The following is a 72089-nucleotide window of genomic DNA, read 5'->3' on the forward strand; positions in this document are numbered from 1 at the left end:
CATCATACATACATTTTTATGCTTAAAAACAACTTAATACATAATATGACATGATCGATGCAGCAAGAACAGATTATACGTGCCTTTTTATATTTAAAAATACCGTAACGACGATACCGAAGCGGAGACGATACGGAAGACGATCCGGGACTAACTTTGCTCGAATTTTTCTTGAATAACCTCAACCAAAAGATGCTGGAATATTTCAAAGGAAAAAAAAGATGGACGTGCTCTTGGAAAGACAATTTGATAAAGAAAAGTGGAGAGGAACCAAAAATAATAATGGAGAGAAGAGTTTTTAAAAACTTTCTTTTCTCCTTAGTCAAATAGGTTGAATAACATGTGTTTTGTTTTGTGTGTATATGTAATATACGTGTATATGTATGTGTAAAGGTGTGAGTGTGTGTGTGAGTCAAATTGTGTGTGCTTGCATGTTTAAATAAATCATTTAATAAATGATCATTTTAAGGATTTTAAATTAATATAATAAAAATACTAATTAATCAATTAGTATACTAAATAAAAATGATGATTCTCTACTAAAAATAATACATCCTTACATTAATAAACTTTAAAAGTTTAAAATTCTAAAATAACTTAATATTCAAATTAGGCTTTAAACTTCATAAATTATTTAAAAATGCCTCAAGCCTAACTTAAAATAAAATACCACAATAATATTTACTAAAATCGTCCCGGTCTCCTTTCCTTGATTCCGCCTCGAATAAACATCTGAACATAAACTCAAGAAAATATTTTAACGTACATTAAATAAACATAAATAATTAAAATAATAAATTTCATAAATTAAATGAAAGTATGCATTAAAATCATAAAATACATAAGGAATTTAATAACTTGCACGCACGTGGTTCATATGGACTTAAAATTTTCGGGACTTCACAATCTATCCCCCTTAATTTGAATTTCGTCCCCGAAATTCGCTAATCCTCAATAATCCAAAAGTTTAGATTCTTAATTCTAGTATTCTAAAAATCCACGCTACCGCTGCGCTACTCTGATAAATATTTAAGTCTTATGTTGTCTTACGTCTCTTCAATCCTAATTAAATTTCCTACCAAAAACCTCGTTTGCGATTCACAACTTAAAATGACTTATGGAGACTTACTTTTACTTTACTATGATCTTGACTTCTAACTTTTCTCGTTGTTCCCAGTATTAGAAATGAAGGTTCAAGCTTATCGTATTTTACTTTTCTTATACTATACTCGTAATGTTCATCGAACTAATACATTAGCATCAATGCAGTTTAGCCTAAGAAATCTTAGCACCAAAATTTTTCTGATCAACTTCTATCCACGCCAATACACTTAAAAGTTAAATCTTATCTTACCTCATAATAATATTGGCCTACAACTCTTGAATCAATTCTTTACCTTACAATACCACCGTATGTAACTTAGTTATTTACAAATACGTCCCAAATATAAAATTGTTGTCAACCTTTAATTTCGAGCAAGGAATACAACAAATATAAAAGTCTATAAGATTTTTAAACAAAATAAATTATGACATCTCATTATAATAATGAGATATGATATACATAATTATTTAAACATATCTAATATTATATACACCATATTTTTACCATAAAATTATACAAATACATACATATACCAACGGTCATAAAACGGTAACTAACGGCTAGTTTTTTTTTTTTTTTTTCCTCTCTATAAATACCATCTCACAAATACATTCAATCATTCCAACTTTCTCTTCTCTTCTAAAAGTTATTTTTCATCAAAAAAATTTTTTTTTTTCCGAAGAAAAAGAAGATGGCTTTTGCAAAGTTATTTTCAATTATTTTAGTTATTATATTTACGATTCTTGTATTTATCGGAGAATATCCTCCTCATGTTTTTTCTTTATTTTTACGATTACTTGTAATTGTTGTTTATCCATTACTTTGTATTGTAATATTCATTAATTAATAAAATGCATCGTGATTTGTCGTACCACCATGGCAAACTTTTAGATTTCTTACTAAATAAAAAAAAAAAATCTTAATATTCATTGATTGAGAACTTATGTTGAACACCACTAATTTCCTTTTGTATTTATTTCACCCACAAAAATTTCCGTACTAACAAATATTTCATACATTTTAAATTCAACTTGCGCAATCCAAATAGTTTTAGATAACATAATTCCAACACACATATTTACTTATTCCCAATTTTCTTAATAACTTACAAAAAAAAAATTTCTCAAAACCAGATGTCTACTTAAATCTTTTCATACATCTATCGAGTAACCTAACCATCGATCATAGTCAACTTTCTAGAAAATAAAATTCCAACAAAAGTATAGTCCTAGCTGTTAAGATCATTGATAAAAACTTATAACACATAAATCTTAAGTTCCCAAAAATTTTGCTAACTTATTGTCTACTCTTATAACTTAGTTAATTGAGCAACTTTTACCTCAAATCGTTATCATTTTAAATTCTTAATTTGCCGCAACATTAATTCACTAGCGCCTAACTTTCGAGCCAAATATCAATTCATCTTACAACTCCCTTGATTACCATTTCTTATAATATTATAACCCAAATACTTCAATGTTCTAATGATCTCTTCGAGCTTAAATCCCCGAGATTTCTATCATTTAAACCATTCAATTCTCATTTACCGCTAAACTAGTTCTCCCAATTTCTTAAAATTGTAGCATAAATTCTTAATTTCCTAAAAAAATTTACCCAATTGTCCTAAATTTCAAGAATTCCACAATTACCCATAAGTTGTTGGCATTCTTAATTCCATCTTATAAGTTTCTCGTAACATAAAGTTCGACAATCTTAAGCTTATTAAACCCAAAATCAATTTCCATAACATGTCTTACATTTCTATTAATATTTAAAATCCCAAGTGTTCCTCAAAAGTTCGTATTTAATCCTCAAAAATTTCGGACTTTGCAATTTGGCCCTTAAAGTTCCCAAAATTTATATTTTTGGCCCTACAACTCTTTGAAATTTGCATCTTCATACCCATAAATTTTTCGACTTAACCCCATTAACCTTAAAATTCTTGAACTAATAATTTAATCCCAAAATTTGGTAAATTCGAAAATAATCCCTTAAAATATTGCTTTGCACTTAGGTCTTTAAAATTTTCAATTCGTGCAATTCAATCCTTAAATCCAACTGGAAAGACATGCATCCTAAATAAATTCTACGTCTTTATATTTCTAAAGATCGTCGTAGTCCCGAACCATTAATCCTTTAATGGAGTTCTAAAAGAATCAGCTCAGCTAACAACCATGAATCATCAGAAATTTCTTATAAAATCTACAAGTCCCAAAAGCATTCATCATTATCAAGTTTAACTTATGACCCACAAGTATAACATCAGTACTATTAACCAAAAATTAATATAGACAAATCATTTTCAACTTTTCCAAACGCCCAAAAATAAAATTCTTACTCATGTCCAAGTCCACCACACCAACATGCAAGAAATTAATTACTTTCTCATTTCATGTCATAACATGCATAAAAATTTTAAAGATCCAATCTCAATTCATAATGACAAGTCAGCCTGTACTCTGAAACGTATGTCATGTAAACATACAGGTAATAGAATTTAAAGCATACACATACTGAAATCATGACTTGATGTTCATTACTTAAAAGACTTTAAAACTTACAGACTTGAGGTGTGACTTCGTGAGCATCTTGCGACTGGCAGTAGGCATAACCCTTTACAAGAACACCGCTCTGATACCAACTGTAACGTACCGTACTTTTACTACTTCAAAATTTGCGGAAAAATTAAAAATTTTCTTAAACATAAAATTTCATACGGTCGTCACTTGTCATTTAACTTAATAATATTAAAATCAACATTCCCAACTAATATTTTCCAACAAAGTACTTATTTCAAATCATCTCACATCCAACATAAAAACATAATATTTTAAAGTTTTCATAAAACATAAACATAGTGGTCCTCGGGTTTAGCCTTCCGCTCAGTCCAAGCCTGCCCCTTGGTCGCCACCTCCTGTCTCCTCCTCAACGTACTCACCTGCATCGTTCAAGTCTAGTGAGTCTAAAGACTCAACACGTATAAACTGGGAATAACGAGTATTACATAATAAAACCACATACAACTTCAAAATATAACATATATACTTGAAACTTAAACTTTCATAATAACTTTGAACTCTCATAAACTTCTTTGAACTTAAACATACATACTTTGAAACTTGAATTTGCATAATAACTTGAACTTTCATAAACTTGAGCTTTGCATAAACTTTGAACATACATGCATACATAATATGACGTGCCATCACATAAACTTTTCTTTAAATATGCTTTCATACTTCAACATACTTAACTTCATCATTTTGCGTAGAGGATGTTTCAAAGCAAGTGACCCATAACATAATAAATATCTGATCAGACAAACCACAGTACTGGGCTGACAGGGACGTATCCACTGCCACGTACATGAGATCCCTGTTCATAATTTAACAGGCCAGTTGATCCACGTTCATAATTTAACGCTTCACAACCACGATCTAACCCGTTCATAATTTAACGGGCGGATTGGTCCCCGTTCATAATTTAACGCTTTCCAATCCTAACTTCAAACCCGTTCATAATTTAACGGGGTGGAGAGGTCCTCGGCCACATTCACCGACTTCCAAACCCATTTACTTTTGGTCACAAGACATTTAGCATACCTCAAAAACTTCAAATATTTTCTTTGCACGTCATACATACTTACTTAGCGCTGAGGGATTCGTTGGATGTCAATCGTGTCGTTGCTGCAACATACTAACATGAATTCATAAGCTTAACGTGTACAACTTAAACGTAAAAGTCATGCTTAATCTCAAGCTAAATAATTTCTTAGAACATTCTATAATTTCTCACCACTTGACCTTGTAAAACATTAATGTTAAATCATACCATAACACCTCAAACCAAACCTTAAGTGATAAAATATTTATCCCAAAAACTGAAGCTACACGGACCCCGTACCCAGGTCAGGCCCCGGGTCCGTGTAGGTACTGCCTCATATGTTTCATGTAAAAGAAGGAGCACGGACCCCGTCCCTAGGTCCGTGTACGGGTCCGTGTCTGTGCGTATAAATATGTGTCGAAGAAATGAGAAGGCACGAACCCCGTGCTAACCTCCGTCTCCGGGTCCGTGTCCGTCTGCCCAACGAATTATTTGATGAAAATTTTATGACATGTCTATTCTCCCAATTAACACATAATGCATCAAGATTCCACACTATGAGACCATTCTAGGACACCATAACAATGAACTAAACTTTTATAATCACCCTACAATTTATACGACCCAAAAATACTGTCATTTATATTAAAGTTTATTTCTTACGACTTCTTAATAATTCAAGCTTTTAACGACATGAATCGAAACCTCAAAAATACTCTAAACATCATTACTAACTTTCTTATATGCAGCAACGATCACCCATCGATCCCCAACAAAGCCTGCAACATAAAAACTTCAAGAACACATTAAAATTCATAACTTTCTTGAAACACGATTTGAGCAGTCATACGAAAAACATCATAACTCACTCGTTTTTAATCCAAATAACTCGAATTTTATATCAAATCGAACGTATAGAAAAGATCTACTTTTTTGTAGTTGAAAGTTTTCTCAAAATATGTACCGAAAAATTGCAGTTTTCGAAAGAACATCAAAACAGGAATTTTCGGATCTAATTTGAGCAGTCATACTAAAAACACCATAACTCACTCGTTTTTAATCCAAATAACTCGAATTTTATATCAAATCGAACGTATCAAAAAGATCTACGTTTTTTGTAGTTGAAAGTTTTCTCAAAATATGTACAGAAAAATCGCAGTTTTCGAAAGACCATCATAACACGAAATTTCAACTCCAAAAATACTTCCAAATACATTCGGTAGATTTTTCTGCTCAAAATTCTACATCATACATACATTTTTATGCTTAAAAACAACTTAATACATAATATGACATGATCGATGCAGCAAGAACAGATTATACGTGCCTTTTTATATTTAAAAATACCGTAACGACGATACCGAAGCGGAGACGATACGGAAGACGATCCGGGACTAACTTTGCTCGAATTTTTCTTGAATAACCTCAACCAAAAGATGCTGGAATATTTCAAAGGAAAAAAAAGATGGACGTGCTCTTGGAAAGACAATTTGATAAAGAAAAGTGGAGAGGAACCAAAAATAATAATGGAGAGAAGAGTTTTTAAAAACTTTCTTTTCTCCTTAGTCAAATAGGTTGAATAACATGTGTTTTGTTTTGTGTGTATATGTAATATACGTGTATATGTATGTGTAAAGGTGTGAGTGTGTGTGTGAGTCAAATTGTGTGTGCTTGCATGTTTAAATAAATCATTTAATAAATGATCATTTTAAGGATTTTAAATTAATATAATAAAAATACTAATTAATCAATTAGTATACTAAATAAAAATGATGATTCTCTACTAAAAATAATACATCCTTACATTAATAAACTTTAAAAGTTTAAAATTCTAAAATAACTTAATATTCAAATTAGGCTTTAAACTTCATAAATTATTTAAAAATGCCTCAAGCCTAACTTAAAATAAAATACCACAATAATATTTACTAAAATCGTCCCGGTCTCCTTTCCTTGATTCCGCCTCGAATAAACATCTGAACATAAACTCAAGAAAATATTTTAACGTACATTAAATAAACATAAATAATTAAAATAATAAATTTCATAAATTAAATGAAAGTATGCATTAAAATCATAAAATACATAAGGAATTTAATAACTTGCACGCACGTGGTTCATATGGACTTAAAATTTTCGGGACTTCACAATCTATCCCCCTTAATTTGAATTTCGTCCCCGAAATTCGCTAATCCTCAATAATCCAAAAGTTTAGATTCTTAATTCTAGTATTCTAAAAATCCACGCTACCGCTGCGCTACTCTGATAAATATTTAAGTCTTATGTTGTCTTACGTCTCTTCAATCCTAATTAAATTTCCTACCAAAAACCTCGTTTGCGATTCACAACTTAAAATGACTTATGGAGACTTACTTTTACTTTACTATGATCTTGACTTCTAACTTTTCTCGTTCCCAGTATTAGAAATGAAGGTTCAAGCTTATCGTATTTTACTTTTCTTATACTATACTCGTAATGTTCATCGAACTAATACATTAGCATCAATGCAGTTTAGCCTAAGAAATCTTAGCACCAAAATTTTTCTGATCAACTTCTATCCACGCCAATACACTTAAAAGTTAAATCTTATCTTACCTCATAATAATATTGGCCTACAACTCTTGAATCAATTCTTTACCTTACAATACCACCGTATGTAACTTAGTTATTTACAAATACGTCCCAAATATAAAATTGTTGTCAACCTTTAATTTCGAGCAAGGAATACAACAAATATAAAAGTCTATAAGATTTTTAAACAAAATAAATTATGACATCTCATTATAATAATGAGATATGATATACATAATTATTTAAACATATCTAATATTATATACACCATATTTTTACCATAAAATTATACAAATACATACATTATGAAGCTGTTGAGGATCGAAGTTGAGTTTAGAGGGGGGAGGGGGGTGAATAAACTCTACTCGTTTTTCCTTTGTTTTGATGAGGTACTAAAATCATGTTAGAGATAGTAGTTTATCTTGTTGCGTATACCTTCACCTAGATTACAATTATAGGTGCGGAAACAATCTGATGAAGTAAGTGAAAGACAATAATAACAGTAGGCAGTAGTGTTTATGGAAGTTCGAATATGAAATCTTCTACGTCTCCCCTTCTCCTGTTTCCAGAAGGTATAACTAAAAGACGTTGGATATTACAGTACAACTCTTGTACACACCCACTTCAGAAGGACTTACACCTTTGCCTACTGAAACTCTTAGTTACTCGACTCAAAAAGAACGTGATACAAAAGGTTCTGAAAAGACTCTTTTCAGATTACAAACTCTTCCTGATAAAGTATAAGTGTTGTAAAAGATTGTGAAGAGTGTAAGAATCAGTAGCACAAGATGATCTTCAAAAGATCAGATATTTTCTATGAAGCGTGTGCTACTTTTCTTTGTGTTGAACTTAAAGTTATCAAGGAATTTCGAGGTTGTCTCGTTGAGTGAAATAACGTTGATCCTTGAAAAGATATTATGCGTAGAGTTCTCTCTTTTGTAAGGGTTTGTTCCATGTATATATAAGCGACTGAGTTCGACGTTTATGATCAGAAGATGTCTTCAGATTTCTGATAGAGTCAGCTTTATTACCAAAAAAAGTTCCTGCAGAAAAGCTATAAAACAATCAGTCATGTTTTATACTAAACTCGATAAACTGAATTAAATGACTCTGTATAGCATTTAATGCTGCAATTAATACTAGTACTTGGTAACTTTAACGGTAACATTTAAAGTAGTCACGTTAGGCAACATCTTCTACTGATTCTGTTTTTCTATCATTTCTACTGCTTTTGTTTTACTAGACCAGTAGCTTCTGATTTTCTTTTTGTCTACTGTTTTCTTAAAGAGTGCTGCTGATCTGCTGGTTTTTATTTTCATCGCCACAATTAATTTATGTCTATTAGTTAATAATTTTTTCTCTTTTATCTTCTCCAACTTACTGTAAAAAGTTATAAAAAAATATTTATATCTAGAAAAATATTTTTATTTATTGTTTTTCTTGTCTATATATTTTGTTATATGTGAACATATATTATACTTCATTGTCTTAATTGTCATATATCTTTACCATATAATTTGTGTACATTGAAGATGAATAAGTTCATTTTGTAGTTTTTTTTTTAGCTGGACTTAGGTTGATATATTAATATGTGATATACATAGATATAAGAATTTTCAAATTCAATTTATTCACAATGATTTTTCATAACAAAGACCAACTCAAAATAATAAAAATTAGGATTCATAATTATTTTAAATATGATATAAAAATAATATGTGGAAACTTTTTTTGACATTTTAGATGCAAAATACAGTGATAAATGCATGTAGGTGTACTATTTCATTGTGACAATTATAACTTTATTTAAATATCTTATTTCTCACTCATGGATCAAAATTTGTTTATTTCTTATTTTGATTATCGAAAAATCCAATATTTCATTTAAATGTTTTTGTTAATAATTTTTACATGAGTTTTATTGTAAGCAAAAACTCGTGTGAGACGGTCTAACATGTCATTTTTTGTGAGACATGTCTCTTATTTGGGTCATACATGAAAAAAGTACTATTTTTTATGCTAAGAGTATCTTTTTTATTGTGAATATCGGTAGGTTGACATGTCTCACAGATAAAGATTCGTGAGACCGTCTCATAAAAGACCTACTCTTTATTGTATATTATCCAATTTGAAATGGATAAATTATAATCCAATATATAATAATATTTGAAAACTATAGAATACTTCTAAATTTAAAAATTGAGTAACATGTGAGGGATCAATTCAAAACTAAAAGTTGATGCAACATGTTTCTTCTAGCTTTACAATCGAATAATATAGGATGTAGCGTTTGTCGCATTACCAAAAGTTATAACTGATGATAACTATGCAAGTCAAATCTTTAAATTATACAACTACTCAAGCGCTTGACCATCGTGGACAATTATTGTACCAAACAATCTATTTCCTAATAATTGCAATAAATGAAAATCAAAATCACGATCTTAGCTCTGATACCAATTGTAGGCTCAAGCATTTACTGTTCTATCAAAACCTATATATTAAAGTAACAGTGCAAATCAAATATTTTAAATAGTACAACAGCTCAAGCACAACATTTCAATTACTCTACACAACATGATCAATTATTGTACTCAAACAAATAAGTTTATGCAAGTAACATTTTAATATATCATATGAATTTATAAGTCATTTGAATAGAATATATAATTGATATTCTACATAAGTAGTAGAGAAAAAAATCATTTTTCATTTATTTAAAAATTTATATTTTAAAATAAAAGAAAAATCAGAACATATATATATATATATATATATATATATATAGTATGTTGACAAAATCCCAAGACCTAAATTGAAAGTAATTAATACATTCATATTCATCATTAAATTTTACTATTTAATTTTAATAGATTTAACATGTTTATCCACTAAAAATATTGAAAGAATTGTTTATACAATTTAATAAAAAAAGTCAAAGTACATCATTTTCTGATTCCGAATAACGATCACATTATTATTACGTTATAATGATAAATAAATTATTATTTTTAGTTTATCATCATAGTCTTTACATCAATAAACACATTTTCGAATGTAGGATGCTAAATTTAATATTGACATTATATAATTATAGTATTAATTCTAACATTCTTTTTTTATTCTTCTCAATACATTACTTTTTCTATCTTAAATATATTGATCTATTTATTATTGTATATAAAGTATAATAAGTATTTGGTTAATTGATCACATTTAAGATTAGATTTTTAGAAAAAAATTCTAATATATATTTAAAGACCAATAGATGATTAAATTAAATTTGAAATCAAAAGAAAAATTAAGAAAATGTAGAACACTGCAGTGCATAAACTTTCACTTTGTACAATGACAAAACATAAGGTGAGACCAAGTGAGATACTTATATATGAGTCTCATTCAACTTAGCCCATTATAATATTTTTATTAACCCACTTTGTCTTTCGTTTTTACTTCACTAACTTTGCAGTGTGACTCATTCAAGCATTAACTTTTTATTTTTTTAATCTTTAAAAGTTGGTATCAGTATTTTATAGGTAATAGACAATTATTTAGTTTTTATTTTCTGTCTTTTGATTAATTGTGTAATTTTTTATGTTCTACCTAATTCATTTTTAAAATTTTTATTGAATTTTTATAATCACGATTAGAACTGTTGCGCGCATATAATATAAAATTAATATATTTTAAAATGTTAATATTGAAGTGTCGAATAAATGTATTAAATCATTATTTAAGAACTTTTATAAAAACAATATACATCATAATTCAGATTTAAAGATTAACATACAAATAAAGAATTGCGATGAATATTCTTATAAAATAAATGGTGTTAGCCCAAAAAGATTAAATATGATTATTGTAAATGAATTTTTCTTAATTAATTAGAAAAATTTCAGCAAATGCGCTGAATTAATTAAAATGTTTTCAATATAATATGTCGATAAATGTTTTTCCATATAAGTTAGTGATTGATTCCTTATGAACATTTTAAAAAAATGTGTATTTAGTTATAGTAGTGATGCCTTATAATTTAAAATATTAAATGAAACAAATTATCAAGATAAAAAATTAATTAAGAAATTCAGGAATATGTGATTAATCAATTAGTTTAATTGACACGCTCTCTAATTTGCTGATTTAATAGATGTTAAATCCACAATCATTGAGTTTGACAAGAATTCTTGTAGAATAAAATACAGCTATAATAAATTACTTGATTATATATGTAATAAAATTTTGTATATTTTATATATGTTTGATTTATTTCATTTATAAGGTTGAAATTTTATATATTATGATATAAGATTTGTTATACATCTTAACATCGATAAATTCACTAAAAATTTATATATTAATTTCCGCTACCATATAATTCTGGTTTCGCCCCAGAATTTTGGGTATTCTTTCGTTTGAATTTATTATTCCTCATTTTACAAAGACTCATAATATGTCAAACATGAAAGTGAATATTAATTTAAAGAGATGATAATATTTATATTTTGTAATAAACATATTACCCTCATGATACTGATAAAACTAATTTAAAAATAATATGATGACGAACATATTGTCAGGAATCCAAAAATACAATTCAAATGTCAACTTTGACACTCAATTTTGAATGACTGCCAAAATGTCTCAATAACCCACAAATTTTGGACAAGATAGTAATATCACAATTTTGAAATCAAACTGATATTTTTCATTTTATATCAAGAATTCATGATTGAAAATTGATAATATTAGATATATAGATATTTAATATAAACTTGTGCAAACTCATTTAGGCTCACCTTTAAATGAGTCGACAAAATTTCAACCCAACTCATTTAAACTGTTTGGCGGTGCAGGCCAAACCGACAGAACCAACCCAAATTGACGGCTCAAATCACAACGATCTTTTACCGTGTTTTATGTAAATAAATTATAATCATAAACCGCAAAAAAATTTCGGTTGGAAAAAACTTTAATTTAAATACATAAATTCTAGCAAACTGTCACTTGAGGACATGAAAAAAATTAATAAGACACCAAAAAAAATTTACAATTCGATAATGAGTTATTTCTAAACTTTAATTAATTTAATTTAATTTATATAATGAAAAGATAAATAAAAAATCTAAATAATTGGATTAAAAATAACATATTATAATGTGGTATACATAAAAAATCAAATACTAATTTATATAACAAAAAATATCATTAGATAAAAATAACATATTATAATGTGGGTAGACATAAAAAATTAAATACTAATAATCGCACATATTTAAAATATGAATAAGGAGAAAGAAAAGACACAATTAAGATAAGCAATTAATGTAAAGTAAATAATTAATAAGAAGACAAAGGAAAATTCACATATAAAATCACATATTTATATAATCTATATATATATATATATATATACACACTGATGCACCGACGCACATGTTGTATGTTTGTACAATATTTTTTATAATTCATTTGGTTTATATTTAAACGAAGATCAAAATGTAACTATAAAAAATAGTAGGAGACTAGACTATAATTCACTTAAATTACGAGAAATTTAAATTTCTCTGGAAACAACAGAAAAATTAATAGGCGAGTTAATATTAATATAATCTCCATTATTAGAAACAAATTTTCAAAATTTTTTGAAATTCGAATTCTAATGTGACGTTTAAAAGTAAAAGGGCATTTATTAAATTGTTACCCGAAAGCTCATGCATTTTATTTAAATGTTTGGTTTGAAGCGGACGAAATTGCTTTTTTGACGCTAAAATAATTGCAACTTTCATGTGAGCAATATAAATATTTTGATGAGAGATTGGTTGTAAAAAAAATTTATATTTAAAATTTTTAAAATAATGTTCATATGTTACAAATTTTATAACTTTAAGTTAATCTTGAAGAAATTAATATTTAAAAAAATATCATATGGTGACTATCTATAATTGACCATTTTCATCGTTTTTTATTACCACCATTCACAAGTATCATATTTTTAATAACAATTTTTGGAGGGTGAAAAAAGCAAGCGTGAGCTTGAGTGAAATCAAAGTAGTTTTTAGACATTGTTATAGTTTTGATATGCTGTTCATTATCATGTCTATCAATTAAGTGACACTCATTTATTTGATGTAAAATTTGGATATGCTTTATCACATCAAATAGATAAGTGATAGCTCATTAGTGTACATATATATATATGTATGTATGTATGTATTTGTAATGTTATGTATTGATTATTTATCTCTGATCAATCAATTGATTAGTTATTTATATCACATTAATCAAATAACTGAATAAAAAATTACAATATTATCTTTCACATCTTTATTAATTTATATTAATGATTGAAAATGATAAAAATATAATTTTATCATATTATCTCAATTTTAATTAATCAAACTAAACACGTTATTATTTAATTCAAATTACTCAAATATTTTAATAACCACAATATTATTTATATATTCAATCTCATCAACCCTAAATGGATTAAATTACTTAATTGTTCTATTTAACTGATTTTAAATGCTTACACGATGCATATTATATGATTAAGGTTTTAGTTGCATGATTTTATTAAACATGTATATTTTACCAGAATATTCGATAATAGGATGGGGAATGGAGATCGTGGACGACCAAGATAAAATAAATATTTTTCAATAAATATTTTCAAAGCTTATTAATATGATTAAATTTTTCTAAAAATGGCAGTAGTGTTCAAATTATTTTACGAGACGAGCTCGATTTTATCCGGAAACCCGGTTTTGGGCAAACGAGAGATTTTAAAAGATCAAAAGTATTATTTTTGAAAACTAGTTTTTATAAACTTTTAATTTTCAATTAAATAGGTGTTATTGGACCTAATTTGCCTAAGATTAGTAGGTCTGATTGCTCCTAAAAACAAAGGTCCAAAACCTAAGTCCATTAACATGCAAATTTTAAATCTATAAAATAAAAATCATAGGGTTTTTCTAAGCACATTTAGTCGAAAATTCACACACTTCACACACCAAAAATTTGAAACCTTGAGGAGGAGAAAACAAGGATTTTTCTTCGCCCATTCGTCCTCCTTCGTACCCCACGCCAAAGATCGTATATTCGAGCGTTCTAAAACGTAAAGGAACGTTTTTAAATTCTTTTGTCGCATCATTCAAATTATATTATGCTTGTTTTAATAATTTTTTTATAAAAAAATATTTAAGCATGATTCGTTTACGATAGAACAAATATTTTTAACGTTCTTGACGATTTTACGCTTGTTTGAAAATTGTTATGAATCCTAAGGACATGCTGCCATTAAGGGGACGTTTATGGGCCGTAAAAGATTCGAGTAAGCTATGAACGTAGGCTGGAATCAGCAAGGCCAAGGGAGAGTCGACCTAAGGGTTTCTAGGTTTTTCCTTGATTGCTTAGATGGTAGTGGCCTCGGCTAGGAGGGGCAGCGTGCCTGGGCTCGGCCAGGGATTGGGCAGGGCTCTGCATGGGCTATATTGAAGGGTTAGTAAGAGTACTAGGGTAGCTAGACCGTGCTGCGTTGAGATAGGAAACAAACCGTGAGTTAAGGGGGAGCTTGGGGCGCGCGGCTCAGCTCGGTTGCAGGGGCGTGTAGGCTGGATCGAGGATGGTCATAAGGGGGTCGGCTAGGGTACTAGATGGGCCCCGAGGAGCCTGGGGCAGGTTGGCTTGAAGGAAGGGTAGTCGCGAGCCTTAGGCGCCCTTGTGCATGCGCGCGTGCGTGTGCAGGGCTAGCTTCGTATGGCCGAGGGCTGGTTCGACGCTGGTCTAGGCTAGGTCGGAGAGTGTTCTGGTGATGGTTAGGAGGGTTTGGGTCGGCGGTTGCTGAAGTAAAAGAGTCCTAGTGTGAGCTAGAGTCCTAGTGAAGCTAGGAGAGGGTGCCGCGATTTGTGGATTGCGCAGGGGACCTTTGCATGGGCTGGGGGCTACGGTGCTGGTTCAAAAGGGTTCAGTAGGGTCCCTAGGGGGTCTGGTCAGGGGCTGGGCCGATGTGGCTCGGCCATGGCTCTAGGAAATCGGGGGTTGGCTCGATGCAAAGGAGCAAGGGTTCGAACTTATGGATTAGGAGAAAAGGATTCGAACCATGGTTCACGGGGGGTTGGTTCATGGTTCACGAGGGTATTTTAGGAATTGAAAGCCTATGTTTAAAGTTTGGGAAGAAAATATTAATGTTGGAATTAATTCGGGATTAAAACGCTTCACGTATTAGTAATTAAGAAATTAAATCGAAATCCTCGAGTTTACGTTAAATAGAAATACTAAAAATTAGATTTAAGCTTAAATGATTATTTAGGATAGGCTCGAGTCAATAAAAGTGAGAAAAAGTCGAAATCGAAAATTTTAGGGTCCAAGGGCAAGTCATTTTACACCTGGGTAGTACAAAAGGTCTGGCAGTGTCCCGAAGAATCATAACGAATGCTAAATGATATTTTAAAAATATTTATGATGAAATTATGAGATTTTATGATTTATGATAAGGATGTGCAATTTTTATTGTTAAAAATGCTATTTTTCGAATGTAGAAAGGACACGATATTTTATGATTAAAAAGAAAAGGAAAAATATTTTGAAACATGTGAATTGACCGTGACATAAAGGATATGATATATGATTTTTAGGAATATTGTGAGGGAGAAGGCCCAGAGGGAGCCTGTTTACGAGAAAAAGATCTCAGGGGGAGCCCAACGATAGTATTTTCATTTTACGTCGGTGCCTAGTGCTCATACCCATGTGCAATGGTGAGCTAAGACTGATTAGCCGGCCAGAGGATAAATCTAGTCATTTTCAAGGATCAAACTTCACCCAAAATGATAAATGATTGAAAGCTTTACGATTTGACGATTTATTATTTATTTATGCTTACAAGTTTATTTAAAATAAAAGTATGATTTTAATTCATGTGCTTGTATATGTATTATTTTTTACTCATGTTTAGAACGTGCTGAGTTATTAGACTCACTAGGTTTGAATGTTGCATGTGATGATGATATTGAGGGAGACGCTGATGCTTGAGTGGGTCGAGTCCGACAGCACACTCCCAAGGGACTTTATTTTCCGCATTAGCTTGATAGTCAAAGTTTTAAAGGATTTTCATAATGAGTTAATTAGAGATTTTTATGTTTTATTTTGAAGTTAGTTTGATCATGTTAAAGGTTGGAAGTTGAATGTTGTTAATTGACGATTTAGGGATTTTTATGCACTTGAGATTTTAAATGTTAAATTATTTTGATATATGAAAATGTTAAGTTATTTTAAATGGTGAATTTCGAAAGTATGTATGAAAAAAATTTAGTATGATTTTAAAGTTAAAAGGTAGGAGATGTTTCAGCACCCTTATTACTTCCATCATTTTTTTTCTCCCTAATTTCGTTTCTTTAACCCCCTTTTATATCTAATTTTTTCAATCTAGTAACCCAACAATACAAACAATTTAATACTTAGTGTTGGGTATTGCAAAGCTAGCATTCTTGATTTTGATGATAACAAAACTTGTCATTGTATTACTAACATATTTAATTAAGTGTGCAGTTGGTAGATGTATCTAATAGTTCGGTCATTCAAATGACTAGCAACTATAACGGTTGAACGTCCAAATCAATTTTCTACAATTCATATTTCAAACCAGCTCGACTGATTCAGACATGTTATCTACACAAGCTGATGGTCACAAGTTCAAGGTGGATGGAATTGAAGGTGGAATCAGCTTGACATAACCAGTTCTAGTATTTGGTTATATCTCCTAGCTCGATTATCAAATAGAACAATCTAGTATGCGTTACCAAGCTAAGACAATGATCTACAAATCATCTTACAAAGTCGATGCCCAAATCGGATCTTAAGATGATGAAAAACTATGATGAAGTTTTTGGTTCTGCTGTGAATGAAGAAAGAGTTTCAGCTTGTATAGTCTATTATTTCGAACATATCTTTCTCACACGAATTCGAAATTGAGTGATTCTTAATTTTATGGAAAGTTAAGAGAAAGAACTACCACGTTCATGTTCATTAATTTGTCCATAAATCAATAAATCGACTAATCGAGTTTATAATCAAGAAAAGAAACCAACTTGACTTGGACTAGCTCGACTACGACTAAGTCGATCAAACCAGCAAACCAAGCTGATCAACCAGAACAGTCAAATCAGCCGGTCAATAGAAAAATCAACTCGAACTCAAAAAATAACCATCAACGTGAATATGGCCATTTAAATTTCAGAAACCATACAAAACATTTACAAACATTCATGTTAGTGTTTCTAATGTTCATATCATTGTTGGAGACTATAAATACAAAACTTTGAAGATTAAATCAGATGAAAACAAAAAGGGAGTTAAGGAGAAAGAACAACTCAATCCAAAAAATAGTATCTAGTGTTGTGAAAAAGTAAAAATTTATGGTAAAAAGTAAAAATCTCAAACTCTCAAAATTTACCAAACTACACACTTTATAATATTTTTCTCTCTACTCAATTGTGATTTTCTTCACAAATGAGAGATCTATTTATAGGAAATCTTTACAAATAATCCAAAAATAAAATACATCATTACCTACATCATCACACACTAATTTTCAATATTTACAACTCTTATTTTCAACATTCAAATATTCAACATTCAAATATTCAATACACACATTTTAAATATTATTTTCCAATACTCCTCCTTGTGATGATGATCATGATACGATGATGTCTTCATTACGTGTTTTTGTACTGCCTCGTTAAAAACCTTACTTGGAAAAACCCATTGGGATAAAAACCATAGTAAGGAAAAAAGAGTGCAGTCACGTAAACTCTCCCTGATGTTGACATGAACAATTCTTCACAAATTTTTAGATTGCGCATCCCAATATTATATATGTGCTTTCTGAATATTGACGTAGGAAGTGCCTTCGTGAAGAGATCTGATGAGTTTTCACTTGATTGAATGTGACGAACATCAATACATCTATTCTTCTCAAGCTCCTTGGTGAATGCGAAGAACTTAGGAGGAATATGTTTAGTTCTGTCGCTTTTTATGTATCCTTCTTTCATTTGAGCAACACATGCAGCATTATCTTCATATAGTATCACAGGCTTCTCATCAGATGATAATCCGCATGAAATTTGGATATGTTGGGTCATTGATTTTAACCACACACATTCACGACTTGCTTCATGTAGTGCAATAATCTCGGCATGATTTGATGAAGTTGTTACGAGCGTTTGTTTCTGAGAACGCCAAGATATTGCAGTGCCTCCACGAGTAAATACATATCCAGTTTGGGAACGTGCCTTGTGTGGATCAGATATGTATCCAGCATCATCATAACCAATTATACTTGGATTAGCATCTTTTGAATACAAAAGTCCCAAGTCTGTCGTTCCTCATAGATAACGGAATATATGTTTAATTCCGTTCCAGTGTCTCTTTGTTGGATATGTGATAAATCTTGCCAACAGATTCACGGCAAAAGATATATCAGGCCTTGTACAATTTGTAAGGTACATAAGGGCACCGATGGCACTTAGATATGGTACTTCTGGACCAAGAATATCTTCATCATCTTCACATGGACGGAATGGATCTTTTTCTATGTTTAATGATCTAACAACCATTGGAGTACTTAAAGGATTTGCTTTATCCATATTAAAACGTTTAAGGATCTTTTCTGTATAATTTGTCTGGTGAACAAACATTCCACATTCTTTTTGTTCAATTTGTAAACCCAGACAATACTTGGTTTTTCCAAGATCCTTCATTTCAAATTCTTCCTTCAAGTATGACACAACTTCTTGAATTTCTTTATTCGTTCCAATGATGTTTAAATCATCAACATATACAGCAATAATTACGCATCCGGATGTTGTTTTCTTAATGAAAACACAAGGGCATATTGAATTATTTACATATCCCTTTTTCATCAAGTGATCACTTAGTCGATTATACCACATTCGACCTGATTGCTTTAATCCATATAATGATCTTTGTAATTTCACAGAATAACATTCCCTGGGTTTTGAACTTTGTGCTTCAGGCATCTTAAATCCTTCAGGGATTTTCATATATATATTACTATCAAGTGATCCATATAAGTAAGCTGTAACAACATCCATAAGACGCATTTCTAAATTTTCAGATACCGCCAAGCTAATCAAATACCGAAACGTAATTGCATCCATCACAGGAGAATACGTTTCTTCATAATCAATTCCAGGCCTTTGAGAAAAACCTTGTGCAACAAGTCGAGCTTTATATCTTACTATTTCATTTTTCTCATTTCGCTTTCGAATAAAAACCCATTTGTATCCAACAGGTTTTACACCTTCAGGTGTAAGGACTATAGGTCCAAAAACATTACGTTTATTTAGCGAATTTAATTCAACCTGGATGGCATCTTTCCATTTTATCCAATCCTGCCGATTTTTACATTCACCAAAAGATTTTGGTTCATGATCTTCGTTATCATTTATGATGTCGATTGCCACATTATAAGAAAATATATCATCAATTTCATCTATATCTTTTCGGTTCTATATTTTTCCAGTATTAATATAATTGATAGAGATTTCATGATTCTCGTCAGTTTGTGGTTCTGACAGAACATTTTCATCATCATGTGTTTCTTCAGGAACACCATTCTCTATTTTGTGATCATCATGTGTTTCTTCAGAAACGTCATTCTTTATTTTGTGATCATCGTGTTTCTCTATGAATTTTCTTTTTCGAGGATTTTTATCCTTGGAACCGACTGGCCTTCCACGCTTCAGGCGTTTAATGACATCATGAGTATCTTCCATTTGTTTCTTTGGAATTTCAATTCGAGCAGGGGCATTTGCAGCATGTATATATGATTTAGTTACCCCTTTTGTGTCAGCAAATGCATCTGGTATTTGATTTGCTATTCTTTGCAAGTGTACAATTTGTTGTACATCTTTTTCACATTGTTTTGTTCTTGGATCCAGATGTAACAATGATGATACATACCATGTAATTTCCTTTTCGGTATGTTTCTGTTCTCCCCCTAACATTGGGAAGATTTCCTCATTAAAATGACAATCAGCAAAACGTGCTGTGAACACGTCGCCTGTCTGAGGTTCAAGATATCGAATGATTGATGGACTATCATAACCGATATAAATTCCAACCTTTCTTTGAGGTCCCATTTTCTTTCGTTGCGGTGGTGCAATAGGCACATACACCATACATCCAAAAATTCTCAGATGAGAAATGTCTGGTTCTTTACCAAATGCAAGCTGCAATGGGGAGTATTTATGATATGCACTTGGTCTGATGCGAATTAATGAAGCAGCGTGTAAAATTGCATGTCCCCATATAGAAATAGGGAGCTTTGTTTTCATAATCATTGGTCTAGCAATCATTTGCAGACGTTTAATCAATGATTCAGCCAATCCATTCTGTGTATGTACATGAGCAACATGATGCTCAACAATGATTCCCATAGACATACAATAATCATTGAAAGTCTGGGAAGTAAATTCACCAGCATTATCAAGTCTAATTTTCTTGATTGTATAATCGGGAAATTGATTCCTCGATTTTATTATTTGAGCAAGTAATCTTGCAAATGCAACATTTCGAGTTGATAATAAACATACATGTGACCATCTGCTGGAGGCATCAATCAATACCATAAAGTATCTGAATGGTCCACATGGTGGATGGATTGGTCCACAAATATCACCCTGAATACGTTCAAGAAACATTGGTGATTCAGTTTGGATTTTGACTGGTGATGGTCTTATAATAATTTTTCCAAGAGAACATGCTTTACATTGAAACTTATTATTCTGAAAGATCTTCTGGTCTTTCAGTGGATGACCATGTGTATTTTCTATAATTCTTCGCATCATTGTTGAACCAGGTTGTCCCAATCGATCATCCCAATTGGTTAATATCGAAGAATTATCAACTACCATGTTTGATTCAATGGGACTTATATGTGTATAATGCAATCCAGTAGGGAGCATTGGTAGTTTTTCAATCACATATTTCTTTCCTGATTTATATGTGATAAGACACATGTATTTCTCATTCCCTTCATTCATTGTTTGAGTATCATACCCATGGGAATATATATCATTAAAACTCAACAAATTTCTTTTCGATTGTGGTGAATATAAAGCATCATTGATCAAAAATTTTGTACCATTAGGTAACAAAAATTGTGCTTTACCACATCCTTTAATCAAGTCTACAGGACCTGATATTGTATTCACCGTTGTTTTTGTTGGTTTTAGTTCCAAGAAATATCTTTTATCTCGGATGATAGTGTGCGTTGTACCACTATCGGGTATGCAAACTTCAGCTTTGCTCATAGCATTTTCCATATTTGAACTTCAAAAAAATATGCAATGAAATAAATTACTTGCAATATATATTTAAATATAACACAAATCATAATTATACAATAAAACATTATTATATGAATACATGAAAAATATATTATTGTACATTTATATTCTACCATTATATTGTTCATTTTCAGAGAAATCGTTGAGAAAATCTGCAGCATCAATATTGTTCATTTCTATCCCACCAACATATTGATCATTTCCAGAGAAATCATTCATAAAATCACCAGCATCAAAATGAGTTGAATCACTCAAACGGTCACTGCGTTCAGTGAAGTTGGTCTCCTTTTCTTTCCCCTTTAATGATTCTTTATAAAGTTTACAAAGGTGCTCAGGGGCTTGACAAACTTTGGACCAATGTCCTGGAGTACCACATCTGTAACAAGAACTTTTATATCTTTTTGAGTGCTTCTCATTAACACTTGTATTCTCATGATGCCTTTTCTGTGGATGGTTTGGGACGTTCTTTTGAGATGAGTTATAAAAATAACTATCTCGATTATTTTCAAAACCACGGCCTTGACCACGACCACGGCCAATTCCACGTCCACGTCCACGTCCACGACCTCGACCTCGACCTCGACCAAAACCTTGTCTTTGAATTTGATTTTGGTTTCCAGGTTTAAATTCATTTTTACTTACAGCATTTACTTCTGGAAATGCTGTTGATCCAGTGGGTCGGGACTGATGATTTCTCATTAATAGCTCGTTGTTTTTTTTCCGCCACAAGAAGACAGGCGATGAGTTCAGAATATCTCGCGAATCCACGTACTCTATATTGTTGCTGTAGAGTAATATTTGATGCATGAAACGTGGAAAATGTTTTTTCAAGCATCTTAGATTCTGTGACCTCATGTCCACAAAATTTTAATTGCGAGATTATTCTATACATCGCCGAATTGTAATCACTGACTTTTTTAAAGTCTTGGAATCTCAATGTATTCCATTCATCCCGGGCGGTCGGAAGTATAATTTCTCTTATATGTTCGAATCTTTCTTTTAATCCCTTCCACAAAGCCATGGGATTTTTTTCAGTCAGATATTCACATTTCAATCCATCGTCGAGATGTCGACGCAAAAATATCATGGCTCTTGCCTTTTCTTGTGACGTGCATATGCCATTTTCTTTAATGATCTCGCTTAGACCCAATGACTCAAGATGCATTTCTACATCTAGAGTCCATGGCATATAATTCTTTTCCGTGATGTCGAGCGCAACAAATTCGAGCTTTGTTAAATTTGACATGGTGGTACTAAAAAAAATTACGATACATTTTATTAGTTAATAATTATTGCAATACAAAGTAACGGATAAACAACAAGTACAAGTATTTGTAAAAATAAAGAAAACGCACGAGGAGGATATTCTCCGATAAATACAAGACTCGTGAGTATGACAACCAAAATAATTAAAAATATCCTTGAGAAAGCCATCTTCTTTTTTCTTCGAAAAATTTGATGATGAATAATTTTTAGAGAAGAAGAGAAAGTTGGAGTGATGGAATGTGTTTGTGAGATCATATTTATAGGGCAAAAACTAGCCGTTTTTTACCATTTATGACCGTTGGGGTACAAAAAAAATAAAGGTATGTATTTGTATAATTTTATGGTAATAATATGATATATATAATATTAGACATGTTTAAATAATTGTGTATATCATATCACATTATTATAATGAGGTGTCGTAAGTTATTTTGTTTAAAAACCTTATAGGCTTTTATACTTGTCGTATCCCTTACCGGGAGTGTGGGATGTCGTCTTAACATCCTCCCAGGATTTATAAAAAGTTTTTGAAAAATTTATTTTTATTATTTCTAATAATAACATTATATTATATATTAAATATATACACAATAAATAAATAATAGTAAAATAAATATTATTACTTTTGTTACCTTTTTCTTCTGTTTGGAGCTTGGAAAAGGATGAAGGACTTTTAGAGCTTCGTGCTGATAACGTGTTGTGAAAAAGTAAAAATTTATGGTAAAAAGTAAAAATCTCAAACTCTCAAAATTTACCAAACTACACACTTTATAATATTTTTCTCTCTACTCAATTGTGATTTTCTTCACAAATGAGAGATCTATTTATAGGAAATCTTTACAAATAATCCAAAAATAAAATACATCATTACCTACATCATCACACACTAATTTTCAATATTTACAACTCTTATTTTCAACATTCAAATATTCAACATTCAAATATTCAATACACACATTTTAAATATTATTTTCCAATATCTAGAAGCATATATTGAATGATTGAAGAATGTAGGGTAGCATTAATAGACATATCAGCTAATTTAAAAAATGTTTGATATGTTTTTAGAGTGTTATATTGAGTTTATTTCGTTCGAGTTAGAACCAAACTCAATATAATTTCTCGATATTAAATTCGTTTTTGAACATTTAAAGAACGAACTATTGCAACTCTTTTAGAAGCAAAATATTTTAAAGTGTTTATTCACCTCGTTCTAGACATATTTCGATCCTAACACTCAGCATACTTATAGATATTTCTACATTTATGTTATTTTTATTTCATTCAAATTAAACTAATTCTATGTAATTTAAATTATAATATAAAAATATTAGTTTATGTATATAAATATTATGTTCACGATCGATATACCGTGTGAGTTATAAGTGTTGTGTATACACACATATACTAGCTGATTTTGACACAAGTGATGTGTGCGATTTGTACAAAAATGTACCAAAGTTTTTTTTTTTTAAAACAAAATTAAAATGGAAGTTATCAAAATTTTCAAAATGAAATTATATTAGAGAAAATATGATGGAAGAGAAATTATTGGTATTTAACAAATAACAACTCGGAAATTTTCTATGTTAACATATTCCTCTTCTAATTTTTTTTTTTGTCGATAAATGCGTAATAAACTTTTTTCAATATTAAACTATATCGATTATTCAGTACATACATTATAACAAAAATCAGTTCTGGCTTTATATCACATAAAAAAGACAATTCTTTTAGGGATTTAACGAGTCATGCGTGTATAATATAATTTAACAGGTTCTTGGGGAAAATTCTATATTAGAACATTCCTCATCTAATTTTTTTGTCGAATTGTGCGTAATATTTTTAACGTTCGTATATGAAAGGGGTCGTTTAACATGAAAGTATTAAATAAGTGGATAATTGTGTGAATCGGATATAGATGTTGTGCATAGTATTATAACGTACGCTTTAACATAACATCGAGTTGAATAATTTAATAACACACAAGTAATCTTGATCAATAAAATAAGACACATTCTCATGACAAAATATTCGCTATAAAATATTTTCAATTTACACAGAAGAAATACTAGTGAATAAAGAAATCTATCTCCCTTAACAAAGCGAAGGAGCACAGTGCATCCAGAATTTATTATCACAAAAATAACCAAATAAAGACGGATGCAACTTCTACGAAGCCGAAACTCTAATCACCATTGTGTTTAGATGTTGTATCTGCTTGTCTTCAACATTTCATGGCAACACATCAATATGCTTTCGATTGAGTACTTGATCTCTTCGAAGTAAATCATCAACTCCGGTGTTTACTCTCCTGCGACGTCTATATTCATCAATCCCTTCGCAGTAACTATTCACTCTTATTTATAAGGTGTCTTTGCCCTAGATCTTCTTCTTTAATATATACCAACAAAATTCTAGACATTTTTTCCCTAATTATCAATATCATTCTTTCTTTTTTGAGAAATTATTAATATCAATTCCATTATTTTAAAATACATAAAATAATATGTTTTGCTTAAATTTTTAAATTTTACTCTCTCCAATTTTCTTTTTTTTTTTCAAAAAAAAAAAAAAAAAACAAATTTGGTTCTCCCATTTCCCTAAAAGATTTACACGTTAAAGGACACATCGAACAAATTTTTTTTTTTTTGTTAATACAAAACAAAATGTGGCCAGAAGATGATGAAACTCATGCAAAGCCTCAGACGAACACATGCATAAAGCTTTGCTAATTAAACAAGACAAAAACTCCTTTCCCCACCGTTTTGACGTTGGAATTCTTGGCTTTTTTGCCATTAATTAACTCACCCGACGAGCATTACACAAAGATTCCTTGCTTTTTATTCAACAACCACCGAGGTATGGAAGTAGCGAAAAATTGACCAGCTAGGACAGCCAGCAATGGTTGGAAAGCAATAATAAGGATAGAACAATCGAAATATAATATCTGAAATACATGATGAGGTACAATTTAAACGTAGGTTACATGGCGCTTGTGTTATTGTTCGGTTTAAAATATTTGAGTTGCACTGTTACTACAAACTATAGCTTTTGTTAAACCAGAAAACTCTCGATCTAACAATTAGTATAAGAGTCAGCGTCAAGAGTTCTAAGTATAATTGTGGGGAGGGGATTTTTGATATGCAATAATTACTCCTGGTAGGTATAACAATCGAAACGTGACACTTATGTTGTCGTATAGTATAAAAGAGTTGAGTTGTACTATTACCACTAATTATAAATATTGATAAAAAGAGACAAATGTTCGGTTTTATATATATTATAATTTAATTAATTAATGAGACTCTCAAGCAATCACATTTTGTGTAATTTATATCTGAAATTTGAACCCAAAAGTTGACGAGTCTTGGGACCTCAGCTGCCACTAGGCAACAAAATCCTTGGCATTTTCATTTGAAGTAATTGACAAATTACGTGGGACCCTTTGAATTCAAACTACGTTTGTTCTTTGTGTCTCTCTCACTCTCTCTTGCAATAAGATGATGAAACATGTGGTTTAAAAGCGTGGGACCCACAAGACCCTGCATGGCTGACTCGTGGACTAAACACCATTTCCCCTATATAAAAGGCCCTCACTCTCCTTCGAAAGACCGTCGAATTGCTTGCAATTTCAAGGTAGTATCAGTATATATATATAACAAACTCCATTGTTATTTCTTGCATTTCTGGGATAATCCTCTGAGGGGTTTTCTCGATTTTTTTTCTCATTTCTGCTGATCTTCTTCTTTTGCAGAGAGATAAAGAAGAAGGTGGTTTTCGAACATGACGACGAATCATAACTGCTGCGACAAACAGAACGTGAAAAAGGGGCTGTGGTCGCCTGAGGAAGATGAAAAGCTCATGAACTTCATCAATAAATACGGCCATGGCTGCTGGAGTACCATGCCAAGATATGCAGGTCTGTCAATGTATTTACACACACACACACACAAACGCAAGGGTTTTTGTATGTGAAATGTGCATGCACACACAGACACGCAATCTTACATATTACATGTGTTGTATTTATTGTCTTAAAATTTTTAACAACCTGCAGGGCTGCAAAGATGCGGGAAGAGTTGCAGGCTGAGATGGATAAATTACCTGAGGCCCGATCTAAAGAGAGGGACTTTCACTCCACAAGAAGCAGCTCTTGTGATTGAATGTCACAAGCTTGTGGGAAACAAGTAACTATATATATAAGAATTATTTTCTTGATTATGCTGTCAAATTATTTAAAGGTACTTTCATTTTAGGTCAATGACATTTTGTCTATTTCTTGAAGGTGGTCTCATATATCTCATTTTCTCCCCGGGAGAACAGACAATGAAATCAAGAACTTTTGGAACTCGGGCTTGAAAAAAAAGATCGTGGCCCATCAGAAACATGTCCAAGCTCTGAAGACCGCCGCCGCCGCCGCCGCCGACTTTGCTCAAAATAAAAAACTGTACTATGTGAATCCAAATCCCCAGATCAATCATCAGATGTTCAATATGAATCCGATAATCCAACCAGCTCCGGTCACCTATACCCAATGTTTCGACCCCAATATGTCGCTGCCTGTCCAAGTTTATGTCCCTGCCCCATTCGAGGATCAAGCTCCGGTTCCGGTTCAAGCTTCTCCTTTTCCAGATCTGCCTGCTGCATGGCCTGTACCAGACAATAATCCTCAAATTTCAACTCAAAGCAATCAGAACTTAACCCTTCATTATCAATATGATGACGACTTCATATCTCAATTTGATTATCAAAACCCACCATTTCTTAATGATGGTAACTTTTTAAACCCTAATCGAGATTCATCACCAACACCCGCTGTCGTTTCTTTTCTTCCAGAACTCGACAAAACAGGAAGCAAAGAATTAGGTGTGCCCCTTTCATCTGCTGCCCAGGACCAAGTTTTAGGACAACCATTGATTGCTGAAAATCAAGGGATGCATGCCTACAGAAGCCATGAAATGAAGGTGCCTCCGCATCATATCGATTTCATTGAATTTGGTGTGCCCCTTTCATCTACTGCTCATGAACAGGTTGTGGAGCAACCATTAATTACTGAAAATCAAGAGATGCATGTCTTTGGAATCCTTGAAATGATGGTGCCTGCGCATCATATCGACTTCATTGAATCTCGTATGGCTTCGTTTATGGCATCAACTCCATCCTCCACATCGTCGCCCCCCTCCTCCAACTATCAGCAGCCGGAATATCATTTCATGGCTCCATCGCCAAGCAGCGACGCTTTCCACATGGACCCTGGTGCTGCAACCGCTTCAAGCTCGTGGGAATTCTCTGAGTTCGTGTAGAAAATAAGTTTAATCCCTGTCTTAATTCCATGCATGCATTCCTTTTGTCAAGTTCAGTGTGTTAGCATTTTAAGGTTGTCGCGTCAGTGTCTTTGTCTGTGTGGAGAAAACCCTGAAGATTTGTAGTTTTGCGTTCTCTCGTCTTCGTGTTCTATGAATGAATGTAATGTTGGCTATCTTCAAAATGTCCTTTTTTATGTTCATTATTTTTTAGTTTTGGAATAGAGCCTTCAATTTAATTAATTATAATATTTAATATGTATTTATATGGATATTTTGCTTTAAAAAAAATTGAAATACACAAGTCGCATCATGCATGCAACCAAATTTTCAAATAATAAAGATTGTTAAAGTACAAATTTTTGATTTAAACTTGGATTTAACACAATTTTAAAAGCTAGTTCTATATTATATTGGAGTTTCTTTGACAAAGAAATCCACAAAATTATATTTTAATTTTCTATTAAGTTTTCTAAACAAATGAAATTATTATTACCATTTTCATCCTAGAAAACGTTCTGGGATGTACATAATTTATTTTCCCTAATTTTTTTTTTAAAAATAGAATTAATTAGTTAATTTAAAGAATGATTGATTAAATTAAATTATTAGTTTTTCGACACCAAATACTAGTTAGTTTTTTAAAAGATTAATATTAGTACAAGTATTAGACCTTTTAAGATCGATAGATGATTAAATTATTTACATAAATATAGTCTAAGATATTTGAAAGAACAACTAACTTTAACCACCTCAATTATTAAGATGGAAAAAAAAGAGATTACGGATTAAAATACTGCAAATGTATTAATTTATAGAAACATTTCCAAATTAAATTTATGATTTGATATCGAACATGGTTTCCAAAAGTGGGTTTTCCACAATTTATAGATGCATGTGTGTGCGTACGTGCATGCATTACGATCATTAAATAACGACGGAAAAATAAAAAATGGTCGTTAGTATACACACATCATATGTGCAAAACTAGTCAAATTAACCAAAATGCACAAAATAATTGATGGATCGGCACAAATGTATATGCACAGTTTACTTGCAAAAACTGCATATGAAACATCAAGGCAAAGTTGAAAGTGGGAATAACAATGTAGCCTTCTCAGCCATTATCTGTAAATTCTACACAGGAGATAGACACAGAAACGCACAACTATCCTCTAAGACACAGAGTCGTCCCTACACAGGACATTTGGGTATGAAATTTTAAAAAAAGGCACACATTCGAACTGATGCACAAAAACGTTACAACATTCCAACGGACGTGATGGGAGTGTAATATATCTATCTACCCAAGATTCTGACCCAAAACTTGGTCATTCACCAGTTCGGTCACTCTTAGTTTTCTGTGTTTCTATTCAAGGAAAAACAAAATGCATCAGTTAACAGAAAAAATGATGCAAATCACATGAACTAACTGTATCGATGCAAATCTTGCCAAACGTAGAGAATAAGGAATAGAAGAAATATCATGCTCGCAGAAACAAGAAGCAGGGCATATAGTAGTATGATACTTCCATAAACAAGCGGAAGTCCAAGAATAATGATCTTTAGTTGCATGGTGATATATTCTATATATCAATGAGACAACTTAAAAATGTGGCACCAAAAAAAAAAATGAACGAAGGCATGCAAGATGGTACAGTAACTGGGAGTTGGCAGCTAAACGACAAGCGAGTGGACGTGCGACGAGTCTGACACGTGATGGAACAGTTGCAAGCCAATGGTGAAAAGGAAAATCCAAATTTGATCGAGGTAACGGTTTTTGGAAACATGCTTAGCAGTTGAAAAATATTCAAGGTTTCGTTTCCTGCGATCAATATCATTTTCTTAGATCTAGGACGCGTGTACCAGCTGCCTTTTATCCTGTTAGGTCATTTAACAACAATAAGGGAAGAACTTGAATATGTGATTAACTTCCACAACTGGAGTTCTGCATGAGAACATTGTTGCAAATGCCAAGTGCGGTAAATGGGTAAGTTAGAGATAAAAAATAAGGAAGAACAGTAAAAAACATTATGTGCAGGAAAGGGGATAATCAGGGCAACAATAACATCATATTTCCATGGAAAAGTGAGAAAAAATCATGACTGATTTGCATGTTTAATCTATCCATGATTCGAAGTTCTTAATGTTCTTGTGGGAAAAACAAGAAACAGATCATTCTCAACAAAAAAACAAGAAATAGATAAAGATATACAAGATGCAACAGTAACAGGGAGTGGACAGCTATATGACAAGTGAGTGGATCATGGATGTGCACGCGTGTTTTTGCTTGCTTGTGCACGCACTAAATGTGCACGTGTAAAGAAAGTCTAACACACATTATGGTACCGTTGCAAACTGAAGGCTAGAAACAAAACTCCAAAAGCAATCCAATACTTCGGAAACCTACTTGGTGGTTGGACAATCTTTTAGGTGTGGTTTTCGGCCATCAACATTGTTTTCTCAGATAAAGGACAAGTGTACTAGTTATTATTGATTCTATTCACTCATATAAATACGAACATCATAATAATCCAGGATTCTTAGCACTTGTCAGCAACTGTTTTCTGAAATATCTCTTGATTTCATAGTAGAATTTGACTGATGCTCAGAAATTGTAGCCGTTAATATTAAAAAAGGCAACTAGTAAATTAAGATTCACTTGCTCATTATCATAATCTAAATGCCAATCAAATTATATGGCAGTGAAATTTGAATGTCAATAAGGGTTAAACAAGCATACATATTTCCATGAATAGTAAATCTTTACAGGACAGGATCAATCCCTTCGCCAAATTAAAGGTTACAGGTACCTTAATTGATTCCACATCCTCAGTAAAGAAAAGTACGAAGTGATTTTCCAATCATTAACTTGGCCATGTCATGAAATTGATATGTACAAATTGAAAGTTTACTCTCTCCTAGACTACTCTCCTAAAGTAGATTGGCAGAATGATATGCGTATAGCAGACTTCTTTCCTATGCATAGGGTAACACAAGCACGCTAATGACGTTACACTTATCTAAAAAAAAATATCAAATCATATGGATGGGTTGTCATCGGTACAAGGGAGTTGCAAAGTCAACAGTGCATAGAAGACTAACCCAAAAGTGGAACTTAAAGGCTCATTAAGCAATGGTCGTTAGAATTTGTCTTTTTAACCAACAACATTATTCCTTTTAATAGAGGACATGACACCAGTTATCATTGACGTTGTAGATTTAAAGTGTCGTAATGATCCAAAAAGGAATCTACTTGTACCAATAAGCTGCCATGTCTTTAAAGATCTCCTTATTTCACTGTATCACTATCTAAATGGCAATCAAGCTAATTGAATAAGTATGTTTCTTAAATAGATACATAAATATCACAACACAAGACACACTAGCTTTAATATATTATCATGTCTTTTGAGTTCGGTTTGTTCATTACTATTTTTCCTACTTTGAATCATTCTCTGTTCTAACTTGAGGCAGGCTTATGGTAAATATGTCATTCTACTATTAGGATGATGTTATCTCCTAGTCCTCCACTTGTAACAATTCATATACTTCCAAAAAGAGCTCAGGCATAACAATACTAAATGAGTGGCCCAAAACGAGCCATATAGTGTAACACCAAGTTCAAATGTTATAGAATGCCAGATAACAGCAAATATAAAAGACTAAATGACAATCTTTAAAAACAGCGTGACGTCGATACCTATAAGATGTCATTCATCTTCGTCTTCATCATTTTCACCCTCCAATTCCTCTTCTTCTTCCTCTTCATCACCAGATTCTTCCGCCTCGTCCAAGTTATCATCTCCAACAATGAAGCCCCCGAGCATCTCATCATCCTCATCTTCCTCTTCCATGTCTTCATCATCCATACTTGCACTAATCTTTCCAGCCGTAATTTTACTCTTACTTTTGTTTTTACTTGGTTTTCTAACATCCTTGGACCTTGTCATATAATTAGGCTTTCGAACCATCCTCGATTTGTTAATTAATTCTTTGTCATCTTCACTCTCCCCGGTCCAGTCCTCATCGTCTTTGTCTCTCCCTTTCTTCCTTTTTCCTTTCCCACTCACCTTGAGCTTTTTTCTTTTATTTTCATCATCCTCGCTATCTTCGCCAGATTCATCAAGGAACCAATTCCAATTCTTGATATTCCTAATCATCTTTTTCGGGTAAGAATCAAACTCATGTCCCATTACCACAAAACCAAATTCTGCATTCAATGTTTGTGCAATCAGTATGTATGCACTCAAATCAATACCAACAAATTAACCAATTTACCCCACAATCTATAAGTAGAAACACGGAAAAAATCCGGCGATCAGATTAAAAATCACTAAATAAACATTGAAACAAACAAAGTTATTCCACAATCCAGCACAGAAACCATGCGGAAAATATACTACAGGACAGTTAAAACTTCGAACTGTAGCTGAAATAGACATTCTTATCAACCATTATCAAAAACACCTCCGAATTAGTAAGACCACTGAAAAAGTAAATTTTATACTAATTTCCAGAAGTTAGCCGAAAGGTACTGAAACAAGATACAAGCTTTGCAATTTAAATCCACCAAAAACATTTCCTAATTAAATTTTCTTATATTTCAAAATTCGTTGCCTCCATTAACATGCCATCAACCATACAATCAATCTTCACAACGACGCATAGGCGTTTTTCATTCTCTACAAATACAGCCAGACCAGCAAGGCAAATACGGCATTCGGATAAAATGAAATAAAATCGAATACGCAAATTTGTACAATTTTAACATTTATATGTTTCTTAAAATGTCATCCCAATATACAGGATCCTTGATTCCTAGCAACCAAAAATACAATCTTGAAAAACAAGCAATGCGTAAACAATGCCTCTGATGGCAAAAAAAAAAAAAAACACAAGAAAATAGCAGACCTTTGACATGATCAACCCCCGAAAAATCAACATCCTCCGTCCCCAAATCTTCAACCCCATTTAACTCAAAGCCACTCTCCAAACTTCCAGCCAATTCACTCTCCAGAACATTTTCCACCACACGTTCACTGCCATTCTCAACATTCCTCAAAGTATACCAAACGGGATTCTTCGCAGACACGCAGAACATATCACCGCCCTCCATTTCACCCCTTTCAAACCTTCGAAAAACCTTGACTTCAGCATGTCTGTACACATAAATGGGGTTCACTCCGATGACTTCGAACTGGAGGCAGTGGGCTTGATTTTGGCTGCGTGAGGGGTTGAAAAATGACACGTGGCGTCGAGAAATGGTTCTGTCCGAGGAATTGAAACCGTTAGCTCGTCCGAGCTCTCGGGCTTGACCCGGGTTTATCAGGATTTTGGTTTTGGATCCTTGTACATTTGCGATTTCCATCTCAAGGGAAGATTTGACTTTCAACTGGAGGAACAAAATATTCGCTGCAAATATAACTCGGCGGATACTTAGCTTTTTATATCTAGAAAATTCGCAAAGCAAAATGTTAATTCTATATAAAAATATATATGGTGGTCCCATGTTAACATCAATTGAAGTTTATAAAAAAAATTCCCCATCAACTAAAAAGTCATATATTTTATTTACCAAAAAATATCATAAAAATATATTTTATAAATTTATAATTTATCAATAACTACTACTATATATTTTGGGATCGAGTTAGCGTTTAAGAGTATGAATAACTATTTTAAGATTTTCGAAACCATGAATCGTTGTTAACCGTTTTCAGGTTACGAAATATTCTCGAACGGTTGGTTTTGTTAGACTGCTGACAGTAAATAAGTGTGAAAATGGTCCGACTTGATTAATGGATAGTTAACAAGAAATGACTTGAAAATTATATACGAGAATGTAACATATGTAATATAATGAGACAAATATTTTTATGGTTGTTCGAAGATAACAATTATGCATCACCCCTTCTACCACTCAAAGATGAAGTCTACTAAAAGACTTTGATTTTACAACGTCTTGTAAAAATCATATTTTCCAATTTTTATCTAACATGCAGAACAAACTTTATCTTTTGTAAAATCGATGTTAAGCAACCTTGAGACCAATTTTTGCTTGCTAAGATTGGCAAGAGATTTGAAATTGAAATGATTGAGTTGTTTATGTCAAAACTAATTTTTATTTTCATGCAAAGCAGCGAAACATGTGGTAACATTTAGATTATTATCATTTCAGCTCACTTTAAAATTGTTTTGTTTTATTAGTCTGATTCTCATAATATTATCATTTGCATATTTAACTATTCAAGTGTATTTGTGAAATTCAACTGAGTAATCATTGTCACAAAGCTGACTAATGTTAATAAGATTATAGCAAATGTTCTTAACTAATAAAACATATTTAATAATGACATTGACATGGATAATCTTACCCTTACTCACAGTCTTAGGGGGGTGTGTATTGGTTATAGAATTTTAATGACTTTTATGGAGTTTAAAAGTCTAGAGGTATTCAAACTAGACTTTTATATACTCCATAAAAGTTTGGTGGTATTCAATATAAACTTTTGTATAATTTTAAAAAGTCATGTGGTATTCAAACTTGACTTTTAAAAACTCTACAAAAGTCTATAAGTATTCAAAATGTCAATAGATTTTTAATGACTCTATGGAATTCTATTAAGTACAAGAATTATAGCCTAAGGTACAACAATAAAATGTCAACAAAAGTCTTTGATTCAACCTAAAGATTTGGATGTACATTTAATTGAGAAATCTCCCAAATTCAATACAAACTTTCATTCTTTTCTCATCTATTTATTTTTCCTTTTATTTGTACTTTTTAAAAACATAATTAAAATTTAATTTTTTTTATTAATTATTATATAACATTTTATTTTTAATTATTTTCTTTAATTATAGTTAATCTATATATTAAATTATTGTATAAGCAAATTCATACCGATACTATACCAAAATTTTCGGTATACCGAACCAAAAAAACCTTACATTTTAAAAAAATTATAATTTATTGTTTTAAAATATCATATATTTTAAAATTTTTGTATATTTTTCCGGTATTTCGGTATATACCAAAATTTTCAAATTGGATATCGTTACCGTACCGAAAAATTCGGTATTGTTACCGTACCGTATCGAAATCTTCGGTATACTTAAAATTCGGTAAATTCAATATTTTTTTGTTATGGTTGTAGAGGCCTATAAATCCGTGTTTGAAAATTTGCGGAAAAATTTAAGATTTTTCTTTTTAAATAATTAAAATTGCCTCATTCATAAATGAACTGATAAATAAAGTTTGATGTTCAAAATAACAGCGGAAGAAATTAATATTTTCGAAATAACAGTAAAAGTTTATCCGATGATAATTAAAATGTTTGATCAAACAAATAATAATAAATGCTGAACTGAGGTCCTCGGATCCTACTACTGCCGACTCGAGCTGGCTCACTGGTCCCCGCCCTCGATCCCGACATCATCAGCACCTACAACAATCAAGTCTAGTGAGTTTAAAGACTCAACATGCATATATCGTAAATAACAAGTAAATAAATAGTAACATTGCATGCAAGTGAAAATATCATGTCATGAGGCATATCGTAAAAATGTTGTGTCATGATTAATTATAATACGTGCGTCACTGAACTGGGAAATCATAAATGAAAATGGTTGCTCCTTGGAGCCATGTCATGAAATACCTTGTAATAATTTTTTGGTGAGATTATGGTCTACGCAAGTGGTCCCTGAACTGAACTGAACTGAGCTGACCGGTAACTGGCGACCGGACCGGTAACTGGCGACCGGGTTTAATAATGTACGTCTGATCAGACTACTGCCACAGTATACTGGGTGAAACAACTGAACTGACCGGTAACTGGCGACCGGACCGGTAACTGGCGACCGGGTTTAATAATGATAGTAAAGTGACCACAAGCAATATCGCATAAATCTCAAAATAAATATTTTTGCACGTAATATAATTAATTAACATAATTAAATATCCTGTAATAATTTTACTGATTGGATTGGATCGCTCCCAAGCTCGCTGCAACCTAAATATGCCATGAAAATATGCAATAGCTTTTACTTGACCAAACTATGCAATTAAATCCGAAAACTGAGACAATTGCGCCTAACGACTTCGTATTTAATCATGACTCTGTGCCAACCCGAACCAACACCGAACCATCAAGTAGTCATGATTAAAATACGCCTAAAATGATGAAATAATGCTCCTAAAATAGTGAGGGTCGAAATCTAGGTGAATGGAGGCCAAAACATGAAACGCTCTTTCGAGAGTCAATTTGGCACATCGCACCGTAAATTCTCGTACGACCTCAAAAATGATCCGAATCACAAACGGCCAAAAACATGACCTTCCTAATTCAATGAGGCATTGTCCAGTCCAAGGCCATAGGCTAAAAGCCAACCGAGAACTCGAACGAGCCACTGAACCATCGCATCACTTGCTGTCCACAAAATACAGCAGCATGCTTGCGTTTCCTTACGTCGTTTTCGAGACTACCGGCCATTGGGGCTTGAACCACCGCCCGGAATCTCTTACCAACATCCCAAGGAATGATTTGAACCATGGATAAGGGCCCTAGGCCAGCCACAATTCGCATCACCCCAGCAACAACCGAAAAGTTCCAACCGAGAACCAATTCTGCACGTCGGGGCATTGTTCTTGTTTTGCTGTCACCGATCGTTCCAGTGGCCATCTGATTGACCAAGACACAATCTAGACATCTAGGGACATGGTATGTACCGTGGCTAAGGGCCATAGGCCAACCAAGATCCACACCACTCCACAAACTTCGAAACACACATGCTGGAAAAAGGGGAGGGCCGAAAGGGTGTTGTGCTGTTCTTGAGTTTTAATTTAAAAACCGATTCACCATGGACCAAGCCTCCAAAAGGGCAACTTAGACATGCTAGGGAGGTGTTCTAACCATGGCTATAGCCTTGATGACAGCCAAGATCAGATCCACTTCCCTTGACTGCACACAACATTTTTTTTTTCGAAACTCAATATGGCAAAGATGGTGAGTTGCTGTCATCTTCGGTTTCTCTCATGCATGGGGCTTGTTTGAATGGACCAACATGGTCTTAATGCATCCTAGTACATGTCTAGATGTAGCCTAGTGAGCCTGGAGTCTAAACATCCACCTGAAACATCAAAACAAGAGAACCCGTGAAGCTTGTCATGGAAATCAAAAAAATCTGCATGTTTGTTTTCTGAAAATCCTTGGTGTATTTCGGTTTTTGCCATGGAAATGATGATCATGAAATGAAAAAAAAAAATGATAATAGGACTTGATTGAAGAGTCAAGGAAGAACATATGCATGCCTGGTTCGTTTTGAAAGAAAAACGAATGAATAAGACGACTCGGCGCGGAGGAGGTGGAGTGATCTTGCTACCTTGCTTCTTCACTCGGTTTTTCCCTCTTGTTAAAAGCTAGCACCTCTCGATTTTTACACTCTGAAATGGCTCTGAATTCACTCCAATTTTCGGTGGAGAGGGGGGAGAAATGTTGGTTAGGAGGGTGAGGAAAATGTGTGCAATATAATGGGGAATGCAAGACCAAGTCTCCTATTTTTAAATTTTGAATTTGGTTTGCTATCAAATCTTCTTGGGGGGAATGAAGTGGCCGATTCTACCATGCTCAACAAGGCTAGAATAAGGTTGATTATTAATTAAATGGTGCTCCAAAAATAAAAGGATTATCCTACTAATTAAATACAAAGAAAGGGTCAAAGGTGGTGAGTTGTCAAGGAATGTTCTAGCAACTAAGGGTGGCTGAAATTCATCTAATAAATGAAAGGAAATATTGTTTAGTTAGTAAATTTTTTTTAAACCTTAAGAGCCTCACCTATCCTTTAATTAATTTAATGAATTAACACCTCAATTAAGGAACCTAAATGAACTTATTCCCTACTCACCTCAAGTTACTAAAATAATTCCTTAAACCTCCTTTTAACTTAAATCAACTTATTAGCTAGCTAAAATAAACTCTGGGAATGATTTCTTAATCTTAAATTCTATCTCAAAACTCCAACTCCAGACCGGCCTCATTGAATTAACTGAAAAGATAAAAATTTAAACGACTGCATAAAATAATTAACTTTAAAGAAAAGCATTTAAATACTCATGAAATAAAATCATTTAAAATACTAGAATGATGCATGGCTTATACGTAGTCTAATTTACGGGTTCTACAATGGTAATCTCGGTATACCGAAAATTCGGTATTTTTTCCCACCCCTAACAGGGCTTGTATTGGCATGTGCTATATTACACAATTTTCTTTGAAAGAAGTGTCAATTTGATGAATTTCAAATTGAACTAGATAATGAAGCTCAATTGTCTTCATCAGCACAAGTTTATGAAGGTGACGACTTTGATCAGTTATTTAATACTCAAAAACAACAACGAGCAAATGCTAATGCATGGAGGGATATCATAGCCAATGGAATGTAGAACGATGTTGATCAAATTGTTAGTAATTATTAGATTTTTTTTATAAAAGACTACTCATTATTTTGAGTGTTCTTTTAATAAAATTTTATTATGAACTTATAAAAATATTATTCATTAATATGTTGAATTGACATAAAGAATTGAAATTTTGATTTCAATAAATTGGATAGTTCATTTGTCTTTTTTCACAAATTAAATTGATTTAACTTTTAAGTAAGTAAAATTCATAAATAAAAAAATAATTTAAAATTGAAGAGGTTATCTATGTCCAATAATTATTTTAAAAAATAAATCACAATTATAAACTACAAAATTCACATAATTATATGAAAAAATTTACAAAAGTCTACAAAAATCTTGAAAAAAAGTCTATAAGAGTCTACGAAATTTGTTTTATAATTCTATGAGATTCCATAAAAGTCAATAAAAATCTATCAACTCCACAAAAATCCATCATTTAAAAAAAGTAATTAAAAATCTTTGAAAGTATAGAATGAATACAGCCCCCTTTACTCTCGGAGTTATCATCGAATGTGATTTTGAACCTTCGTAGTCAATGGCTTCGGATAACAGCTTGATATCACTAGTCACGTGTCTCGAGCATCCATTGTCCATAAACTAAGTGGATTCTTTAATAATCTTCTTCGTTAGTTCCTACAATCACTAAAATAATATTTTTTTACCAAAATCTAGTTGGGTCCTGAACAGAAAAATCTTTTCAGGACCCACACTTGAATTTGCCCAACTGACATGCTCGTATGTGATCCAAAAGAGTGCGAGTTTGTGCATGAACTGATGATGTTTTGTGATGTGTTCTCTTTCTCGTCAAAATGATGTTTAAGTCGTTCATCATTCTCATTCAGTTTGTATCTATTTTGAATAAGTCTACAGTTGTGATTACGACTAGACTTCCTTTTCGAGAGTAATGTTCGGTTGGACTTGGTTTTCTGCGAGAACAGTTCGAGCAGGTGGAACCAACTTGACTTTGTCTGCATTTAAGTCATGTTCGGTTGGACTTATAATTCTCCGGTTCAATATAGTCTGAACCTCTTTGTTTGGTCTTACTATCAAAATTTACATTCTGTTTAGGTTCTGGCTGATCATGTTCATATTTCATGCTAGATCGGACAAAGTTTGTCATTTTAGACTTGTATTTATCAAGGCATGATTGAGTACCCATCTCATAAGTATTAAAGTCATTATTGCCAAACCCTAGTCTAGTTCTGTCTTCGGCCGATTTTTGTAATTCGTGCATCTTCTAAATTGAGGTAGAAGAATTGTTCCAAAAATTGACTTGAATTATTAATCATTTATTTTCATTCATAGTTACTCATAACAGTTTTCGCGTGTCATTATTTTCAGCTGCTAGTAGACTGATTTTTACTCTCAGATTGTCAAATTCATTTCGATGCGAACAACTACGTTATTTGACTTACCTGTTAGCTTTTTTGCTTTCTGCCTTAGCTTCATCAAATAATTGCGAGATTCTTTTAAACTCATCTATCATGTCATGCAGTGTCGTGACAAGATCCTATCGTGTGAACTCGTTTCAGTCAAAATTAAATATCATGTCATCTGTAGTTTCCAGGCCATTGTTTGAAATATCTAGCTCGGCATCTGCCGTGAGACACTGGACTTTCTCATAATCACTTTCACTTTAGGAGATCTCTGACCTAGATTGATCTGAGTCTGAGTCGGCCAATTTGTTCTTTGTTTCTTCAACAACAAGTATTTTTTGATATTTCTTTTGCTCGAAAGATCTTTTTCCATATTTGGAACCTTTTTTCAAAAGCTTCTTATCGTCTTCATTCGGCATGTTATGTTATTAAATAAAATGGCCTTACTTTTCACAGCTAAAGCAAGTTTGATTATCATCAACTTTGTCCTTTTTACGATAAGAATTGAATTTCGACTGTTTTTCCTTCATAAATTTGCCAAAAAATATAACAAATAAGAACATAGTCTTGTTGCTTATCCGATCAGTAGATTTTCTGCTGGAAGCTTATTCGTTGGCGGCTGGAATTGGGATAGTGGCGGCTAGAACTTTAATTGGTTGTAAGTGGATGAATCTTCTTTTGTCATGATTCCCAACTCAATCTCATAGACTTGAAGATCAGCAAATAACTCGTGCAGCTAAAGTTCGTTGAGATCTTTGGACTCTCTCATAGCCACCGTCTTTAGATATCATTCTGTAGGCTATGTTCTCCTAACCTTCAAGACAATTTCGTTGTTAGAATATTCTTTACAAAGATATGTTAGTTCAATAATAATAATAATAATAATAATAAACCATTCATCGAACTAATTAAGAGTCTCTTCGGGCTTCTTTTTTGCGTAATCGAACTTCTAGATTGCAACTATTAGTTTGTTCTCCTTAGTTTGATAATTTTCTTCACAAATTTGGGTCAAATTCTCTTATATTTCTTTGGTTGTTGCACGGGTTTTTATCTTGTTGAGCATGTTCTTGTCCAAAGTTTGGTAAAGAATGTCTTTAGCCATGTTGTCAAGATTTGCTTGCCTTTTATTATCTGCAGGCCCCTTTAGCTAGTGCTTCTCAATCATCTAAGGTGCACCCTCAATCACAGTAATGGTTGTATTGACCTTCAAGATCTTTGTTGGACCGTCAGTATTGACATATCATATGTCATGATCTTGAGCTGCTAAATGTGCTTGTATATGTATTTTTCAATCACCAGAGTCTTTTTTAGAAAACGATGAAATTTTGAACACGTATACTGTAAAATAACTTTGATCCAGTTAGTTTTACAGATGATTTCTTGTAGCTAGAATTCAGACAATCTACGGCTTGACTTTCTTGTGAGAACGAGTTGAACTTCTGATGCTTTTTTGTCTGAATGACTTGAAATGATTCAACGGTCCAAAGACCTGAATTTACAAATAAAGAACGGTTGAATCTGAAATAGCTTGATGTCGTTTTTTATCGATAACCAAAATTTAAAGATAAAAATATTATAACAATATATATATTTTAAAATTCAAAATTCACACATAATCTATATAAATTACAAATATTTTCAATATAACCACTTCATTATTTTTCTTGAAAAAACTATACAATATCGAAACAATTACTACAAACTATAACGAAAATAATCGCAAAATATTTTTAATGTAATTTTTTGTGGTCTCACTAAACTTTAAAAATAATAGTCATAAAAAATTATTATATAAGCACAGAACTTGTGTATGGTTATACCATTAAATATTAGAGAGTGATGTGGCATATCACTAAGTAGATAAAAAGTGTTTTTTACATACATATATCAAATACAGATACTATGAAAAATATTTTAAAAAAAACATAAACATAACACATAATTGTTATTCTACTTAAAAGATATATGATTACAACTTTCTTTTTAATATTTTTATTTTTAAAAAATAATATTTTTGGAATGTTTCAATAAAAGTATTATTCTTTATATACTATGAAAAATATTTTAAAAAGAACACACGCACAACACATAATTGTTACTGAAAAGAAATATGATTACAACTTTCTTTTTAGTATTTTTATTTTAAAAAAAATATTTTTGGTGTGTTCCAATAAAAGTATTATTCTTCTTTATATACTAGAATATATATATATATATATATATATATATATATACACATGCCATAGGAATGCCCATTCCCAAGACATTGTTATTCTCAAATTCATGAGAATGATCATTCCACCCATTTTGGGTGGATCGACTCTAGATATGTGTCGCATATCCATGTTCTCAACCCCCAGGTATAATAACAAATGCAACTTTTTTGTTTTGTTGCATTTGCATTCACTCACCAACAAATTATTTAGGGGATCCATCCTGGGGAGGCGACATTCGATTTTTTTTTAAAAAAAAAAGATAATCATAAAGAAATTTTAAATATTTTTTGATCGAGGGAGGAGGCGATGGCCTCCAACGGTTTGTTTCATCCTACCCGTGCAGGCAGTGCCTGCACGGGCAATGAACGGCCTGGATCACTCCACATGAGTGATCCGGGCCCACCTCCATGTAAAAAAAAAAAAAAAAATTGGCTCGAAAAAATACGAGCCGTTGGATCGACCCCTGCAGGCAGTGCCCGCAGGGGTAGGGTCGACCGAACCGCCTCCAACCAGCAACTTCAAGCTTCTTTAGTTCGTCGAGGACAGATTCTTGATCAAATGCCGAGGCATTGACCTAAACATCTGATGCTTCCATATTAAAAAAAAAAACCAAGCTACAATTTAGTATTATTGTGCAGAAAGGTGAAGAGAGGCCGTGGAGATGTCATGTTTCACAATTGTATTCCACGTCATGTTCCACGTATATGTAGACCAAGTATACTGAGTATTAAATCATATCCAAAGTTCACTTCTCTGAATACACAAAATCGAAGATGAGACATGAATTTAGAAGCGATGTTCGAAAGTTCTTGCATCAAAGATCTTTCATCTATTATTAATGGTAGAAAATGGTTGATACAACACAAAAATTTATCATACCAGCAACTGGATAGCTGTTAATATCTGTTTGTTGTTTACAGTTACAGAAATTTGGAAGATTGTTCCAGAAGTCATTTGGAAGATTGCACAGAAGAATCCTTTTGATCTGGTTTTGGGCCGGATATGGCAGCAGTTGCTGCAGCAGTCACAGCAGCTGCTGCGGCTCCGATCTTGACTCCACCTGCAGCTTTCATTGCACCTCCTATTTTAGCAAATGCAGCGATTCCTCCCACAAGCATAGCTCTAAGTGCAACTGTTGGTTTTACCGGCATAGTTTATAACCCTGCTGGCAGCAATGCAAATCTCTAAATTAAGAGTTTGTATATAAATTAACAGACGGCAACGCCAATCATTATTAAGAGTGTGTGTAGAAATAGGAAAGCGATGGAGATCTCAGTTGATTAAGTAAACTCCATAACCCTAAAAAATTAACCCATGAATTCCATGTTTCATAACTTATACTAAATCTTGTTGACTTTAGATTCTACCAAAATCTGCAATTCACAAGGCCAAACTATGTAATTGAATAAAAAAGGTTCTAGAGGTGCAAGGCACGCTAAAGCGCACTACTGTCATCAAGTCTAAGCACAAGATGAGGCACACGCCTCAGCTCATGTGGGGATAATAAACTAATAAATTAAAATCTAAACGATTGAAGTAGTAAAACAAAGTTTTAAGTGAAAACTAACATCTAGTGCTCATTGCATTATTCTATTTAACCTTCAATTCATCATCCCCAAGATTGAAACACACCCAAGAGACACCTCGAGCCTTTAGTGAGTTCATGCTTGGCGGCCACAGCTTATTCTGCACAGTAGCTCCTAGGTTAATAACTATGATTGAAAAGAATGTCGTGTTCTCATAAAATACAAGTACCCACTCCAAACCTGCCAAATCCTTCAATCCTCCCCCTAAAAAACACAAACAGATCATTTACTCCAGCCAGCAAATACCATTTGCAATCACCCCAGCAGCAGTTAGAATCCTCTCTTATAGGTGACTGCACCTCATCTACATTTTCCTTAGAAGGTAAACACAAACACAAACACAAACCCCGCAGTACACCAGAATACCATTTTTGCTTAGTAAACAATTTAAGAACTGTAGTGGAACTTGCAAGTTAAATAAAAACGTCTCAATGTACTCCTACGAAGACATCACGATATCCTTGCCAACTAATCAGACGTCTCCATAACGCAAATAATATTGTCAAATAAAAAAATAGTAAGTCTAGCTCATCCACCAAATTTGTATAGAGTATCAACCGTGCCTCTGAAATTGAAATTAGGGCAGTGCTAAAACAGATAGAAGAAGTGTCCATGTTGCAAAACCATAACTTTAACATGAATGAGCTAATAGAACAAATTTTATCACTAAATAACATCAAAATAACTCGGTATAGCTTGATAGACAATAATCGACATGAAATAAGCTAAAATCCGAAGCCACCTACCATATCCAATAATCTGTAATATCTACCATTTCGTCCGGAATTCACAATGATAACTGGCAATATTGACTATTTCTTCAACATTTTTAATGAATTCGCTAGATCAACATTCTTTTGCACAAACACATCACATTTTCAAGGCGAATGAAGTTGAACGGTTAAAATATCGAAACCCAAATCAAGAAACAATTCATCTCGCTGTGTGTCTGTCACAAATCAGTTATCAAACAAAACATTGGAAAACACAAAAATTATTTCTAATTTGCACCTATTGCATAAAATAAGGATCATATGAAAATCCAACGGAGAAGCGTGCAGTGTACTGCATTAAAAAGATACAAACGACACAAAAAATCGAAAAATTTAGACAACAATGAAAAAATATGAGAATAGAACCTAAAAATTCAAGCTCAAAATCTGTTAGTCTCGTCACCTGATCACCTTCTGGTGTTCGTGCTTTCTTCTTCAGGTTTCCCTCTGAGAAAGTGGACGAAAAATGTAAGTAAAAATGTCGCCATAGAGTTTTCCCTTCTATTTTATGGGCCTTATGGCAGCCACGAGAAAGCCCAAATATTCATCGGGCTAAATTTGCCCTTGGACGGCCCATATTTGCTATAATCGGGCTCAACTTAATGAGCTGGTTAAATATAGTGATCAAATTTTAATAATACAATAACAACCACATACACTGTGTGTGTAATATCATGTCAATATTATGTATTGTATACAATTTTTTTCTCTAAGTTCTTTATCTAATTATAATATTCTATAAATTAAACTGAATGTAACAAGATTAAAGTTAGAGTAAGTCTCTTGTGAAACGATCTAATAGGTTTATAACTGTGAGACGAGTTGACCCGATCAATAAGTATCATGAATAGCAATACTTTTGACATAAAAAAAATATTTTTTTATGAGTTGGGTCGAATCAGATATATGTTTCACTTGAGTTTTTTTGTTAAAGTTATACAAAAAAAAAAAAAAAAATCAGTGTTTAAAAAGAATTAAGGGAATTTTTTTAATAAATTAAAATTGTCCACCTCCCCTTCAATTTAGCTTTGTAATTGAATGGCTCTAGCTTTCCAACGAGAAAAGAAAGGTAGAAACACAAAAACAAGCACCAAAAAGAGTGCCTTAATTCAATCTACAAACATCAATACATTCCCCCATCCTCATCCCCATCCCCGCCGGAGCCGCCGCCCATATCTCACACAAACACTTCACAAAACCACCGTATAATTAGGCCATGCAATCCCATAATAACATCATGCCAATTAATCAAAACTACAGCACAACTATTGAATCCACACACGAAATCAACAAGAAGATCATAAATAATATTCCCAATATCCACCACTCTCGAAGCCACGGCTCCACCACCCAGGCCTGCGCCGCCTGCAAATACCAGCGTCGGAAGTGCGCCACCGACTGCATTTTAGCCCCTTATTTCCCCCACGATCGCCAACGGCAGTTCTTGAACGCGCACCGCCTTTTCGGAGTCAGCAACATCATAAAGATCGTCCGCCATCTCGAACCGCCAGCCAAAGACCACGCCATGCGGACGATTATCTTCCAATCCGATGCACGCGCCGCTGACCCTGTGGGTGGGTGCTACCGCATAATACATGACCTGGAGCAGCGGATAAGTATCGCAAACGCGGAGCTTGAGATTGTTCTCCACCACCTCGCCCTTTGTCGTGCCGCCGCAGCGCAACAGGATCCGGCGGTGCAGGTGGCAGGGCAAGAAGTGGATGCCGGAGATTGTATCATTAACGGGGACCCTTTGGGGAATTATTATGAGAAATGGAGGGAGGATGATCAGTACGTGGCGGCGACGGAGGATTTTAGTTCTTCATGGGGTTTCATGCATGCACACACAAATGGAGAATCTACGTCTTCTTCATTTGCTTATCAGAATCAGGATCATGTGAGGAAATTTTCCATGGACGGATGCAATGTTGATATAAAACCAATTCTTGATGATTTATCCATTGACGACGATGCTGATATTGATCATAGAGAAGGGGTGTTTCAATTTGATTCCAATGGAACGATTATACAAAGGTAATCTGTTACAAACTAATCATTTTGCATAAAATTCGAAGTTTCGTCATTTGAAATTTTGGCTGTTCCGGCTCAATCTGTGGCATGACTACTTGATTCATCTACTAATGAATAATCATAGATATTTGGTATTCGTCTTTCCTTTTCATCTATTGAATGAATTGCGTAACTTTCATGGTATAATATATTTTATAATTGCTATTCATGAATTTTGGGGAAAATTGTGATTCTAGTCATATAAGTTGGTTCGTTTTGGGTTTTAGTCTTGTGTTTTTTAATATTTGGTTTTCATCCACTAATTTAGATTTTTTTATTGGTTTTGGTCTATTTTTTAGGTCAAAAGTCGTTAACTCATTTGAATATTGTTTATCTGATATCGATGCTTTTTACGCAACTCATGTAGTGATTATAAACTCATATTACACGCATCATAATAAATTTAAACATAAACAAATTAAGGAGAAAAATATAAGCAAAACGACGCTCAATATTCCAAAATAGGAGGAAAAAGTTTGTCTTTCCATTTTACTTTTGTTTAGACAGATTTTAATATATATAACATATGTTTTATTTTTGCTCCAAACAGGTTTGTTTCAACCTACCCGTGTAGACAATGCCTGCACGGGCAATGAACGGCCCGGATCACTCCACATGAGTGATCCGGGCCCACCTCCCTGTAAAAAAAATAAATTTGACTCGAAAAAATCCGAGCCATTGGATCGACCCCTGCGGGCAGTGCCCGCAGGGGTAGGGTCGATCGAACCCTCCAAACAATCAATACCCGCAGGGGTAGGGTCGACCGAACCCTCCAAACAATCAATACTTGCTAGATCTAGTGGTTTCAAGTGATATATTACCAAAACAAAACAAAATCAAGCTAGTGGATGAAAACCAAATATTGACAAATTATATAGCTAAAACAAAAAACAGTTCAAGTTACATGACTAAAACCGTAATTTTTTATATGTTTTATTTTCTTGAATACTTCAAGCAAAGTAAAAAAAAAAAATTGACGCTGCAGCAATAATGGAGCCTTGATAGAAGAGAAAGGCAACTTCAAAGAAGAGGATTTGGGGTGCTATCCATCCGTTAAAGATCATCAAGATTTAAAGGCTGCTGCAACTTTTTTCACACTTGCAAATTGTGATAGCTAAAAATGAAAGTCGATTACAAATTTTGTAGAATATCAATTGAGTATGTACTCTTTACTGCTCATTATTGAAATAGAAACTCCATAGCATATGTGTAAGTATGATATATTTTAAAACCAATTAATGTTATTCACACTCAAGATTACCATAGTGAAAAAATGCCGAATTTAATGTATTTTCGGTATACCGAAGATTTCAGTACGGTACGGTAACAATATCAAATTTTTCGATATGGTAATGGTATGCAATTTGAAAAATTTCGGCATATACCAGAATACCGAAAAATTATATAAAGTTTTAAAATATATAATATTTTAAAACAATAAATTTATAAAATTTTAAAAATATAATATTTTTTCGGTATAAAACGGTAAATACCGATATCGTACCGAAATCTCGGTATATCGTACAATTTTGGTATAATCGGTATGCTAGTTATATGTAATGAAATTTCGATATAGCGATTTTGGTATGTCGAAAATTTCGGTACTGTATAAGTATAAATTTGCTTATACCGTAATTTTCGATATGATGATATATAATTTTCGATATACTACGGTACAGACTTATGGTATAAGTTATAACACTCCTAAATATGACATAAGTGGGGTTTGAACTCTTCTGCTTTATTTTGTATAATATTTCCTGCCATAGAATATATAAACATTGGTTGCTCTTGATTTTCATTATTTGGCAAATGAAGCCATGCATGTAATTGAGTTGTTCATCCTTATGTATTTGTAACAGCAATGTGTAAATCATGTATCCAATTAAAAGGAAAAATTTAATTTTTTGTTTTATAACTTGTACTTTTTACATTTTTTTGATATGTTGTGGGGTCAATTTATGGTCTTTTTCAACTAGTTTTAATTTTTTTTGCCCCATTTTTGTCATTTTTCATTGGATTATTGATGTTATTTTGAAAAATGACGATGTCTCACCGAAAATTGCTTATGTGGCGACATAAATTGTTGGATATATCCTGTAATTTACATTTTTTATTTTTTATTCTTTTTAGGTCCATTCATGATTGTAGGCAACGAACTTGACCTTTTTTTTCAATTTTAATCTTTTTTCATCGAAGTGATGATGTTGCATCTAATACGTTAGCAATATCTGACGTCACGTCAGCATTTTCGGTGTCATGTTAGCATTCAGGTGAAAAATGACTAAAATTGAAAAAAAAATATCCAAGTTAGTGTACTAAAAATATGAATTGATTGATAACATGAACAAAAATGAAAAATGTGCAAATTATAGGAGCAAAAATGTTATTCCCCAAAAATTGTTGACGTGTTCAATTTCACGTATGTACTATAATAATTATCAAAATATCATAATTTTATTAAATTATCGCATTATTAGTTCAACGATAAATTCTAAATTTGCTTGATTAATATACCTCTAACTCACACAATTCAGGAAACTACAATAATAACCCAATCTTTAATCAATATTAATGTGATATTTGGACCAAAATTGAATTAAATCAAAAGATTAAATTTCTACCATCGGGCATCCTTCGAACTCGCCAAATCAAGGCAAGAAATCGAACTTAAATATTATGCTCATCGTCAACAGGCGACGAAATCGCCGAAGATGACGACCGGAATCGCACAGAAAATCGAGTCGCGAGCTTTCTGCAAAATTTTGGTATCAAAACAAAGCTTACGACATAAGGAACAAAACTCCTCTATAAAATTTGTGTTTCTAGTAGCAGAAGGCGGCAATTTCGGCGGTGAATGGGTGGCGGTGAGTCAGAAAGTTTCAAAAAACCCTTCAATATCGATACAAAAACATTGCTCTCATCATGGGCCTGCCGAATATATGTTTACTTTAAATTTTCAACGATCGATGGCGGAGATATGGGCGGGCAAATTGGCGGCGGCGGTTTGAGAATTTTGACTGGGGAGAGAGATAGTGTGTGTGTATCTTTTAATGATTCTTATACCCAAAAGGTGGAGTATGACATGATACTCTAAATAAGATATCACATGTATAACTGTAAAGTGATGACCGTTTCAACAAGAACAATCTAAGATATGGTCCAGGGCCGAAATGGACACAACATGAGCACAAATATATTAGAATTGTTATTGTGTAAATACATTTGACTTGGTTTACATAAACGGTCAAATAGTTCAAAACATCGTGTCACTAAGCAACTACTGAATTCGATAATACGTATCTTACTAAGAAAAGTTCAAGGCCACAAGCTATCTATCTCGATCCTGTAATAATTCACGAGAACTTTCAAACAAGTTTCCATACATGCATCAAATTCAATTATGCGGAGAATTTTTGGAATTGTAGGCTTAATGAATGAAATTTAAGCTACGAAGCTAAGGAAAAGTCAGAAACAATAGCACCGAGAGAATAAGGCGAACTTCAAACACGCATATGAAGCGTATGGCGCCTATAAGAGGTGACCAAGTGCTGCCTGGACAACTCCAAGCAACAAGGGTTGCACTGCCTGGAGCTGTCTAAGCGTATATTAATCCCGTCGCAAGTAACCCTCATTCTCAGCGTCTTCGCCTTCAATTTCCCAAACTTTTTAAATTTGGTGTCCAACTGAATCTTCACTGGCAAATCCCCGCTCTTCATGATAGATTTTAACATAAATATGTCTGCGCCGTCGATGATTGAATTCGAGCTCGATTCCACCTTCATTTTCAAGGTCGTCACGTTTTCCCTGCCGTGAACGAAGCCAGGAAAGTATCCTTCCCCGATTCTGATGTCGCCGGAAAATATTTTAACCGAGATTTCATCGTAAACCAACGTGATCTTTTTGTTCGGGTTTCGCGCGGTGAGAGTGAGATTGAAGGTGGAGGTTAGCGTTGTGTCCGTGAGGTTGAATTCCGAGAGCTTGAGAGAAGTTAAGGAGAACGTCGGGCGGTGAGGGCGGTACAGGGCGTATAATATGCCGCCGGTGACGGCGACTGCGGCGAGGAAGAGGACGAAGACAATAATGACAGTAATCCAGAGGCAGCATGAGCAGCAGCATCCACGCCTGGTACTTTTGCGAATCTTTTGTTTCTTCTTCGGAATCCAGGCGACGGGAGGGGCTGTGTCGGGTGTTTTCGCCGCTGGGTGTACTGGCTCTGCTGTCATCTTGATCTTTTGTATAGAACACGCAATCCTGTCCTCTTCATTCGGATGGTGTCTTATCGATAAATTCAAGCTTACGTCATCTAATTAAATAATCAATGAAATTCTCATCCAATATTATATCTGAAATCTAATTTTCATTGGATGACTATTGTTAAATTAAAGTCAAGCTTGGAATCAATCAAATTTATTCCTCCAAGTCATAATTTTTTTGATACGATATCACGAGTCAATTTTGTGAGAAGTATATTCTATTTAAGTTTCTCACGAAAAATAATACTTATTATTACAAATATGAACATGATTGATCCGTCTCAATTTTTACTAATAAATTTTGATGATGAAGTCGGTTTAATACAGATCTTTTATTTGAATTATTCATAAAAAATATTTTTTTTTATAAAAAAAAATATAGCTTATTATTATAAATATAAACATGATTTATACGTCTCGCGTTCTTGCTAATAAATTTTGACGATGAAATCGGCTCAACATAGATATTTGGTTAAGAATTGATTGATGCTGCAGGAGCATTGTAAGTAGAGTAATTATTCAAAAAATGAACATTAATTGTATTAATCGGATTCACATAATGTGGTAGAGATACATGTATCTCATGACGTCATGTTATGTATGATGAATTTTTTCAATTAAATTTTCAGATAGTATTAATTACAGAGTATATGTGAAATTATAATTAATATATTTAAAAAAAATTACAGCGGATAGTAACATTGGAACTTAAATATTTTAATTTGTACATCAGCTCAAATATCACGTTTCGATTATTCTAACGAGCGAAGACAATTATTGAACTCAACGATATCCTTCTCAATAATTGCAACGTGAATCGAACTCGTGGCCTTAGCTCTGATACCAATTGTAGGTCAGAGTGTTTGTCGTTTTACCAAAAGCTATAGCTGGTCGTAACGTTGCAACTCAAATATTTTAAATCGTACAAGAACTCAAGTACTATGTTTTGATTGCTCTAACCAACAATGACAATGATTGCACTTAATAGTATAACCAATATTTATATATCAAAACACATATTTTTTAAAAAAAACAATAACCACTTAATCACTATATATCATCCAGACTATTATGAAAAGGAAAAAATTAGGGAGAAACATAATTATGAAAACCAGAGATGGCAGGTTAATTGAGATTTAGTCGTTAAGTCCAAACTTATGTTATGATTCAACTCTCATATCAGAAAAACTTAGTTATAAATATTTGATCTGACATGTTTTTCATTTCAACTCTGTGAAATTCATAATACAAATATTATATATTATATATACTCGATTTAAGTTAATTGATACACAATTTAAGTCATTTGATAATCGAAATGCATACATTTGTATCTTATTTTCAGCAATATGTATCTTATCATCCAAAAAAAAGTGTTAAATTTCATATCTAAAAGTTATAACTATATACCTATTTTTTTTTTAAAGGAAACCTTACTCCGGTCAACGCCTAACTAGTACTCTCATTTTTTTAGTACAAAAAAAATCAGAATTAATAGCCAATAGGATTAAATTATTTTTTATATTTTATTCCATCATTATCTGTTATTAATAATACTATTAATTATTGGTTATGCACACAATTGGGTATATAATAATTTTAGTAAATACTTATTTTGGGCTCCACATTATTATTTAATCCTTTAAATATATATTTCATAAGAATTTTATTAATTATTATGCATCTTTCAATACTCTGTCTCAAAGGAATAAATTATGCAATTATGTGAAAGCTATGGCAACAAATCAACTATGAAGTTGTCATAAAAATAAATTTTTTTATGGAAAACAAATAAAGTAAATTTTTTTTATAAAACAAGAAAAATAAATTTGGGAATGTGAAAAAAAAATTGAATCTTTCTATAAAAAGTAACATAGTTTTATTTTAAAATTAAAAAAAAAAAATCGACTTAGTAAATTACTAAGCTATAAATGGGCCGGGTCAAGAGTGGTTCGGGTTTGTAAAAATGAAGGCCTGACCCGATTTCTCCAACGAGAAAGCATACGTAGCTATATTTTTTAAAACAAATGAAATATTTTAATTATAAAACTATTTAATGAATTGTTATATGATCAATTTGTTGGGAATAGTACCACAAGACTCTGTTTGGTACGTGTGATAGAATAAGTAAATGATTAATAATTAGAGTGATTAAAATATGAGATATATGGATTAATAGTATGGTATGATAAATAACATGGTGTTTGGTATGATTTTAAAATGATGGATTAATTTTGTAAATTTTATTCTAATGACCAAAACGCCTCAAATGCTAATTAAATATATATTCTTAAAATAATTGGATAGATAAATTTTATTAATTTAAATCATTAAAAAAATAAATTAAAATTAAAAAAATATTTATTTTCATAAAAAAATTAATTAACAAGATTACAAATTTATAAAAATTTAATTTAAGAGAGATTTGCATTGCAATTTATTTTCTTTAAAATGATTGAAAATAATAAAAATATATGAAATTAATTTATAAAAAATATAATAAAAATTTAAATATTATATTAATTATTAAATTTTCACTAATTTTAATTTTAATATTATATTGAAGAAAACAATTCAAGGGTATTATAGTCAATATACAATCTTATCATGATCACTATTCAAAAATTATAAATTATCACACCCTTTGAGAAGGGATATTTAATCACACAAATAACATTAAATAGTGTGGGCTTTCAATCATAATCAAGGGCCTGTAGATTAATAATAAACGAACCAAACGCGAGATAAGAGAATGATTATTAAATAATCATTCCCTTATCATGGCTACCAAACATAAAAGCATTGTAATTAGACTATGTTTTAATATTATTAATAAAAGTGACATTTATTATTGAACATATTTACGTGAAATTTATTGTCTTAAATATCATAGAAAAATCTATAGTTTATTGGATGTAACCATGATTTTAGTATATATAAAAGTTATATATACAAGATGATTAAAATTATGGATAATAAACTTAAATTAAGTACGTGATGAAATTAATTAAATTATGGGATCTTTAATTAAAGCATCACTAATGCGGCCCATGAGAATTAAGAATGTGACCGTATTATCTGGACTGTCGATGTAGAGACATCTAGATGGGGGCATTTATATATAATGAGATTATGTAAGACTTGGACCGATTTAATTATACATTTCATAATAAATTTTATTGTTAATATGAAATTTAAATGAAATCATAAAGATGATCATATATGAATAAATCTGAATCCTGATGTGATTATAGACTCCTGTTCATTTCAATGTGATTCTTGATTTGCTTGTTAAAGTTTGCAATTATGGATTCTCAATACTTGTATTTTAGATTTACATTTGAAATTAATGGCTGAGAATATGAATTCACAGACATGGAATCCATTCCTTTTTGCGAGAAGCAGAAAGATAATTCTCTCATTTGTTAATTCTAGAACTAAGTGTGGGCCCAATTAATTTATAATTAAATTATAAATTGAACCACTCACTAGTGAATTAATAGTAAATGAGGATAAAAAGTAACATAATTTTATTTATAAAAAAAATCGACTTAGTAAATTACTAAGCTATAAATGGGCCGGGTCAAGAGTGATCCGGGTTTGTAAAAATGAAGGCCGACGCTTTGGTCCGACCCGATTTCTCTAATGAGAAAGCATTCGTATGGAAAAATTTGGTAAAACAATGCTACGTATCAGATTCACTTTGATTCTAAGCCTCAGATGGTATCAGAGCCATGTAAATAGTCTGGATAATAATTTAGCACTTTTTATTCAAATGAATATTTTCAGTATGAAAGAAACTGTTCAAAACAGTTTGAATGAAGAATATGATTTATCTAAAAATTTAGATGTAGAACCCGTAAGTCAGTAGACATATAAGCCGTTCATAATTCTAGATTTTTAAATTTAATTGACTTCATTGCATGATTATTTTAAATGCATTTATTTGAAGTTAATTATTTTATTATTTCAGTTCAGTAGTTTGATTTTTAGCATTTCAGTTATTTCAGTGAGGCCGGACCGGAGTTGGAGTTTTGAGATAGAATTTAAGATTCGAGAAATATTTCCAGAAGTTAATTTAGCTAGCAACCAAGTTCATTTAAGTTAGAAAGGGAGGTTTGAGGATTTAATTTAATTATTTGAGATGATTAAGAAATGAACTCATTTAAGTTATTAAATTAAGGGGTTAGCTCACTAAAATTATTTAAAGGATTAGTAAGGCTTTCAAGGATTATTAGTTGACTAGATAACCAACATTTCCCCTTTATTTTATTATGCATTTTTCGGCCACCCTTAGTTGCTAGAAGATTCATTTTCCAACTCATCAACTTTGACCAATTCTTTGCATGTAATTAGTAGGATAATTCTAGGATTTTTGGGAGCACAATTTAATTAATTAATGGACATATCCTAGACTAGAAAACAAGCTAATATTCGGCCACCTCATCCCCAAGTAGACTTGATATCAAACAACAATTCAAATTTCAAAGGAGAGTGGACTTAGTCTTGATTCATTCCTTATATCTTGCACCCTTTCTCCTCACCTTCCTAACCATTTTTCCCCCTCTCTTTTCTTTCGAAATCTGAGTGAAATTTTAAGCTGAGAACCGTGGGAATCCAGTAGGAAAATAAGGGAGAGAAATCGAGAGCAAGAAAGGTAGACAAGAAGCGCTCCACCTCCTCCGTGCCGCGTCGTCGTCGTTTCGTTCGTTTTCTTTCGAAACGAAACCAGGCATGTCTAGATCTCTTTCAAACCTCAATCAAGTCATATTATTAATTATTTTTCAGTACATGATCAGATTTTATCATTTCAAAAACCGAAATTTTCAGCAAAACAAGAAAGAAAATTCTGCACAGATTTTTATCGACTTCCATGCTTCACGATTGGTATGTTTTGTTTCGATTTCAGGGATGGATCGTTCCAGGGGCTCGAGGCTTCATATAGACATGTACTAGGACATGTTAGGGCCATGATAGATCGTGAGTTTCAGTTCCATACATGCTGGAACGAGCACATGACAGCAACCTCCCCATTAGTGCAGAATGTTGTTCGAAAAATTCAGTTTCTTGTCATGGAGGAAGGATCTGATCTTGGCTGCCCCAAGGGCCTATAGCCATGGTTGGATCACTTCCCTAGCATGTCTAAGACGTGACTAAGTTGCCCTTTTGGCGGCTTGGTCCATGGTTCATCGGTTTTTAATAAAAACGTCAAAACAGCCCCTATACCCCTTCGGCTTCTTCATTTGTTCAGCTTTTGGTTCGTTCTTTTGTTGCTTGGTATGGATCTTGGTTGGCCTATGGCCCTTAGCCACGGTTCATATCATGCTCCTAGATGTCTAGATCGTGCCATGGTCAATCAAATGGCCACTGGAATGACGCAAGACATCGATCATAGCATAAACACTACACACGCATTCAAGATGCTCTCGGTTGGACCCTTCGGTTGAGTTATGGTGTGATGCGGATTGTGGCTGGCCTAGGGCCCTTAGCCATGGTTCAAATCATTCCTTGGGATGTTGGTAAGAGTCTCTGGTCGGTGGTTCACTCCCCTAATGGCCGATAGTCTCGAAACCAACGCAAGTCTTGTAGTTGCGCAGCTGCTGGAAATTACAGCAAGTTGCTGTGTCGGTTCAGAGGCTCGTTCGAGTTCTTGGTTGGCTTTTAGCCCATGGCCTTGGACTTGACAGTGCCTCATTGAGTTAGGAAGGTCATGTTTTTGACCGTTCATCATTTGGATCATTTTTGAGGTCGTACGAGAATTTACGGTGCAATGTGCCAAATTGACTCTCGAAAGAGCGTTTCGTGTTTTGGCCTCCATTCCACCTAGATTTCGACCCTATCATTTTAGGAACATTATTTTATGATTTTCAGCGTATTTTAATCATGACTATACGTCGGTTCAGTGTCGGTTCAGGTTGGCTCGGAGTCATGATTAAATGCGAAGTCATTAGGCGTCATAGTCGCATCTTTTGAACGTAAATTGCATAGTTGGTCAAGTTTTAGCATTTGCATGTTTTCATGGCACAGTTAAGTTGCAGCGAGCCTGGGGACGATCCAATCCAATCCAGTTGGTAAAATTACGGGACATTTTCATTATGCCAGTTAATTATTTTACGTGCATTAAATAGAAAATGATTATTTTTGAGATTTATGCGATATGGCTTGTGGTTCATTCACTATGTGGGAGTGTTATTTTATACGGTCGCCAGTGACCGATCAGTTCAGTATGGTACCACCCGGTCGCCAGTGACCGGCCAGCTCAGTTCAGTTTCAGCCTCCCCGGTAGCCAGTTACCGATCAGTTCAGCTTAGTGCAGTGGCCACAGGCGTAAAACATAATCTCAACAGAAAATTTTACCAGATATTTCAGTACAGGCTCCAAGGAGCAAATATTTTTACAGTGATTTCCAGTTCAATTATGCACGTATTATAATTGCTCAGTACAGATTATTTTCAGTATGCCTCAGGACAGGATATGTTAACTCATGCATATTTTAATTCAGATTTTTACTCGTTACCTGTGATATATGCATGCTGAGTCTTTAGGCTCACTAGACTTGATTGTTGTAGGTACTGATGAGGCCAGGGCCGAGGGCGGGGACCAGTGAGCCAGCTTAGGTTGGCAGTAGTGGCACCCGAGGACCTCAGAGCAGCAGTTGTTATTTTTTTCCGCAAACAATTTTATCAGTCGTTGGATATTTTTAAATCGTTGTTGTTGGCAAAACTTTAATTTTCTTCCGCTGCAATATTTTGAAATATTGAACTTGATTCACCAGTGATTTTATGAATGAGGCCATTTAAGTTCTTTTAAAAAGAAAATTTTTAATTTTCCGCAAATTTTCAAGAAAGGAGTTTTAGGCCCTTCACATTAGATTTATTGAATAAATGGACTATTCCTAAGATAGAATCTAAAATGATCTATAAGTTAGGAACCTTTGAAAGAATTGGTTTTAAACAGGTAGTTCAAACTACAGAATCATCAGTACCTCTTCATAATATTGAAATGGTTATTAGATTGTTAAACAATAAAGATATTTTGCCTTATAGGAAAAATTACAGATTTATTCATGTAGGTTTAATTCAAATTGCTTTTAGACCTTTAACTTTAGAAGGTTTACCAGAAAACTTTATAGCAGCTTTAAGAGATGATAGAAATTTGAATTGGAAACAATCCCTTATGGAAATAATTCAATCTAGTCTGGCTCATAGTCCAGCATATTTTGATGTTTATCCTAATTTATCTTTGTTTTTATCTGATATTAATATATTAGATTCTTTAACATTAAATGTTAAAACTCATGGTTATAATTATACTCCTGGTACAGAAGTTATATGTATCTGTTATCGTATTTATTACAAACCATTATTTACACTGAATCCTATGTGTAAAAGAATTGATAAAAAAATGAATGAAACTATTCTTATAGAAACTAATTTTAATAGATCTAATATTACAACCCGTAGATCTATAAAATGGGAAGAAATTGAATTTTCAGAAAACTGGATAATAAAACAAGCTGTTCCTAGAAATCCTATAATAAATAGGGATTTACAACAAGTTATTCAGAATAATGAAGGATCTGTTCAAATACAGTTCAATAATGAACAAAGAAGATTATTACCATCTTCTATCTATGCTAGATCAAGATCTACTCATTCTTTTATTTCACCTTTAGATTATATAGTGGATGTTCCTCAAACTTTTATTTCACCTTTAGATTATATAGTGGATGTTCCTCAAACTTCTAGAGCTTCTACTTCTCAGATAAGAGAAGATGTAGAGTCTTCTGTAAAAGATACAGTAGATGAATTAATTATTAATCAAAACAATATAGTTCATAAAACTAACTTTCAAAAATTTAGAGAAACTGATACATTTTCAGAAATGAATTTTAGTATTTAATGGATAGTAAAACAAAAATTGATTTTAATAAAGGATCTTTTGCTAGAGCAAAGATCAATGCAGAATTTTATTTACCCAAATGGAAACTTTCAGAAATTGGTACTTTAAAAGTTTTTCTGAAAATGAATTTGAGTATATTGTTTCAGAATTTTATAAATATTGTGAAAACCAGAATAAATTGATTCATTTTGTTCCTTGGTTTTTTAAAACATTTATTATAGATTATATTTCTATTCTTGAAAGAAACTTTCTTCTGGGCATATTCAAAAATCTGTTTATCCTCCTCAACAATATTTTATTATAGAAAAAAATAATAAAATTTTAAATTTTACTGCTTTTTCAAAATTATTTGAGAATGATATGTTGCAAATAACTGTTAAACATATTAATCAGATAATTGAAAAACAGAATTATACAAATTTTTATCTTACGATAATAGGAGAAGAAATAGTTTCTCTTAAGGATCATATTGATAAAATAATTTTAGCTATTAATCAAATTAAACCAGATGTTAATATACAGTCTAAAGAAGAAACTAATATTGTTTCTATTGCTACTTCTTCTATTCAATCCCCTCCAAATATAAAGGATTTTAAATTTAAATCTTCTGTTTCTGATATAGAAAAATTATTAGAAGAAAAATTTAAAAATCTGAATTTAAATACTCTTAATGAAGAGTTTGAGAATAATGAGAATTATTCAGAAGAAGAAATTAATAAAACTAAATGTGCAGATAGATCTACCCAAAATAAATATTATTATAATAGACCTACTCCCATAGATGTTCTTATAGAAGAACAAGATTACATTTTTTCTAATAGTTATAATGGGAAAAATATTTATGAATGGAATATTGATGGTTTTAGTGATAAGCAAATTTATAATACTGCTCACAGAATGCTTATGTATAGTACTGTATGTAAAACTTCAAGCAATAATGATAAAAAATATTGCTAAGATGATTATATCAGGTTTTACTGGCCAACTTAAAGGTTGGTGGGATAATTAATTATTTAAATCAATCCCAAAAAGAAGATATTATAAATTCAATAAAAATTGAAAATAATATTCAATCAGAAAATGTAGTATATTCGTTAATAATGACAATAATTGAACATTTTACTGGTAAATTCACTGATGATAGTGAAAAGATTCGTACTTTATTAATTAATCTAAAATGTAAAACACTTACTGATTTTAGATGGTATAAAGATACCTTTTTATCTCGAATTTATGAGATACCAGATTGTAATAATAGTTTCTGGAAAGCTAAATTTATAGATGGTTTACCTTTTCTTTTTGCTGAAAGAATTAGAAAAGTATTAAGAAAAGATGAAATTAATATTCCATATGATAATTATACTTATGGAAATTTAATTAATACTTGTATTAAAGAGGGTTTAACTCTCTGTAATGAATTAAAATTAAATAATCAAATCAAAAGACAGAATTTACTTGAGAAAAAACAATTAGGTAAATTTTGTGATCAATTTGGTATGGACTTATCTAATAAAGGTAAGAAGAAACTTAAAGATAAAGATCAAAAAATTTATAGAAAGAAAAGACATTTGTCTGAAAGACAAAGAGATAAAAAGAAGAAAAGAAAAGAAATCTGTGATTTACGGAAAGATGATAATAAGAATAGGAAATATTCCTCTATTATTTGTAGAAAATGTAAAAATTCATGACATTATGCTAATCAATGTTGGGCTAAAAACAAAATTAATAATTTAGATATAGATGAAAATCTAAAAGAAACATTATTTAAAATAATAATGGATACAAATAATAATTCTGACAGTGAAATTGAGAGTTCATTAGAATCTTATATTTCAGAAGAAATATTAGATTGTGATTTAGAGATTTCTGATATAGAAGAATGTAATAACTGTATACAAGAAAAATCTTGTATTAATCATTTAGATTACAATAATGATAAAAATGATGATTTTTATAAACTAAAATCTCAATTTCAAGATTTAAATATTAATGTGTTAACTAATAATAATATTCTAGAATTCCATAAAATGATTAAGGATCCAATATTAAAATCTACAATTATAGATCAAATGAAAAATACTGCTTTAACTAACAATAATAATAACATTCTTGTTAAACAAGAACAAGCTTATTCTATGAAAGAAGTAAAAAATCTTTTACAACAGAAATATAGTAAACAAAATCCAGTTACTATATAGGATTTAGTTAAAGAAATAGAAAATCTTAAAGAACAAGTAAATATTTTACAACATAATAATAATAGTTTAAATTATCGTATTTCAATTATTGAAACTAACAATTCAGTTAATAATTCTGAAAATTTTAATAATTTTGAGGATATTTCATTTCCTGATCCAAATCAAAAATATTTATCTGTTTTAAGCATGATTATATCTCAAAAATGGTACACTAATATTACTTTATTAATTGAAAATTCTTATAAGAAAAATTTCATTGCTATGATTGATAGTGGTGCAGATTTGAATGTTATACAGGAAGGATTAATTCTTACAAAATACTTTCATAAAACTACTCATTCTCTATCTCATGTAGGAGAAGAACCATTAGAGATAAATTATAAATTACTAAAAGTTTATATTTGCAAAGATAAAAACTGTATTCAAACCAGTTTTTTATTAGCAAAAGATATTTCTAACCAACTTATACTTGGTCTTCCTTTTATTTATCAAATATATCATTTTACTTATGTTGATGAAACATGTATTATAGGAACTTTTCAAGGTAATCCTATTTCCTTTAAGTTTATAACTAAACCTGTTCATAGAATTCTGAATGAATTACAAGAAAAGATTGATAGGAAAACTTTTCAAATAAATTCTTTAAAAGAAGAAGTTAAAATATTAACTATAGATGATAAATTAAATAATCCTAAATTACAGGAAAAAATTAAACTTATTTATAATAAGTTCTCATTAGAAATATGTAATGATTTACCAAATGCTTTTTGGAATAGAAAGAAGCATATTATCTCTCTTCCATATGAAGAGAATTTTGATTAAAAGAATATTCCTACCAAGGCTCGTCCTTGTCAAATGAATTCTGAATATTTAGAATTATGCAAAAATGAAATTCATTCTTTATTAGAAAAAGGTTTAAATAAACCTTCTCAATCTCCCTGGTCATGTACTGCTTTTTATGTTAATAAACATTCTGAGCAGGAAAGAGGTGTTCCTAGATTGATAATAAATTATAAACCCCTTAATAAGGTTTTAAAATGGATTAGGCATCCTATTCCTAATAAAAAAAGATTTATTAGATAGACTTGTACATGCAATTATATTTTCAAAATTTGATTTAAAATCAGGATTTTGGCAGATTCAAGTAAAAGAATCTGACAGATATAAAACTACTTTTAATGTTCCAATAGGACATTATGAATGGACAGTAATGCCATTTGGCCTTAAAAATGCCCCTTCTGAATTTCAATAAATTATGAATGATATTTTTTATAATTACAGCAATTTTATAATTGTTTATATTGATGATATCTTAGTGTTTTCTAATGATATTGAAACACATTTTAAACATTTAGATATGTTTAAAAATATTGTTATTCAAAATGGTCTTGTTATATCAAAATCTAAAATGATTTTATTTCAAACTAATATCAGATTTCTTGGTCATATGATTGAGAAAGGAAAAATAATTCCTATACAGAGAAGTATAGAATTTGGTTCAAAATTTCCAGATATAATAATTGATAAAACTCAGTTACAGAGATTTTTAGGAAGTTTAAATTATATTTCTCCTTATATTAAGGATCTTACTAAGGATTCTGCTATTTTATATGATAGACTAAAGAAAAATCCTTTACCTTGGTCTGAAAGACATACTATAGCTGTTAAAAATATTAAGAAAAAGGTGAAGATAATCACTTGCCAGATTTCTTAACTCGAGAATATTTATTTTAATGTCTTTATCTACAGATATGAATTCTTGAGGAAGAGGAGAGTCCACTTATAGAGGGCGAGGAGGTAGGGGAAAACCCCCTAATATCATTGCACAGCATGGTAAACAGAGGCTAATAGCCCAGAACTTATCTAGTTCATCAGCCAGTAATACTGAGCAAAATAATGAGTTATACAATGAGTTTCAAGAATTTTTGAAACAAAAGCAGAGAAGTAATACAGACTCTCAATCTTCAGCATCATATGCTAATATCATCAAAGAAGATGATAATGATTCAGCTCTATATACAGAGACAAAACATCGTGAATTGATTTTTCTTATAGAAGAAAAAGATACCCAACGGGAAAAAACTCCATGGACTATCATGGAAAGATATTTAACCAATACATCATATGTATATGGTTCTTTTAAACAAAGAGGATTTTATGAAAATCTTCTGTTATCTACAAAAAGTGTTGATATAACTCATTTTTTCAGTAATACTCAGCAAAAAGGAAGTTATAACTTCTCAAAGTTTATTATCAAGAAGATAATATCTATTGAAGAATGAGGTATATCTCCATTGATTGAAAAAGAATTTTATTCTGAAAGTCATAAAATGAGTTTTAAATTCAATTTTTGGGATTATATTGAAAGTTTTAATAAAGCTCTGTTTTATGAAAATGAAAATAGGAAACATACATGGTTTCTAAAGATTTGTGAAAATGTTTTTAATCATCCAGTTCCAAATTGGTTTCTAATCTGGTGGAAGATATTTGGTCCATCAGCAAAGATTTTGCCAGAGATTTTTTAAAATCCATGAATACTTGGTTAAATGTTTCCCCAAGTATTAAAAAATCATTCTCTGAACATTGGATTGATGGTAAGACTTTATGTCTGTTGAGGATCGGGTTGAGTTTAGAAGGGGGGTTGAATAAACTCAATGGCCAACTTATTAAATTCTTTCGAATGATGTGCTAAAATCCTGTTAGAGATTTTAACGATTCTTGTTCAAGTATAAAGACCAGCAGATCACAAGACAATGTGCGGAAAACGATCTGTTGGTTAGTGGGTGAAAAATAATAAAGCCGAAAAGCAGTAGATAGCACAAGGTTTGTTTCTGGAAGTTCGAAGATGAATCTTCTACGTCTCCCCTTCTTCTGTTTCCAGAAGGTATCACTAAAAGACTTTGGTGAATACAGCACAACAATTGTACACACCCACTTCAACAGGACTTACCCTTCGCCTATTGAAACTCTTAGCTTTACAACTCAACTTCTTGAATGATCTTAAGTTCTGGAAAAGACTCTTTTCTAGTTACAAATTCTTCTATCAATGAAATAGTGAAGTGAATAGCTTGAGAAGATATAACGAAAAATAGCTAGCACAATATGATCTCAATGATCAAGAGTATGCAATGAAGCGTGTGCTGCTTTTTCAGTGTTTGAGCTCTTTAGATAACTGAAAGTTCTAACAATGCTCGAATGATGTTTTTCAATTCAGATATTTGTTCAATGCTACGTGCTACTTCACGAAATCCTTCATCTCCATATATAGGCTCTATTCAACGTTCAAAAACTGAACGGTTCTTTTCTTTTTGGTGGTTCAGCTTTATTGCTTAAAATGGACCCTGCAGAATACATCAAAAGTAATCAGTCGCAGTTCATACCAAAAATGGTATACCGTCTTAAATGTTCTTGTATAGCATTTAATGGCATTTAATGAAGCAATAAATGCTGGTATCACGTTAATAGATCAACGGTAATATTTAGAGACTTTGAGATACGCAAGATTCTGTTAGTGTATATTTCGAATTTTGTATTCTTCTAGTTCTGGTTTTAGCTAATAAATTATTTAAGCAAGTTTTAGCGCGATATAAGTACTTCTGGTTTACAACATCTACTGGTTCTACTGGTTTTGAACTAATCCAACATCTACTGGTTCTACTGGTTTTGTACTTAATCCAACATCTACTGGTTTTTCCTTAGCATCTCCACAATAAATTTAATTCTAACAATTTCCCCCTTTGTGGTGATGCCAAAACCTAGATGTTCTGTGTTAGTAAAATAGAGATAAGAACGGATTAGATATTCAAAACAATTTATATCCTGAGAAAATCACACAAAGCATAAATATAAAAAAAAAAATTAGTTTGTTCCAATATCCCTGAAGATGGCTTCATCTAGATTTTGATTCCTTCCAGTTGGTCTGCTGCTACTTGCTCCAGTTCTATCGTCTTCCCCCTTTTTGGCATCATCAAGAAGGACCCTAGCAAGTAATTCATCCATTCTCCCAGATAGATTGTGAATTCCATTTGTCAGCATCTCCAGATAAGGAGTCTGATTAGAAACTCGATCATTAATAGCAGTGAGCGTTTGAGATTGAGAATTAATCTTGGCATCCATCAGGTCCATGGTGGTGGAGATTGATCGAAACATTTCATCAAGCTCGGTGATCTTGGTAAATATATCAGATTGAGCAAGTGACTGAAATTTTGGATATGGCCTGTCGAAAGACGATGGTCTCAGCATGCATTTTACTCAGAGATTCCGCAGTGTTCTGCATTTCCTTAGACATGCGTTCTCGGAAGAATTGAGCATCATGAAATTCGGCGGCATTTTCATAAGATATCCGCTTGACAAAGTCTGAAAGATTTACAAGATCCCTTTGAAGAGCATCAATTTGGAATTCTAGATCAAATGGTTCCATAGCTGGGGAAGGAGTCCTTGCTTGCAATCTTTGTTTAATTTTCTCTATTCGGGCAATGCGCTCAGGAGACTGCAAAGAAGGAATAGAGAATGGTACAGCTTCTGCTTGAGTCGTAACAGCTGGTTCTGGTTCAGCAGAAGGTCCTTCTGAAGCAGTAGACTGTTCTGTTGGCCCTTCGTCTGGTTGCTGCAAAACATCAGCAGGTACAGATACAGCTTGTGGCTCAACAACGGAGGGTGAAGTATGCAATAAAATTGCCATATCAGCTTGGTGAGCTTCTGAAAAATGCTCAAGTGCTGGAAGAGACGATGAAGCAGTAGTCATAACAGTAGCACTGGCAGCAGCAGTTGCAGTAGCAGTAGCAGATTCTGGAGAAGGATCAGTAGTAGTAGGAATAGCTTGAAGCAATTCATCTTGTGCTGTTTGGGTCGGCATAATCGATTCAATTACCTCATCAACCGATGCCAGATCATGAACAGAAATCAGAGATGATGATTGAGTAGGAACTTCTTGAGGTGCAGGAGTACTAGAGACCTTGACTTCAGGAGAAGCTTTGGTCGATTCCTCAACTGTCTGATTCTTCAAAATTGCGGAGACAGAAGTGAGACTGAACTTTGGAGGCCGAGAAAAGGCCTTTTCCTTATTAGCAGTTTGTTCAGAAAGAAATGTCAGCTGCTCCGACAAAATTTGAATGACATTCTGGTCATGAAAAGCAGTAGAACTTGCAGAGTCAAAGTTTGACTTTAAGGTTTTCAGAACAGTGTCCATCTTCTGCATTTTGAATTTTTCCAGAATGTAATTGCAACGATTTATAGCTTCTATCACATTTCGTGTCCCGGCAGCATCAAAAACCTTTTTCTCATTTTCTACTGTTTGAGCATAAACACCAGTAGTTTTCAAAAATGTGATTGGTGGTAGACACGTACCTTAAGCCAATCGTCAAAAAATTTCATATCTTCTCTGGTTGAGATTTCAACTTCTTCCAGATGTAGATTTATTGCTGTTTGAATGGTTGATGTTGCCACCGGTGACTGAGACAACTCAGTAATCTTTTCTTTACCTTTTTCAGAAGTAGTAGAGACTACTGGTTTAAAAGCAGAAGAACCAGTAGCAGATTCTCTAATGACCACACCAGAAGTTGGTCTAAAGCTTTGAGCAGGTGAGGGCCCTGATTCAATCGGTTTGGCTTTGGTGGATGAAACAACAGATGGAAAAACTTGGCGGAGAGGAACATTCTCCAGTTCAGACAGAACCGCTGTTTTCTTGATGCGGATTGTTGTGCGAGGCTTCTTCTTAGCTGGGGTGGGAGGCAGTGAAGCTTGCTGAGTGGGTGCTGCTGATTCTCCAGATTTTGTTTTGTCAGAATCAGACAAGACCACAACCCTTTTTCGTTTAATTTTCTTCTGCCCCTCAATTTGAGATTCTCCAATTTCCTTCTTAATGGCCACAAACTCACCAACGGTTAGCTTTGGCCTTAAAGCAAGCACGCTATCAGCATCAGTCATTGTTACCGAAGAGCCAAACTCTTCTGCTGTTCCAGGAAAACAAGCATCTTTCAACATCTTACTGATTTGCACAGCAAATCCAGTACTTTTCCTGAAAATCATATCCTTCATAATGCGAAACAGAAAACGTCCCCAATCCACTTTCTTTTCTGATGTGATGGCCACCATCACTTGAACATTTTCTTTTGTTAGTTTGTCAAAGGTTCCAGCCTTAACTAACAAGGCTTTTGCTACTATATCAGCGAGTACCTGGTACTCGATTTTCAGTAGCTTTTTGGAGCAAGAGGGTGAAAGTTCTTCTCCAGTGGCTGAAAAATTTGTCAAGGCGATGGACATGTCTTCCTTTGAAATGTCCGAGAGCTCGGAAAGGCCAGAAATCGGTAGGAAGAAAGTGGAACCCAGAAGTGCAGCATCAATAGAAATCGATGCATCTCCCTGTGTATAGGTAATCTTGCCTTCCACAACTTCTGCTTTGGCATAGAAATCCAGAAGAACAGACTTGTAGATAACAGCAGGTGATTCCAAGAATATTCGAAGCCCGGACTTTTCCAATGATTTGAACATCTTGACAAGATTCTCATCCTTAATAGTGAGAACAGAAGCAAAATTCACCTGATAAGCATTCAACGTATATGCTGCGGCCATTTCTAAATATGAAAGAGAATAGAAGTATGTTAGCAGTAGATGCAAAAAAGCAGTAGAGACAAGGAAATAATCTGAGTTCGTAAAGCGTAGTAAAAAAAATGAACGGTTAAAACAAAATATATAGCCGTCAGTGAACATAGGGACACGTGTCGATATGTTAGAAGAGAGAGAGACAAAAGTGTCAGTTACTCTACTCATTTTAAAATATTTTGAAAAATTGGCGGGCTGTCTGAGGCGGTTGCTAAATAAACAGAAGCTGATTTGTCATTTTATGATAATATCTACTGGAAGTGGATAAGATGTTGAAACAAATGCAGCACTTCAACAACTTCTGGTAGGTATACTGTTTTATCGAAAAGACAAATCAGTTTCTAATATAAATGCCCTAAAGATGTTCCCCCTCAATTAGTGCAGTAGTAATGTATATTAAATATTAAACGACTCTTGGCAATCTTTCAATTTAAACCGTTGAATTTGAACAGTCGCAATGATCCTTATCTCCTTTGAATATCACTATAAATACCTGCAAGGGTTAAACAAGGTTAAGTAAACATAAAAATCAAATGAAAGAAGAGGTAACAACTGATCCGGAAGCAGAAGCAAGAATGTTCAGAAGACAGCTTGCTGCGATTTCTAAGAAGATGTTGGAAAAAGTCGTTCTGCACATAATGATCCTTGGATCATACTCCTGGAGTTGTAATATTAACAGTCAAAAAGATTGTTTGCTTTCATTGAGATTGATATGTAGCATCGATCCCTTCCAGAAGCATGCTAATGCAATAAGAGAGTGCTGGTGGATCGATAATGCTAATATCATCTATAATGCCCTGTAAAGTATCTGATTATACATTAGTGCTAACAAGACCCAAGCTTGCTGGATTCTTTTCGAAAAAGACTCCTTCTATTGCTGAAGTACTTTGCAAAAATACTACAAGCTGCTGATATTATTGAAGACATAAGCTTGATTAGTCTAGAATTTCATAAGACGTTTCGATTGTCTTGAGATTTCTGTAACTTTCGCTTTGTTTAATGTACTGGAAAATTTCTAATAAAATTTCAGCTGACGTACTTGATGTTTCTTTATTCCTTTCTGCAAACAACTCAATGTTAGAAGAATAAAATGAATAAATGATGAAGTTCAGAAGGAAGTAAGTCGTCTTATGATAGCTTCTACTGGAAACTGAAGAAAGCCTTGTTTTGTTAATGAGACAAAATACTTTCTGCATCTGACACAAAATCACAGAAGATCAGAATAAAGTTCTACCTAAATTAGTGCAATTATTAAATGAAAATACTTGGTAACTGAACCGATGATAGCTTGATATGGGATGTTTCATATATATATCTACTGTAGTCAAGACTTTCTCGAGCTTTGGTGCCTGATTTTCATCTATAAATATGAACATGGGGTAAACCAGATAATCATTCTTTAAGAGAAATGGCAAGAGATAATAGTCCTGATTTGGCTGATGAGTTCATGAGGGAGGTGACCGCTGCAAGAAAGAAAGCAATAGAAGACAAAGTGCTGAAGAAGACACTTGCTATCTGGACTAAAATCCAGGAGCTTAAGTCCTCCTTCGAGAGTGGGCGAGCATCTTCCACCAAGGAGTTGTTAATGATGAAAAAATATTATCGACGTCTCCATAGTGCTGATAGTGCAGACGTCGTCTCTGATGATGGCGTCTATTATCTCAAATAGATGATAAAATTTGAAAAAATCCCTAAAAGATAATATCAAAGACGATTAAAATTGGTGGAAGTGGAATCTAACTATTTTCAAGAGTTGGTGGAATAACACATCATGGCATATCATGACAAAAGTGGGTGGCATATCACTGTATACTTTTTGAATTTTGTAACCATGTTACTGTTTGCTTTAATAAAACATTTTACTGTTTATATTTTGAGATGGAATCCAAGGTTTCATGTCCGGCTCTTCTATCTATTTATAGGTTTATTCTGTGTTTTTAGAAGAACACGGTTGAGTTTGCTCCCCTCTATTCTCTCTTGTAAACAACCCTTCTGAAGTATATCAATAAAAGCTTGAAGTTCTGATAACAACTTTGTAAGTTTATACTGTTTTTATTTTCTTTTTTTATTTACTGTGTTTTAAATTTTCATATTTCATAAGATTAGCCTGAATGACAGGTTAAAATATTCGTGCTAAATTATTACCTTACTATGACATGATCTATATTTATTTGTTCTTGGAATCAGATTGAGATAATAAAAGATCTATTTAAATTTTTGGAATTTAATGTAATATAAGAGTCTTTGGTTAGAACATAAGGTAAAAAGATGAACCAGAAAATGGTAAACACAAGGTTCGAGCTTAACCAGGAAAAATAAATTCATGTTGTAGCCCTTCAGCCTGCTGAGCCGAGAAATGGCGTTTAAGGCTTTATGTGTGATTTTTATGAATTTATGATTCTATGAGATCTCGGTAAAATCCTCTGTTGTTTAATTTCTTTGGTATATCTTTTATAAACCCTTATATGTTTTGTAAAAGTTCCAAATAAGAATCTTATATTCATTATTATTCTGGAATTTAAATTCTTCCTGAAAGCCACTAAGAAAAAATTTGGTAAAACAATGCTACGTATCAGATTCACTTTGATTCTAAGCCTTGAATTGTTATATGATCAATTTGTATGTATATCCAATATTCAATAATTTGTTAATAAATTATTTTAAACATTAAATTGTGATTTATCCGAATTGTCCCCGACATTCAAAGGCATCAAACAGGCAACCATACTGAATTTATTATTTTTTAAAGAAAATTAATAACATTCATTAGAAAAATACAAGCATGAGTTGTAATAATTATCTAAACATGATAATTTTTTATATTTTCAAATTAACGTTTTTTTATATTTTTTTGATACTCACGGGAAATTTAGGGTTTGCTTCCAGCAAGTGTCACTAGTCCAGACGCAGGTTTTGGAATTGTCCTGAGCCTGAAATCACGAATAAGACCGTTAGAAGGGGGCCAGGGGGTGTCCTGGCGTAGCCCCTCCGACACTCAAGTCAGAGACTGGGATATAAGGGGAGCAGCTAAGAGCGCTGCTGAAAACAATATAGTGAATGAATCAACCGTACGCTCAAACCTGGTATTTATAGGAGAATACCTAGGCCCTGATGGGCTTCCCACCCAAATGTGGTCCGGGCTTCCTAAATGTAATCCGGGCCTAGAGGGCCCATGGGGTATCACTAGTCTCCCCCTCCCGAGTCGAACTGAGTCGCAGGTTCGAAGTTCGATTATTTGTGCTGTCCTCGGGTTACCGGGTGCGAGTTGTGCATTTTCTTCCAGCCGTTCGTCAGTCTCCAAAGATTTGGAAACAAATCAAATCGTAATCATGCTCTGAAGGGAAAGATATCAAATCAAATCGCAATCTTGTCTTGAATGCTAAGATTTGGTCTGAGCTCCCCTACATAATTTGCTCTGCACTTCACATACGCTCCACCATCGCAGCCCACCATCTCTCTCTACAACTGCGCTCGTGAGCTCGCCTGACGCCGCTGAGCCCTCGCCCCTGCCAAGCTCGCCCAGCGCTCTCCCAACGTTCGAGCCACGCTCGCCCAGCGCCCGAGCCACGCTTGCCCAGGGCCCCTGCCGCAAGTTCGCCCAAGCGCGCCTCGCCCCTGCCATAAGCTGGCCCGACGCGCCTCGCCCCTGCCACAAGCTCGCCCGACGCGCCCAGCCCCAGCGCGCGCTCGCTTTACCGCACGCTCGCTCGAGCGCTCGCACCTAGCCCTCTGCACACCCCGACAGCGCCTAACCCCAGTGCACGCTCGCCCGAGCGCTCGCACAGCCGCTCGTCCATCGCCTCGCGCACACAAGAGCCACGCTCGCCCGGCGCCACGCCTGGCGCGCCCTAGTCCTCTGCACGCCCCGACAGCGCCTCGCCCCAGCGCGCGCTCGCCCCAGCGCTCGCACAGCCGCTCGCCCATCACCTCGCGCACACAAGCGCCATGCTCGCTCGGCGCCGCGCCTAGCCCTTAGCACGCGAGCCCGGCGCCGCGCCCAGGTCGATCCCCATAATTTTCGCAGCGGCAAACATCGTTCGTTAACGACAAACCAAATAAATTTTTCTAACACGGTATGGCCTCGTCGCCCCCATCTTCAAGGTCCTCTACTAAGCTTTTGAAGGAAAATAATTCCCACTTCCCCGTGCCCTTGACTCCTCTGCTAGAATAGTCCTTAGCAGAAAAATAAAACTTCAACCTCCTCATCCTCTAACTCCACTGCTAGGCGATGCCTTAGCAGGAAAATAAAACTGTCACCTCATCATCTCATAATTTCTCTGCTAAGCCGGGCCTTAGCAATAAAATAAAAATTCTCCACCCTCACACTCTAACTCCTCTGCTAGGCGACGCCTTAGCAGGAAAATAAAAATTCTCCACCTTCACCCTCAAAATCCTCTGCTAGGCGACACACTAGCAGGATTATA

The 72089-nt window shown here is 33.0% G+C and overlaps 5 protein-coding genes across 12 annotated transcripts; 2 read left to right on the forward strand and 3 right to left on the reverse strand.

The window, feature by feature from the left end:
• Positions 1-26608: 26608 nt before the first annotated feature.
• LOC142531783 (uncharacterized) lies at positions 26609-28383 on the forward strand. Its single transcript, XM_075638037.1, has 3 exons — positions 26609-26839; positions 26978-27107; positions 27206-28383. Exons 1-3 carry the CDS (start codon positions 26704-26706, stop codon positions 28221-28223), a joined length of 1284 nt encoding a protein of 427 aa, XP_075494152.1. The 5' UTR covers positions 26609-26703; the 3' UTR covers positions 28224-28383.
• A 917-nt stretch (positions 28384-29300) lies between these two features.
• Positions 29301-33679, reverse strand: LOC142531558 (uncharacterized). 2 transcript variants are annotated; one of them, XM_075637736.1, is made up of 3 exons: positions 33138-33679; positions 31927-32436; positions 29301-29584 (listed from the first exon to the last, which is right to left on the reverse strand). In XM_075637736.1, the coding sequence occupies exons 1-2, from the start codon at positions 33592-33594 to the stop codon at positions 31937-31939; spliced, it is 957 nt and encodes a 318-aa protein (XP_075493851.1). In that variant the 5' UTR covers positions 33595-33679; the 3' UTR covers positions 29301-29584; positions 31927-31936. The 2 variants fall into 2 exon arrangements, with proteins under 2 accessions (XP_075493851.1, XP_075493850.1); XM_075637735.1 differs by having other exon boundaries at positions 29301-29592.
• A 9386-nt stretch (positions 33680-43065) lies between these two features.
• Positions 43066-45136, reverse strand: LOC142531930 (uncharacterized). Of its 7 annotated transcripts, XM_075638206.1 has the most exons (3): positions 44047-44181; positions 43880-43966; positions 43066-43442 (listed from the first exon to the last, which is right to left on the reverse strand). In XM_075638206.1, exon 3 carries the CDS (start codon positions 43429-43431, stop codon positions 43231-43233), a length of 201 nt encoding a protein of 66 aa, XP_075494321.1. In that variant the 5' UTR covers positions 43432-43442; positions 43880-43966; positions 44047-44181; the 3' UTR covers positions 43066-43230. The 7 variants fall into 7 exon arrangements, 6 of the variants coding, with proteins under 6 accessions (XP_075494321.1, XP_075494319.1, XP_075494325.1 ...); XR_012816419.1 differs by lacking the exons at positions 43880-43966; positions 44047-44181 and adding an exon at positions 45006-45118; XM_075638204.1 differs by lacking the exons at positions 43880-43966; positions 44047-44181 and adding an exon at positions 45043-45136.
• Positions 45137-45763: 627 nt separating this feature from the next.
• On the forward strand, positions 45764-47974 carry LOC142531320 (uncharacterized). The gene is made up of 2 exons (XM_075637416.1): positions 45764-46673; positions 47695-47974. The coding sequence occupies exons 1-2, from the start codon at positions 45856-45858 to the stop codon at positions 47825-47827; spliced, it is 951 nt and encodes a 316-aa protein (XP_075493531.1). The 5' UTR covers positions 45764-45855; the 3' UTR covers positions 47828-47974.
• Positions 47975-50212: 2238 nt separating this feature from the next.
• Positions 50213-50978, reverse strand: LOC142530530 (NDR1/HIN1-like protein 6). Its single transcript, XM_075636362.1, has one exon. It carries the CDS (start codon positions 50933-50935, stop codon positions 50213-50215), a length of 723 nt encoding a protein of 240 aa, XP_075492477.1. The 5' UTR covers positions 50936-50978.
• Between the last annotated feature and the right edge of the window lie 21111 nt (positions 50979-72089).

Source organism: Primulina tabacum, chromosome 17 (genome assembly GCF_025594145.1).
Source record: "Primulina tabacum isolate GXHZ01 chromosome 17, ASM2559414v2, whole genome shotgun sequence".
NCBI lineage: Eukaryota > Viridiplantae > Streptophyta > Magnoliopsida > Lamiales > Gesneriaceae > Primulina > Primulina tabacum.

Coding starts and splice junctions, on each gene's coding strand:
- LOC142531783 (XM_075638037.1), top strand. CDS start 26,704: ATGACGACGAATCATAACTGCTGCGACAAACAGAACGTGAAAAAGGGG. Junction 26,840..26,977: donor TACCATGCCAAGATATGCAG/GTCTGTCAATGT, acceptor AACAACCTGCAG/GGCTGCAAAGATGCGGGAAG. Junction 27,108..27,205: donor CACAAGCTTGTGGGAAACAA/GTAACTATATAT, acceptor TATTTCTTGAAG/GTGGTCTCATATATCTCATT.
- LOC142531558 (XM_075637736.1), bottom strand. CDS start 33,594: ATGGAAATCGCAAATGTACAAGGATCCAAAACCAAAATCCTGATAAAC. Junction 32,437..33,137: donor GGGGGTTGATCATGTCAAAG/GTCTGCTATTTT, acceptor CATTGAATGCAG/AATTTGGTTTTGTGGTAATG.
- LOC142531930 (XM_075638204.1), bottom strand. CDS start 43,431: ATGCCGGTAAAACCAACAGTTGCACTTAGAGCTATGCTTGTGGGAGGA.
- LOC142531320 (XM_075637416.1), top strand. CDS start 45,856: ATGCAATCCCATAATAACATCATGCCAATTAATCAAAACTACAGCACA. Junction 46,674..47,694: donor AATGGAACGATTATACAAAG/GTAATCTGTTAC, acceptor TTGACGCTGCAG/CAATAATGGAGCCTTGATAG.
- LOC142530530 (XM_075636362.1), bottom strand. CDS start 50,935: ATGACAGCAGAGCCAGTACACCCAGCGGCGAAAACACCCGACACAGCC.